At 43.9% G+C, this 72,089-nt stretch overlaps 2 protein-coding genes and 1 pseudogene across 3 annotated transcripts in view; all 3 read left to right on the top strand.

The window, feature by feature from the left end:
• The first annotated feature begins 14,648 nt into the window (after nt 1-14,648).
• LOC119460578 (aspartyl/asparaginyl beta-hydroxylase) lies at nt 14,649-41,082 on the top strand. Of its 2 annotated transcripts, none has more exons than XM_049672264.1 (14): nt 14,649-14,918; nt 15,459-15,632; nt 16,118-16,221; nt 16,401-16,473; nt 19,602-19,862; nt 21,047-21,201; nt 23,674-23,908; nt 26,437-26,573; nt 31,107-31,301; nt 34,223-34,360; nt 37,829-37,958; nt 39,016-39,107; nt 39,969-40,099; nt 40,518-41,082. In XM_049672264.1, the coding sequence occupies exons 1-14, from the start codon at nt 14,864-14,866 to the stop codon at nt 40,666-40,668; spliced, it is 2,031 nt and encodes a 676-aa protein (XP_049528221.1). In that variant the 5' UTR covers nt 14,649-14,863; the 3' UTR covers nt 40,669-41,082. The 2 variants fall into 2 exon arrangements, with proteins under 2 accessions (XP_049528221.1, XP_037577467.1); XM_037721539.2 differs by having other exon boundaries at nt 15,453-15,632.
• Nucleotides 41,083-43,646: 2,564 nt separating this feature from the next.
• Nucleotides 43,647-70,706, top strand: LOC119461930 (zinc finger MYM-type protein 2-like; annotated as a pseudogene).
• A 1,028-nt stretch (nt 70,707-71,734) lies between these two features.
• LOC125939714 (zinc finger MYM-type protein 4-like) overlaps nt 71,735-72,089 on the top strand; it is a 13,626-nt gene continuing 13,271 nt past the window's right edge. The window contains exon 1 of the mRNA XM_049672271.1: nt 71,735-71,988. Coding sequence (XP_049528228.1) covers nt 71,911-71,988 — 78 coding nt within the window. The 5' untranslated portion in view covers nt 71,735-71,910. The remainder of the gene's footprint in view (nt 71,989-72,089) is intronic.

Genomic DNA, 72,089 nt, shown 5'->3' with positions numbered 1-72,089 from the left:
CTCCAACGAAAATTTAGTTTAACAACTTGACGTTTTGTAGCCCGACCGGCTCCTTCTTCAGGGGTGAGATTGCGTGAGACGTAGCAGTGCTTATATGCGTTTTCGGCGCGTTGATAGACGCGCAGGCACTCTTCGTGGACGTGTGAATGACAGCCTTGCCACTCTTCGCTAGCAGTTCCCATACATGGGGGAGGGCGGGAAGTGAGAAGGCGAGGACACGCTACTACTATTGACCCTTGTCACGGAGCAGTTTCTTCTGGAGATACGAGATGGCGCTTTGGGCGGCGCGCCATACGTTGCCTCAGTGAAAGCGCACGAATAGGAAATCATCACCGCTTCTGCCCCGTTTTTGTGCCATCAGCTGTCGGAAATGCAACTGGGTTTTTGCTCACGCACTGTGCTCCATTCATGCTGCAAAATGTAGAGCGGTGGATTGAAGACGTGTGCAGTAGTTCGCTGCAACAATAGTGACTGGCATATTAAGGAATAGAATGAATATGTGTGACCAAGTTCACGGACCATTGCTACATACGGACAGCCTCTGTTGCCGGCCCTTCTAAATGTACAACTTTCCTCGTGGATAAAAAAAAATCACTTATCCGCCAGCGTTGTATCGCTAACCTCCAAAGAAACGACTTCAACCCCAGGACGTCGCAAGAGTGAGTACCGCTCGTTAAACAATGACAAAGGGAGTAGCGCCGCTTCTTGGTATATATAGTAAGTTTAGCGCACGTTATCTACGCACATCTACCCTACTCGCACGCAAACTTACGTACACTCTATCGCCAATGCATTATTGAGCTCCGAAAGCGCATTTACATGTCCTCTGAAGCTCTGGCAAAAGCTTCGTGTCGTCCACCCAGTCAGCGTCTACGATATCTCCCGGAACAGAGGTTTCGTGAGGCGCGAATTCATGTATACATCCATTGTAAACACGGAGGCAACGGAGGCAGCTGAGGCAAGCAATGGACGCGTCACCACGTGATCAAACATGGCAGCGCCCACGGAATCGCCGCGAAAAGGGTCAATACACGACAGCGGTTGCGGACAAATTTAGGTTCAAGGCGTGGTACGGTACTTTACTGCTTATTTCTGAATAATAAACACCGTGTAAATTTGTCAAGAGGACAACTGACGCATTCCGTAGCGTACTCTAGGCGACACTACGGAAGCGGTCACGCGTCAAATGTGCTCGCCACGGTAGCTTTGCGGCTATTGCGTTGCTCGAGGATTCGATCCCGACCTCGAGCACTTGATTTTAACACTTCTGCCATGATGCGATGTGCCATGTGAGGCAATGACAATGCTTGCCTTCTCGCAGGTTATGAACCTCCGCTCGGGAAAAAAGAACTTGATTATCTCAGGGAAAACGTTTGTGTCGCGTCAGCTAGGTAGGGCGGGATATGTGCTCATGAGTGATGTGAAATTTTTGCTTTTATTTGGTTTTCGCCGCATTTGATGATTGTGGCCTGGAGTTCACTATCGTCAGCTAGGTAGGGCGGGATATGTGCACATAAGTGATGTGAAATTTTTGCTTTTATTTGGTTTTCGCCGCATTTGATGATTGTGGCCTGGAGTTCACTATACCTGGACCAAGGAAATATCTTTGGGCGGTCCGTTGCACTAGCAGCGCCCCGCCCCCCTGTGTACATAAAGCCCTGTTATCCGTGAATAAAATTCAGTTCAAGTCCGGCGTTCTTGTTGTCTTTCTCTTCTCGTCCGTCTTTATTTGTGCGCTGGAACGATGTTTCATAGTGATATATTTTCCTTGTTCATATATCGTCATTTCGTCCAATCGTTCGTAGACCGTTTCTGAGACGTAGCCTATTCCGGGCATTGCCACGTTACCTGTCCATAACAGTTATTCTCCGTTAACTATAGTATAAGGGTCTGTTCATCGCACAAATCCAGCACTAGAAAACCGTTGTAATCAGCATATCCATCTAAATCCTCCATTATTATGATTACGTTACTTTCCTCCCAACCTTTATTAACACTGCACATATACAGTAAATATAACTATCTGGCCTGGCTCTTTCTGTGCGTCATCTGAAGCCCTGCAAATGTTGCTTATATTCAGCAGCAATTGCTTTTCAAGCTTTTCGTCAGTGATCTCTCCTCGTTTTCTTGTGAAGAAACTGTCAGCGAGGCTAAAAACTCGCTCGATGCGCACGCTTCAGGGAAGAGCGGTGTTGTAACAGGTATACGAACACCTTGCGCCCAAGATCATCGTCGTTGCTGTGGCTTGAAGAAGGCGCTCCCGTGGTAGGAGAATGAAAAGGTGAAAAAATCGTCCGTAAGTGATTTTCGAGCATCAACGTTAGAAATGGTCATCGATTTCCAGCTGAATCAGTGCCATGGTTCAAATCGTCGGCCAACATTTGGTGGAGCCTTAAGATGAGGCAACACATCCTGACGCCTGCGTTTTCCGCTTGCTGTCTGAATATGGGGGCGCATCCGCAAATTTGCTACAAGGCTAGGGTGGCTAGCAAGGCACAACCGAGGACCTAAGGTACATTCGAGTGATCGATTTGGAGCGCTCTCGCGCATTCGGCTGGTCGAAATCGAGTGCGCGGAACACATTCGCCATGGTTCATTCAAAGCCTCGCGCTCCAACTCAGGGCGCTCCGAGGCGCTTCCACCAAATGTATAAACGTTGCTCCCACCTTCAAATTGAAATCGCGATCCGACAGAAACTCGATCCCATACGTGGCCACTCCGGTATGCTCTGGGGGAGCAGCGTTCGGCTGAGGCAGGCTTTCTCTGGCTCCAGTCTCGAGACGCATCGCTGCAAACCGAGTTGGAGCGCGGTTGAAACTATAGTCGAATGTACTACATTAGCCCGCCAGGTTCAAGTGTCCAAAGCTTCGTCGCGTCACAACTTCTCACCAATTAAGTACTCGAATCGATTTCAAGACTACCAAAAATGTAACTGAATAAAAGTAATTAATTACATGTCATTCATTACGTAAACATTTGCCTATATTCGTCCTTTTTCTTCGCGCATACGTGCACACAAGAAGTCTACTCATCGCGTTGACATTTGCTTGCATGTATAATGTAGGGGTGTGCGAATATTCGAAACTTTTTAATAACGAATCGAATAGTGTCCTATTTGATTCGGTTTTCGATTCGAATAGCCAATATTCGTAAATGCGAATAGTTTTTTCGAATAATTTTCGAATATTTCGAAACGTCAACTGCTCCCAAATAAACATAAAATTGGAGCAAAGGTACGGTAGATCTTCACCCCCGCAGGCGTAGTATAGACAAAACATTAGAATTTGCTTAGCGGAGCAGGCTACGTCACTTAGGTAGCCATACTTTACAGGCTGTACAGCGATCATGGGCACACTTTGAAGAACCCTGTGCATGCAAAGAAACTACTTGTTGGCTCCAAATGCTCCATAAAAGCGCTTAATTCATACTGAAACTTGCTAACTTTAGCAGTACTAGGATCTGAACATCGCTTTAAATTAATTGTGATAACGGCTATTCGATCATTATTCGAAAACTATTAGATAAGTTTTGCTAAGTAGCCTAGTAGAGCTAACCTTAAAAATACTGGGATGTGAACATTTAATTTATATTGTCACCCGCTAAGGCAAGAGCAATCAACAGTACCAGCGCGCCAGACACGAAGGGATGGTTATCCAGCTGGCGCGGGGTCTTCGACTTCGTCGTCTTCTTCGCCGTTCTTGCTGGGCACGCAATGATGATCGTGTGCTGGCTCAAAACACCAGGTGGCATTATTCCCCCCCCCCTCCCAATGAAGCATCGACTCGATGCTCAAACACAAGACGGACACGGAGAGTACACAAATTACGTAAGACAAAAAAAAAAGGGGGGGGGGGGGGGGAACGCGCTAGCCCACATAAGGACATGTGGACATAAGGTTCTGTGGTCGGGAACAAAAAAAAAAAAAAATCGCCTTGCAGTTCTTCGGAGGACGACGCGACTACAGCAAAAAAAACAAAAACAAAAAAAAGTTTGTTCACCACTACACTATAGGAACATCACCGTGTAAAATACGGCTTGAGGCGGACGACATGTACAATCTCTGCGCGTGGTAATCGGCGCTTGGGCGATGGCAGGTCTCCGTCTGGAATCACGTCATAGTTCACGTCGCTGACACGCCTTAATACTGTGTACGATCCGAAGTATGTACTTGCTCAGGAGTTTCTCGCTGAGGCCTTGCCGTCTAATGGGAGTCCAAACCCAAACTTGGTCACCGGGCTTATAGGTAACTTGTCGATGGTGGAGATTGTATCTTATTGCATGCATGTGTACACTACTGCTGTCTTATGTGCACACGGGCCAGTTGACGTGCTTCCTCGGCACGCTGAATGTACTCCTCGACGTCAGGAGCTAACTGGTCGAGCTGATCGATGCCGTCATACGGAATCATGGCGTCGAGCGTAGTTTGAACATCTCGACCATAAACGAGGCGAAACGGCGTGAATCGTGTAGTTTCCTGCGTGGCAGTGTTGTACGCAAACGTTACGTACGGCAGGATTTCGTCCCATGTTTTGTGCTGCACATCCACGTACATAGAGATCATGTCTGTCAGTGTTTTGTTTAGTCTTTCTGTCAGGCCGTTAGTCTGAGAGTGGTATGCAGTGGCCTTTCGATGACTCGTGTAACTCAACTTGAAGATGTCGTCCAGAAGCTTCGCCGTAAACGCCGTCCCTCGGTCAGTGATGATGAAGGACGGTGCGCCATGCCGAAGCACAATATGATCCATAAAAAACTCGGCAGCCTCAGATGCTGTCCCGCGCGCTAGTGCCTTCGTCTCAGCGTAACGCGTCAAGTAATCGGTTGCGACAATGATCCACTTATTGCCGGAGGAAGACAAGGGAAATGGTCCAAGAAGGTCCATTCCAATTTGATCAAATGTCGTACGCGGAGTGTCGATGGGTTGTAGAAGGCCTGCAGGCTTGAAGGGTGGTGACTTGCGGCGCTGGCATTCACGACATCCTTTCACGTAGCGTTTGACGCAAGCAGTCAGTCTAGGCCAGTAGTACAGTTGGGTACTCCAGAGTCCTTGAGTAGCCCAAGTGATCAGATGTCGGCTCGTCGTGGCCGGCTAATAGGATGTCGTCGCGAAGGACTTGAGGCACTACTAGAAGATGTGGTTTGTTGCCGGCAGCTGTGTTTCTTTTGTATAAGATGCCCTCTCGTAGGCAAAATGACGACAATCGTCGCGAAATAGGGCGAGGAATGGACGCGATGTCGCCTTCTAAGTGATCGATGATGGGCCTTAACTCAGCGTCCGATCGCTGTTTAGCGAGCAGATCCGGCCCGCTGAGGGCTCCCAGGAAGGCGCTGTCATCTTCCTCGTCCAGGTTCTGCGATTCAACAGGTGCTCGTGATAGCGTGTCAGCATCTTCATGTTTTTTGCCGGACTTGTATATACAATGGTGATGTTAAATTCCTGGAGTCGCAGACTCCAACGTGCTAATCGTCCGGAAGGGTCTAGGAGGTTGGCCAACCAGCGCAAAGCGTGATGATCGGTCCCAACTTTAAATGGCCGCCCGTAGAGATACGGCCTAAACTTTGTAGTAGCCCAAATGACCGCGAAACACTCCTTCTCTGTGGTGGAATAATTGGACTCGGCGCGTGACAGAGTGCGGCTCGCGTAGGCTATAACTCGTTCAGTCCCATCTTGCCTTTGCACCAGGATAGCTCCGAGACCAATATTGCTGGCATCAGTGCGTACTTCTGTGTCAGCGTCCTCATCGAAATGTCCGAGCACGGGAGGAAAAGACAATCAACGTTGTAGCTCGGCAAAGGCGGTCTGTTGTTCATCAGTCCAGAGGAATGGCACGTCGTCACGCGTAAGGCGAAATAGCGGCTCTGCAATCTTCGAAAAATTTTCAATGAAGCGTCGATAATATGCGCACAAGCCCAAAAATCGTCTGACACTTTTCTTGTCGGTTGGAGCTGGAAAAGCAGCTACGGCAGCAGTCTTCTCGGGATCGGGCCGAACACCTGCTGCGCTCACGACGTGACGGAGAAACTTCAGTTCCTCGTAACCGAAATGGCATTTTTACGGCTTGAGGGTAAGGTCAGCCGATCGAATGGTTTCGAGTACATTCCGAGGGCGTCGAAGGTGCTCGTCGAATGTTTCCGAAAAGACAACGACATCATCGAGATAGACGAGGCAGCTTTTCCATTTGAGGTCAGCGAGAACGGTATCCATCATTCGCTGGAATGTGGCTGGAGCGGAACAGAGGCCGGAAGGGAGTACTGTAAATTCGTAAAGGCCGTCCGGTGTCACAAAGGCAGTTTTCTCGCGGTCCCGCTCATCTACATACACCAGGTGGCAATATTTGCTAACTCTAACTTTAACTTGCTAACTTTAACAATACTAGGATGTGAACATCAGCGTTATATTAACTGGGATAACGGCTATCCATTATTCGAAAACTATTCGAAAAGTATTCGATAGTACATTTGATTCGATTCGGTCTCAAAAATCACTTTTCGCACACCCCTAAATGTTTCCTGGTTCTGATCTTATTTTCGACTTGAACTTTTCATTGCTGCAATATTGCTTACATTACCTGCATGCCACCACGCGCGCGCGTTGACCATCCCAACGCAAACAAGCAGAGGATGTTCATACAGGGTGATCATTTTTAAGTTTTACGGAATTTTTAAAAATCACCTGTGGCAGATAGCATAATTCTTGTCCTTGAGTTGGATTACTCGAAACACAAATTCGACTAATTAACAAAAATGCACTAATTAACTTAATGAATTGCATTACGGCACCTATTGCAATACAAATTGTAGCCGGTGAGTTTGCAAGACGTATCCACTTGAAATTCATTTCCAGGATGACACCAGTTTTGAGATATTATTTTCCATAGTGTGGGACGATATAGATGGGCGCTCCATTTACTTTTGCGCTTCAATGCATAACAGAGCGTGTTGTAAAAAAAAAAATCACGCAGAATCTCCTCTTGGAGTTGTCTAAGTATGCACAAGCCACAAGCATTGGGCCACTTGCTCATATCCACGCAGCCCGGTGTCATTATCAATGTTATGAAACTTGATTCGACCAGTATAACGACAGCGCTGCGGCGACACCAACTGCTGAGGACGTCGGCGCAAGCAAACTTATATAAGCCGTTATCGCTCTTCAGCGCCTTATCCATCCGCGTCGAACCTTTGTGAACCGTGGTCAACCGTACTTAAAGCCCCTATATTTATAAAAATAGCGCCATTCTTAGATCTTGCCGCCACCGCGCTCACCCCGGCGCTTCCTCCTCGCCCTCTCTTAGCCGCCTCCTGTCGCCCCAGCCTCCTCCGCTCCCCCATTGGTACGGCCGCCTACCTGGGAAGCATCGGACTCTCGGTTTCGACGGGGAAGACGGTGGCCCTCCTCGTCCACCCGAGAGCAGCGGCACGGCGCTCAGCTCCCCGGCTGCAGCTGGAAGGCGTGCGCATCCCATGGAGTACGACTGTGTCGTACCTTGGGCTGCGCATCGACCACCGGCTAACCTGGCTACCGGCAGTCGGGGCCATGCAGACCCAGACCATCAGGGTCCGCAAGGCCGTGTCGCAGCTCCTTGCCCATGGAGAGGGCTGCTCGGTGAAGTGGGCCCTGCGGCTCTACGAGGCGGCGGCCACATCACGCCTGCGGTACGCCCTCCCGCTGGTGGCGCTGCCGCCACGCCGCCTCGAAAAGTTGGAGCTGCAGCACCGGGCGGCCATCCGACTCTGCCTGGGCGTCCCCCGGTGCTCCCAGATTGCCGCTACCCTTGCGGAGGCTGGAGCATGGCCCCTGTCGCTCCTCTTCCTGCAGCAGGGGCTGAGGCACGTCGACCGCCTCCACCATGCTCCTGATGGCAGAGGCCTGCTGCGTCGCCTCCAGTCCCGGCCTTCCTCAAGGATGGGTCAGCTGTGCCGCCTCTACGAGGAGGTGGTTGGCAACCCACCGCCGAATGCGGTACAGCTGCCCCCACCGCAGAGGCCTCCTGTCCCCATCGCCACGGAGCTGCCCGGGATTTCGAAGAGGCGCTCACCCGCTTGCGCCCTGCAGCAGACGGCCGCCTGCCTCCTGGACGAGACCCTCGGAGACCACCTCCTGGTGTACGTCGACGGTTCGGTGGTACCGGACACCGGCTCTGCCACGGCGGCCTGCACGGCACCAGCCCTGCAGAAGAGCAGGCAGTGTCGACTGCCCAGCCACGCCAGCTCGACTGCAGCGGAGGTGGCAGGCCTCCACCTGGCCGTCGACCTACTCTCTGAGGAGCTTCCTGGGGTACCAGCGGCCATCCTCTGCGACTCCAGGGCAGCCCTCCTCGGCCTGCAGAGGCCAGAAAGCGCCAGCCTTGGAGTCGCACTGCTGTCTACCCGGCTGACAGCGCTGCAGGACGCAGGCCACCCGGTGTCCCTGCACTGGATCCCCGCCCACGTAGGGATCCCGGGCAACGAGGCAGCCGACACCCTGGCGAAGGACGCCCACCACTCCACTGTGCCCCTCAGTCGGGCCGTGACGGAGGGCGACTTCACAGGACTGAGGCTGCGGCGACACCTGGCGACCCACCACCCAGACAAACGGGTGGCACTGGGATGCCCCCCACGACCACTCCCCCAGCGAGGCCTGGCTCGCAGGGAGACCTCGCTCCTTCTCCGGCTCCGCATCGGCTGCAGCTGGACGGCAGCACGCAGCTACCGACTGGGACGAGCGACGTCCCCGGCCTGCAGCTCCTGCGGGGAGCCGGAGACGATCGAACATCTCCTGCTGGCCTGCCCGGCGTACCTCCAGCAGCGGGGCCCACTCCTGCAGGAGTTCCGCCGCCTGGGCCTCCCCTGTGGCAAGGAGGAAGATCTCCTCTTCCCCGGCCGACACCACCTTTCTGCACTTCGAGGCGTCGTGGAGTTCCTTGACTCGTCAGGGCTCTCCGCACGCCTCTAAGGACATTTCTACAAGCGGGAAGGCCTCACGGCCTCCCACTCCACCCCGGGCCTGACCGGCCTGGCACAACACCCCTGCAGACTCTGCAGCACACCAAGGCCTTCCATCTCGGCCTGATACGTGCCGCCTATGCCTGCCGGTTTTGCTTCGCCCAGCCATGGCGTCTCCACTCTATCCCTTCTTTCGCTCCCACTTACCCCTCCCCGTTGGCGCTGAGCCGTGCTCCCTCAAGGGCTGCAGAAGATAGCGCCAACCTTTCCCTTTCCCTCAAGAACCACTTACCACCCCATTGGCCAATCCGTGTCACGTGGAAGTTCGCGTCGCGCTTTTGTATATTTTTTTCTTTCCAGCGCGCTCCGACTGCCATTCTCGGGCCTGTGCGACGAAAGTGCTGTACGCACAAACGGATCAAACGTGTTAGGGACTAGAACCACAGAACACCCATACAAACTTAGAGAAGGGAAACTGTACCTTCCACAGTGCAACGAAAATAAGCGTAGCGGTGGCGTTGTGAACTAAAGTATGCGACCGAGAGATGGCGCTGGCAGAATCGAAACTAATATCATCATCATTAGGTAGTGAGCAATATGGCCGCTACGGTAGCGGTTCGTAGGGCTGGTCGCGCTGCTCGCTCGCTGGTTTGGGGCGTTTTGTTACCGCTTTCGGGGAGGTATTCGTGTGTACTGTACTCTAACATGACTACAGATATCTTCATTATGTCGCCAGGTGACCGAAAGGCCTCAACTGGCAATAAAACACTTCAAACAAGTAAGCTCACATTGTTTATTGTCAATGGTGAATGAGGCAGTACATGATCACAATTTTCGTACAGCTCAGGTGGACTTAATGTTGTCCGTCACTGAGTTTACAACATACAGAAACACAGATTCTCTGCGTTCGACGATTTCAGCTAGATTAAAGAAAGGAACACGAAAAATTTCTCGGCAAAAATGTACTGTCAGCAAGATAAGCTCGAGCTGCAATGTCTCATAGCTCTCATAACACATTGGCGAGAGGCACGAAGTGTAGGAGGGGGGCGTTATGCTAAATTTTACATCACATTTCCTGCTCTTGATATTTTTCTGCTGCACATTTAGTGCTCAGGTGCGGCAGCAAAGGCTTTGACACAAGTAGAGTACTTGTAAGGAAACCAAGGAACGTTATGGAGACAGCAGTGCTTACAAGGACTTCTGGAAATATTGTGTGAATAAACAAGGGCACTAAATCAACATATAAGCAAGCCGAATTAATGATCACAGATCCTTGGAAAATGTAATTTGTGGTTTCATGGTGAAAAATAATCTCGGTATATGTATTCAAACACAGCAAAGAGGTTGCAAGGAGATGAACACTTCAGTTGAGTAACAGGTGACCAAGGGAAGCCTCAGCTTGGAATCAGCGTTTCACCAAGCAAACATATTTGTGAGGGCCGAGACGAAGAACAGTTCCCACGCTGAGGTTTCCCTTGCTCGTTCACTGTTGATTAGCTGAATGTTAAGCTGAACTTATTCTACGAGTACATTTCAAAATATTTTTGGGAGCACACCGTGCGCAGGTTTTGTCATCTGCTGTTTGAAGAGAAAGAAAATTTGCTTTTAGTGATTTCTCAAGTTTGTGAAGTGTGAAATAGGCTGGCCGGTTGTGTGAGCTTGCCTTTTCTAGCTATCTCTTATGGTGCAGTACTAGCCTAGTTATTGATTTCATTCAAACTGTATATGAGCCTCTTGTAGTAAGCAAATGTAAAATCATGCACATTTCCAGATCTAATTCTAATCCTAGCACTTGCCATGCTAACTTTCCCTTAGATTTTATCATGTCATATAAATAACTTAAATTGGACCAATAATATAGAGTACGTCATTAGCAGTGCTAATCACACGCTCGGGTACTTATGGCGTAACTTTTCCAAAGCACCGTCTACTTTAGAACGACAGCTTTACAAGACTAATTCGCTGGAAACTTGAATATGCATCTGCAATACGAGATCCCAGTCGCGTTAATCTTATTACTTCACTTGAACGAGTACAAAATAACTATACTCGTTTCATTATTTCTAATTATAACCGTACTGCGAGTATAACTTCAATGTAAACTGGCCTAGCACTCATTCCACTAGCTAATCACCGTAAAGTCGGCCATCGTTTGCTATTTCATAAAATTTTCTATCACACCACACTTCATGACGACTTCATACTGCGGCCTCAGTGCATTTCAAACTGCGTCGATCATCGCAGTAAAGTAGGAATTGATTCATGTAACACGAAGTCTTTCTTTCATGCCCCGTACATCTCAGAAATGGAACCACCAAGTATCGTAGCCATCACAGATAACAAACTTTTTTGCAAAACATTAGCTAACATTGTATAATCAGGAGAATCATTATGTTACAAGAACTCAATGCACTTGTTTGTTTTACTCTACTACTTTGTAACCACTCCCCTCTTTAGTGCCTGTGGCCCTGAGGGTACTTTAAGCAAAAAATAAAATGAGTTTCAGTCAACATGAAGTGTCATTTCCTTAAAATTGCATTAAGCGCTTTTGATCATTTTAAAATTCTTTGCATTTTCATGTAACAAATTATCGTTGTGAGGGAGCATGTGATACTTCGTGGTACTAATGCCCGTCAAATTGATTTGCAAAGAGCAGATGACAGAGTTTGTGCATTAGCAAGTAGGAGCTTGCTACATTGTTTCTGTTCTGGTCGTCATGGCTATAATGACTGCAAAAGAAACAAGTTGGGACTCAACATGTTACTTCTCCGATTTTCATAAAGCGCCCTTAAAAGCAACTAAGCTTGTATGTCAAATTTCTCATTCCCGCTCAGTATGATACAAAACTGTAGACTGCTGCTTTCCTAATAGGGCTCACACCTCTCTATCTGGTAAACTTCCAAACATTTCATAGTGAGGCACGTAGTTCAAGAGGACCTGTTGTCATTGTGGTGACAGTTGAGCATCTTGTGGCTTAGCGTGGGCAGCTTGCAGACCAATAATCTCTCTTTTGTCCGTCTTCCTGAAAAGAGAAATGACAAAGCCATGACACACATGCAAGCAAAAAATGGTGAAACAAAAGTTAGTCCCATAAATGAAGAAAAATCACGGTTCTAGTTGAAGTGTTCAGAAACATACCCTGTGAGGATTCTGGCCCTTGATGTTACTTCCAGTGGAGACACGTTCACGGTTGACTTCTATGTCCAGAGACAATAGAGTCCAAAGGGATGAGTCCAAATATGAGCAGCGTCTTGGAGGCTGGAGTCGAAAGAAAAAAGAGCCTAAATTACTATGGTGGAAGTGTGCGTGAGTTTGTGATTCATGTATGACAGACAACAGTGCAGGAAACGCTCCATGACAGACAAACGCACAAACACACACACACAACACTGTTTTGAGTGTGCATTTCTTTCAGTGGTGTCCTTGTGTGGGCTGTGCTTAGTCAAGTCTCGATTAAATTACAATTTCTGCCAGATACTAGTAATAAACACAGTCATCTTATTATGTCTCAAATGCAGTTAATCTAACTGTATCACCGGAACTACACTTGTCACTAATGTGCAGTGAATTTATCGCGGTGTATCATTTATGCAGAAACAGCCAAAACTTTATTATTTATGCTGTACTCAGGTTAGCAATTTTAGCAACTTGGCAAAGTAGCAAGAGCCTCGTTTCAATTGCTTTGGAAGGGCAATAACTTTATAATTATTACTATTTTCTACTTCTAAGAAATGTCGACAGGAATCTGCTTTGTCCGCCTCGCACGCAAAGAAATTGAAAGTTGAAAATGCGAAACACTGCTTTTTTACTCACCGGCGCACAAGCCCAGGGGCTGCAAGGTTAATCCGCTTTCGTGGGTAGTCTTCAAGCAGACTGTGCTCGGTTCCAGCGATGAATTTTCGTGCTGGCCAGCACGTTTTTTCGAGCAACCAGACGCAACGCGGCCAGACGCGGCAGATCACAAACGGCGGAAGCCGTGCACGCAGCCGCCAGTGAAACGCCGCAGCTGATAAGTTCACCGTCTTTAAACACGTTCGCTTGGTGGCAGCTATCGAATGTTGGACGCATAAACTGGCTGAGGTATTATTGATATCTAATTAAAATGAACCTGCGTGATGCTGCTCAAAGGAAACGACCACCCCGTTCGCAAATATAACCGCCGTACAATTTGAATCGATAAACAGCACGGACTGCAAGCGATACCAGTGGGCTGCCGCTGATCACATGTCACTGAGGCCTCAAAACCTTTATTCAAGTACCAAAGCACGGACTTTAATAACAGAAGTACAGTAAAAACAATAGACTGCTTATTTTGTAAGAAAATGACACTGTAACTGTGTCTGTCGGTTATTATATGTACTTTAATAGCTCAAATATTGAGTCGTGTTGAGCGCCCCTAGCAGAAAAAATACAAACTAAAGTATTCGACCAAATTACAGTAGCTCCACTTGCGCGCTTATGCTGGAACGCGCCGCGGTTGATTTTTCGCCCTCTGTGGCCATTTGGTGAACTCGAGAGTTTCCGGGGCCTGCTAGAACTTCGTTGTGATGGCATGCTGCTGCGCCTTAAGTTGCCGCAACCGACAAGGCGAGGGCAAAAGGCTTTTTGTTTACCATCCGGCGTGCGCAAACGCTTGCTGCACACTTGATATTTGCGCCGTCTCGCATCGTCGCATTGCTACTTCCAAAACGGCATTATTAAGACCAGTTACTGACTGACGAAGCAAAATCGCGCCTCAAAAACGTCTCCGCAGGGCGCGATCAAAGTTTTCCTCGGATTTCCTCTGGTAGCGCGTTAGCTGTCGTCTGCCACGGCAGGCCCGACGCAGGCGGCGCCACTGCCGATATCGCGCCTCGATCGCGCTGGTCGCGCCGAGCGCGATAGTGGAACGGAGGAGGAGGGAAGTGGATGGCGCTACTTTTTATATATAGGGTTTCAACCGTACTGCGATGGGGACGCCGCTTAGTGGGTGTTGAAGCGAGAGACAGCACGAAGGTCGCGGTTGCGGGCCCTATCTTGAAAGCGATCGTCTTACGTGACGGACGGACGGACGGTGGGACGGACGGACGGGTTTCCTCGTTGGGTAGGCAAGAAACCATAGTTTCTATGGAAGAAACGCTTACGCAATTGAAATGTGGAACAGCAGGGCATTTTTACGGCGAGTTTGATGGCGCATACCTCCAAACTGATCTAATCAATTCATTGCAATCGAATACGAACTCAACGACCAAACCCTGGCCGTCCAGAGTGCCCGCGATCGGGCCGTCAAGCTCGGCTTGCCGGTCCCTACGTGGGACTAGCCGGGTGGCGCGGGGTGTCCCCTGCGTCTTCTCTGGACCTCAATAAAGTTATTTCACTCACTCACGCCTCGCTTACTCACCGGCTACAATTCGTAAATTGCAATTTGTGCCGTAAAGTAATTAATCAAGAACTTAATTAGTGAGCTTTCGTTAATTCGTTGAATATGCGTTTCGCTTTCTTGTGCATGTAATGCCTGCTTCTCTGAATAATCCAGCTCAAGGACTAGAATTATATGTTATGTGCAACAGGCGATTGTGAAAATTTTCGTAACACTTGATGATGATGATAATAAAAATGCATTTATTGCAGGATGGCTCGAAGGCCTATCATAACACTTAAAATGATCGTTGAAACCAGCCAAGAACTACTGGTCTTGGAGGTGGCAAGTATGGTTGGCGGAAGTCGGTGTGCCGTCGTCAACACTGGCGTTGTTCTCCGGCTCGTCCGTTTTCCGACTGTCCCGTTTGCGGATCAGCGGACCGTCCGGAGAAACGCCAGTAACCCTTTCTTATTTACTTTTTATGAGCCATTTGCGCCTCACTTATCACAATGCTGTCGTCTTAATCAGTTTCTCTAAGTTTGTTACTTCACTCTCTGTGTAAACCAAACGCTTCCTGCGCAAAGAAGCACCGTGCGCGCCGAGATGTCGGACCGCGAAGTTCGTTCCCGCAAGAAGCGCAAAGCAGCGCTGGAGAAAGGTATTTTTAACTAACCTGGCTATTTCTAGCGTCAGATGTCTCGTTGTCAACAGCGCAATTGTAGAAAAAGCTCTTCTAAAGATATATTTATCACCTAAGGGCTGCATTGGCGTCACAATAACGAAAATAATTTCCGAAAGATGGTCATTGGTGGGCTGGACCTGTTGCTTATGGCAAGCTTACGTGCCCAGCAAGGTCGCCTCGCTTTTTTTTTTTTTTTTTCAGATCTTTTTTCTCTCTCCTCGCGCGTCAATAGTAGTTTTTAATTAACAAATTGGGATTGTGGAAATTATTTTTCATGCCCAGGCATATAAGTTCACAAATGTTATCGCGATCAAAAGGACTTCTTGTGACTGGCATTACTTCTTGTGATTTTTTACTTCTTGTGAATGGCACTATTTTCTTCGCCAAATGAAATTTTCAATTTATTTATTTCTACCGTAAGAGTCAAACAATATAATATAAGGAAAATATTCACAAATGTTCCTATCATTTCTTCTTCTTCTTTTTTTTTTCTTTTTTTTTTTTACGTAGGAACAGCTGACGAAGGTTCCAAGGAAAAGCATAAACCCCAAAAGCACTCAGATTCTGAGTTAGAAGATGACGCGTCAGTTACTGAACCGAGTGCAACAGCAAGAATTGCGTTCTTGGTTGTTTTCATCGCCCTGGCCATGATGGTTGGAGCTATCTTTTTGGCACTGCAGAGTTCGTCATGTGAGCTGAATTTTATACTTTTAATGCTGCAGCAGTCGCCAAGCCTTTGCTACTTTTGTAACTACTTGCTGCACGGAATGGTCTTTCTTTCTGTTGGCAGCTTTGCAAAGGTCAAATGAAAACAAATTTTGTGATAAGGTATCGTTATTACGATAGGGTATCGATAGGGTATCGTTATTATGCTACTACACACACTATGAACTTATTTTGTCTCAGAAGCTGTCATGACCACACTGACTTGGTAGAGTTCATTGAGGCTTAGTTTACTCACAACACAAGCATGAAGTGCATTGTATTACCGTGCAAGACAGTCGCAGGAAAGGCCGAAGAGAATAATTGGTGATATGAAAGCATCACTATAGCAGCAAGGCCCTTTGGTGAACTAGGTCAGCATAATTTTTCATTTGTTTAACCTTACTTACATGACCATATTTCGACAGAATAGTGCTTTGTGCATGTTGTTAATGTTTTCTGCATATTTTCAGCTTTAAATGCATTTTATAATGAAGCTGAGCGTGAAGCAAATGAAGACTTCATAGTTGCCCAAGAAGAAATGGAAGTTGAAAGTCAGCATTATGCTACTGATGTGGTATGGAGCCCTTGTTCCTATTGTCCCTAAGCATGTACAAAACTAGATGCATGTCACGCAGGCTGACTTCATTTCTTTTCCTTCATTAAATGTATCTCTGTCCCTGCTACTTATCTTCACAGTAAATATTGAATAGGCTTTGGCTTGTGTCAAACTTATCTTGTGTTTTCTGTTCATAGGAGGGATCTAGTGAATTAGAGCCAAGTGTCCAAAGTAAAGAGCAAAGCATCAACTTGGGAACCTTCAGCATAGGTATGCACATACAAATTTAATTGTTTTGCAAATCATTTGAAATCCAGCATTTGTCTTGCATTCTTTATGTAAGTTTGTTGATGTTCTTCATTTCAATGCTGTTATATGTCATCTAAGTTCCATGTGAGAATTTTAAAACTATATAGTACTTTTTTGTCTTACCTACATACACAAGTAGAGGCAGAAGCTAAAGGTTGTGCTTCCTGACCAGTGTTGTGGAATGGGTGCCCCCATTCCATGCCCATTCCATTCCAGGGAATTGGAACTTGCTGTTATTCCATTCCTTTCAGTTCCTCAGAATGAAAAAACTGTTGCCCATTCCACTCTGGGAATGGCCGGGCAGTTCAATTCCATTCCTGTAATTCCTCAACGCAAGATCGGCATCTTGATCGTTTTATCGAGTTACCGATGAACGCACCATAAAGCTGATGTCATTAGATGCGTTGAGAACTGCAAAAATGCGCAAAATGCATTACCAAGGTCGAGGGATAGTAGCTTGGTGACATATCTCGTGTAGTACAACCACCCTACTAATTCCTACAGGGGCAGTTCTCCCGCTACCTACAGTGTATGCATGACCAGCATGTTTTAAAGGCTTGTGATGTTTTAATGTTGTTTAAGTTTTAATGTGGTTAATGCTAAAATGATGACATAGCGTATTTTGATGCTGACAAAAGTAGTGTTCAAGAAGACCTTATATTCACTAAGCAGTTTTGTCACGTGTCTGGAGCAGTCGTGACTATGGAGAAAACTAAGATTTGGTTAATAGGCAACAGAACCCTCCAGACCTGCTGGTATTAGTTGGAACAGTGCACCACTCGAGCACCTTGTTGTGCCTTTGCATCAAATACGGAACACTGGGCCGCACTGCTCGTCAGCACTCACGCCAAAGGGGATACTTCGAAGCATTGTCTAGCATTGATGGTATGAGTGAGCCGCTGTGCTCGCTGAACCGTTGGGCTTCTCTAGCCGTCAACAGGCGCCAGCGGCCCCACCTGGGCCTCCCTCCACCCTAGAACAAAGCGAACGTGGGTTTTCTTCGGTGTGAATCGTAGCGTTGGGGCTCGGGGAGGCACCGCCGTGGCCGCAGCTATGCGGGCTCTCCTGCTTCGGCTGCCTTTTAGAACCAATGCTTTCAAAAGTTTATTCTCTCTCTCTGTATGGAGGGAGAGGGCGCACAGTTCATCGTGTATGACTGTATGCTGTGCTGACCTGCAGACCTTCCCTTCGTCGACAGAGTTTCGGGCAAAGGCATTCATGAGTGTAGACAGAGGGGAAAGTATTGCAAAAGGGTTGGGGGGTGGGGAGTACGAGGTAAGACGGCGCACAAGCTGTTATGCGAAAGCTTGCAGTGAACACAAGCATCCCGCCAGTGTCAATACGCATCACAACTTATAGAAGCGCTTTCTCGAATATGCGTCTGAGTCTCTGACGGCGACAGAAGCAAAAACAAAAAAGTGAAGGGTGGGGAGGCAGCAGGCGGCCGGGACGAAGGCGCCGCCGAGGTAAAAACATATTACAAGGCGTAAGGGGGTGGAGTATGACGCCGCTGTAGTTCCGCACGACAGATATCAACGGCATAGAGCTGTGGTTACACGAAGAATCAAGACAAACTTCGGAGCAACTCAGTCTATAAGCACAGAATTGTAGTAGGTGCGTTGCTTATAAATGTACCGTGCTTGTGTCAGCCACGCCATTTTAAAAATACTGCTTTATTGTTAAATTCGAGGCTCTGACATACTAATGTTTGAACGTGGGCTGGTTGGTTCTTCGGCATATATTGACAAAAGCAGCGCGTAGACGAAAAAGCGCTCTATTTTAGTAAAAAGACGTAATTCCATTCCCATTCCATTCCGGGCAAAAGCCGCCTAATTCCACTCCCATTCCATTCCGTGGTCGCGGAAATGTGGAATGATTCTGGAGTCATTCCAATTCTAGAGTGGTAACTCCGCAACACTGTTCCTGAAAAAAGCATTTGCTCCTTGTGCAGTGTGCCATGCAGGCCTGTCGCATGTGCACTCATGGACAATCGAAATACAAGCAACTTAAGGCTAACTAGAATGTGTTTTTTCATTTCTTCTTTAGCCAACACGTGTAATATAAGCACGATTTTGGCTTTTACACTAGTGTGAGGTTTAAGCCATCTTTGGAGACCTTTTAAAACTTCTTTTGTATATGTGACATTTCAAATGATTTCTCCAGTGTTTAGCAGTATTGTTACAGATAAAGTAGTATGTTGAGCAAAGCGTGGAATCAGACTAGTTGGTGATCATTCATTCTGAACTGCACTGAGTGCAACTAATCACAGCAACTAACACAAATAGACACACCAAACAGGATAAGAAAGCACAAACTACCAGCTGGTTTATTGTTGATGAAATTTATAATTAATGCTTTGGATTCACCCATCAGGGTGCATCAGTGGCAATTGTGTTGTGCAGCTGCGTCCAAGGTTGCAGGTTGTCCCAGCCGTGGTGGTCACGTTCCGATGGAGCCAGAATGCAGAAATGCTTGTGTAGCCAGATGGAGCCAGAATGCAGACATGCTTGAGATTGATAATATTGGAATTATGTACTTTTATTTTTATTTGCTCTGCGTTGGTTTGTGACCTTAGAACCAACTGCTGGGTTACCATATTCTATCCGGAATAAGCACCCTGGGAGGAAAAGGGCTGGAGAAAACGAAAATCAAACATCGCTTTTCTGAATTTTAGACTGAAGATCATGATGCTGATATGCCAGCGTGATGTTGTGGCTTTCAAAGTATTTTGTTGTACTTGGCCCATTTTAGCGCATGAAAAGCTATCTAAATTTTCTAGGTTGAGTGTTTGGTAACTTCGTAAGGCAATATACTCCTTCTTACCTATAATAACTTGGCTAGGTCTGAGTAGGCACTGTTGAAATCTATGAAGTCATGGCGAGCTGGTGTGGGGAATTACAGCGCAGCATTGCCAGTTATTCATTTTTTAATCTTTTGTGGCTTACGTAGTGACATTTTACGATAAGAGTGGTCGTTGTGCTATTGCAGAAGTGTAATTTACTAGTACAGCTTAACGTAACATTCCTATTTAATATTTACTGTCCCCTTAAGAAGCAGACAAATTCTTTTTAATATTTTCTTTTGTACAGATCCCACAGAGCCGCTGCAGGCTCCTGAGAATGCAGCGTTTGACAGTAGCCAGACAAGCACACTGACACAGAACTTTGAGTCGTTCCAGACCACAGACCATACGGAAGGGCCTGTTGGGCAGACATCGGAAACGGTATCATCAACGCTTACGGAAACAGATGTCCTAAGCTCTACTGAAATACTACAGCCTTCAGAGGCTTCAGAGATTAAGCAGGATGAAAGTGCCCAGGCATTGTCCTTAGAGGCAACAAAAGTATCTGGTAAGTTGACTGCATGTACATTCTCTTCTTCTATAAGTTACATAGGGTTGGTCATTATAATCAGCTTCTTTTTCTTCAACTTCATGTCATCATCTATGTGCCTCCTTCTCCTCACCCTAGCATTAGGCTTCATCTGACATTGTTTCTATTTGCCTCCAGAGTAAATCTTCAGTGCCTTTTTGCGAATGTAGCTGCAGCATAAAAATGGTAGTTATTTATAGCAAAACTTCAATAAAATATTGCTCAAAAATTGTCTAAGCACAAGTTTTTCCAACATGTTAGAATCAAAATGTTTCCCTCAACTTTACCAAAGTTAACCTTATCGTCAACAAAGTTGATTCTGAAATAAAATTTCAGTTATCCTAGCTAGAGTTCATATTTTTACATGGGGCCGAAATGGGGCTGTTACACTTATGTACCGTTTAATGTGCCTTTAAACACGGGAAGTTTTATGATTCCTAAATTCCCTCTTCATCGCACACACTGTCATCCTTTGTAAGGCATTCTTCAGTGTATTTTCACCTTTTACAAGTTGTTTCTTCAAATAGGCTTTCAGGGTGAATATTACTGTAGTTTGACATGACTGTTTGCAATGGGAGCATGACTAACAGTGTTACAAGGGCAGTAATTGTCAGCATGTGCAAAATGGACAAGCTCATATTGGGGTTTAAACCTTGAGAACATTACTTTGAGTAAGGTGTGACTACCTGAAGCCACAGGGCATGACACTCAGAAAGAAATCTGTAGCTGAGCACACATCCTGTCCACATTAATACAAGTATGTTGACTAGAATAGAACAACAGAGTGCTCCACTACAAGTTTCTTTGGAAACTAGCTGACTGTTATGTTTTGTAGAAATCCAAATGCAGCACTTTGTTCAAGAACGCTGCTCTATGGATAGACATAGAAAAGCACATTCCGAAAAAATGACTTGTTGGTGGTCAAGCTGGTGCCTTTGCTGTGCATTCTTTTTAAGGATTCAAAAACAGACACCACAAAAAGAACATGACATACACCACATGCAAGACACTTGCGTGTGTTGTGTTATGTGTGATGTCTGTTTTCATGCTGTTATAAAGAATTTACAACATCCTCATAACATCAGTTTTGGATAGTTCACTGGTTGCTGGACATTTAGTACTGTTAGTAAGAGTCATAGTTGTGCTTGCTTTTATTCCTATAGAGGCTTCTTCACCTCCAGCATCAGAGGTGGCCACATCTACATTGGAAACAATGGCTTTGAATGCAGATCCACTTGAAGAACAGGCTGCTATCACAAATGAGTATGATGCAAGGATTCAGAAGGATCTCCAAGAATCTGAAGAGCTAGTTGAGCAGGTGGGCTTGCCTGCATTTCTAGTAACTCAACAGTAAAACAAAAATGATATGAAATAGTGGCTTATATTTAGCAAATCGCATGTGTTGTCATTAGATTCAGGTGATCAAATTTGTATGTTGGAAATGTATAGAATATTTAGCTCACTTGATGCAGTGATGTTACATTCTCGTCAAAATAACTGTGCTTAGTAGGACTTAAACAACACACACTAAGACAAAGGAGCACACACTGAGCATGTCCCCAACATATGCTGGTGAGACACTGATATTGTCGTCTTGTCACATCAGCTATCCTTGTTCTACTGACATAATTGTGATGAAGACTGCAGCAAAGCTATGCAGTTTAGAAGAGCACATGCACAGATTTCTGAGTGACAATTTTTAGCTATTTGTAGCTTAAGGGGGTTGCTTTTTTGGCAAAAGTCTATATATTTTACTTGAATTTTGACTCTAGAACTATGCCTCACATTTGTATTCTGCACAGAAAAGCGTCATACATACATACATATATATATGGTCGATTCCCTTTAATTTGACATTAGTGAATTCAGCCTTTTAGTTTAAACCATGTTCAAAGTGTGAAAAGACACTCATGTTATATGAAGTCATCTTGTAGTTTGAACTACAAAATGTCTACAATTCATATTTTTAATATCAATTGGTTTTGTCAGTCCCAGCAGGATTGAATTAGCAGAAGTCAGCTGCACCAGAATTTGCTCTTGTGTTATCATTTATTCAAAAAAAAAAAAAAAAGATATATAAGAACTGCATGTTATGTAGCTGTCTCAGTTCACTGAAAACTAATGTTTCCTTTTCAGGAAGTGGATGATATATTCTGGGACTTGTAGGGAGGGTGGTTGTCCTGTAGTGTAGGGGGGGAAAAAAAATATTGTGAGGTAATCGTTATCTGGACACATGTTGCTACAGCATAGTTCAACTACCATTCTTTACTCAATCATATTCATGTAGAGGGTGGGCATTATTGAGACTGACCTGGTTTGTCTGCACTTTATAACTAAAGGGGGCTTTGACACATGGAAAGACATACTGGTATGTAATGGTGCATGATTCTTATGGGAATTCCTACTAAAAAGACTCATTTGTATGTGATGATGCATTATCAAGCTCCATATTAGAGAAATTTCTCCAGCGAATGTTTAATCTTTGCTTAAGATCTACACAAAAGATCTTAGTAACTCACTGCTTTAATAAAACATTAGTTGTGTGCAAGTGCTACTGCAGTGCCTTCATTCATTGTGTGCTCACCCAGGAGACTATGAAAAGTTAACATAGTTGTATGCAGGCCTGGTGCATTATACTTTTTTCTTTTTTTTTTTTCATTCTTTTTTTTATTATTCATTTCTCTTCCATCTCATCATCAACTTTGTCAACTAGATAATCTTGGAACAGCAGTTTCCAAGTTGATTATCAAGGGCAAAAGATAGAATGGTATAGACTTAGAACAGATTGTAGACTAGGCTGTATCAAGCGAGCAGCAAGTAGACAATATTTACAGAAACAGTGAATTTTTTTGTGCGCCTAGCTGATGAAGGACTTGCATATGCATAATTTCAGAGCTTGGATTCACTGCTCGAGTACGTAAAAATGGTTGTATTAGTAGTACACACCACTCCTTTAACATCACTTAGTGCAGACTGTGACAAAATTGATCTCATTGGTACCATTTAACTCTAAGCTATGTTTCTTTTTTTTTTCTTGCTTTTTATTTCTATTCTTTGAAACCTTGGTGGGTAATATTCAGTTCACTGTGTTTCTGTTTAACTGCTGTAAAGATTGGCACTTAGGCACATTTAATTACACCATGACTCAGTCTAATAATCTGCGTGTGTGGTTACACCAGTTTGCACTAATTGTAAGTTATGGCATGACAGCAGCTTCGATTGTCTTCTCTGTTTTATGGAAGAGAGAAAACTATATATTCATTTTTCTTTCATGTGATAGTCATTATTTGGAATTTCAAAAGTAAATTCTTAATTTTATTTTTCTTTACAAAATTACAGAAAGAAGTTGCATAAGCCCGAATTGACTTTCCTATGAAATTTTCATTGTGTTGTAAAACAGCACTATGAAATACTGTTGTAACGCTCATCTTTGTCCTATAGGAAAGATTGTACTAGCACACACGATGATGTATTGCATGTATGACTTTTTTTTTTATCTAGTCTGCTATGTGCTTTTAAGAATTGTGTTAGCAATGCACTTACAAGTTTGTGTTCAGTTACCATATTGCCGTGAAATAACTGCTATTTTTGTTTGTTTTGACCTAACCTTAATGTGTTTCTGACCTTACTGGTTAGATTTGAAGCTGTTTGTGAAATGTGTTTGCAAGGAATGTTCCATGCCTGATCTATAACCACACTTAGTTTTCCCTTAATTGCAGTTTGGCAGGTGTGCTGGGGATAGTTCTTAGTAGCCATAACTACAGAGTTCTAAGTTAGTCGCACCTTTCAGTCCCCTGAAAAGGCTCTTGAGAAGTTTAAGCAGCTTCTCCAAACCCACCCACAAAGTCCCAGAGCCAACTATGGCAAAGCACTGGCCTTGGAGAAGGTTGCTGAACTGAGGAAGAGCAATTCGATTCTGGAACAGAGCATCCAGGCTTACTTGGATGTGATGAAGTTGCCGAAGGTACCCCATGAGTTGTACCTCAGGGCGGGAAACAAAGCTGTGGATCGCATGCGCTTCCGAGGTGAGTGAGCTTGCGGCCTTCTGGGCCACCAGTCAGTTGATTCAGTATTACATATATGCACAAGAAGCAGTGCCTTGTGACCTTTAGATACTACACTTAATTCAGCACTTAGCCTATCTAAGAAATGAAGAAAAAACTATAATTTATTTATGGGTTCTAGACTAGCTGGGATTGATGCTCTGGCACAAGCAGCAACAAAAGGTACTTCATTGGACACAAGCACAAGAAAGAAATAACAGTGCTGCAGAGAAACACAAAGCTAGATGTTTGCTGGGCTTGACTTCTGTCAGCATTCTTTCTTGTTTAACAGCTGTGTTTCAGCAGGCTGGCACAACTTAATGCTATTGTATTACATATGTGGTGATTACCGTATTTTCCAGTGTACAAGGAGCACCCTTATATAAGTCGCCCCCCCCCCCCCCCCCCTAAAAATAGCCGCTTTTGCAGAAAAGTCAATATCAGGCGCACCTTTGTATAAGACGCACCGGTTTCATGCATTGCGGGTTCACATGCACATATCCTCGTCGCGAAATGCCATACTTAGCTGACTCTGAGAGCGCTAAGCTACTACGCACTGCTAATGAACCGGAGATTTCGGGCACCCAAGACGTGAGGAAGCCGATATCAAAGGTGAGCTAGGGGCAATATCAGGTGAGCATCTAGCACTCCGCTATCTCTCGTGCTGAGCCATTGCCGTGCTTTCGTCAGTGGTTGTCAGCACAGCAAGGCAGGACCGCAAATTGAACGCCTACTCAGTGACATGGGAGCCGTAACAAACATTCGAAAAACAAGATGCTTCCGCAGTCTCACACCATCAGCAAAATAACGGTGGAAGGGCGAAAATCATGCCGCGTTTTGATGTGTACGTCCTATTTCGCAGCGTCTGCGCATGCATAGGGGCATAGAACACGAGCTTGCACGCATCAGCAAGCACATTTGCTGAGTGCTGCACCTGCAACCTTCAAAATTTCATATATAAGTCTCACCATTGTATAAGACATGTTGACGAAAATTTTCAAATAAAAATGTGCCTTACACACCGGAAAATATGGTACATATGTTTATTTCTTTGGCTTTGGAATGACAAGTCTTATTATCAGTGCTTTCTTTTCATCTAATAGAAAAAATATGGCACGAGTGTAGGTCTGATCTAGCTAAGAAGAGCAAAACTACATTTAATTAAGTTTGTATGTGCGGCAATGGCCATTTAGTGATTTCGTAGATGGTATATGGCATGAAAGCTGGTGCCACAATGATACCATGGAAATAAACATACACAGTTTCTACAGGTGGGGACACAAGAACCAGAAAAATCAGATTGAAAAACACAGAGCAGCATTACAATATATTACTTGGAAAAAAGAGACCACATTAAACAGGCCAGGCTTGATGAAAATGATTCATAGTGGCTCTGAAGCAATGTCACCACTGAAGTTGCTGTAGTACAGTTGTCCACAGGAAGAGCATGAATATGCTTGAAAAATCTATGTATAAATAAAAGGTCATTCGTTGATAATGCACTGTAATATGAGGATTGCTCATTGCTATAAATTTATTCCTACTATTCCTGATGCAACCAGTCTTCGACATTAGCGTGTTGTAGCAGTACTGACACTAAAATGTTTTTCTTTTTTTTTTTCTTTGTTACATAGCTGCCAACATTATAATTGCAGTATGAGACCTGAATTCCTTGAGCATGTAACTTTTTTTTTGTTAGATAGCTGCTGGTTCCGTAATCATGAGATGAGGCCTCGATTCTTTAAACTTGCAGTGAATTGTACATTATAGCATCTAATGCAACAAATTAAGCACAAAGATTAAATTACCAATCATATTTTTTAATGTGAGCAGTTCAAAGCTTGCTCCAAATGGCATGGGGCTTCTTGGCATAGGGTTTGTTTACAAGGGATCCTCTACATGCCACGAAAATTGGTGAAAGTGGTGATAATGTGCTATCACTGATGCGCGAGTTGGCACACTGGTTCCAGCCACATTGTGGTCATCTTGCGTAAGGCTTTAGATGATAGGATAATAGAAGACAAAGTGAGAAGGGCGCTGCATGTTCTCAAAGAAGTGACAGCAGAGGACCAAACTTATCCCGTATCAAAAGTGAAAAACTACACAGTTACGAAAGAATGGCTGGTGCACCATACGTTCAGCTTTGGCAATGCAGTCACTGTAGCTTGTGACCCCTGCCCCAGGCTGACCGACGTGTGTGTCAGCGGTTTGTGATGCTACGTGACCACAACCTGCAATTTTCATGAAAGGTAAAGCAGACCTTGTAAACAAACCCTAAAAGAAGAAGCTGATCTCCATTTGGCATACATTCTGAACTGGTCACATTAAAAGAAGACGTGATTGGACGTTTTTTGCTTGTTTAAGGGATTCTGGCACCTTACTGTAGTCACGTGTTGGCAGCTGTATTATAAAGCAAGAAAGCAGCCTACAAATATTTTGTGTGAACGCTCCTTTAATTGTGCACTAGGTCAGACCGTTTTGTGCAAGCAAGCTCTCTGCACACCTTTCAGGAATTTTCACCAAAGCTATAAAACTGCAGGCGGAAATGAGCAGCAAGTTCCCAGATAATATTGGAATCAAGAATCAAATGGCAGTTTCTTACCTCATGATTGGGCAAGGAAAAGTTGCTGCTGGGCTGCTTGAACAGGTGTCAAACTTATTTCTTCCTTCTATAAACTATGTTTCTGCTTATGTAGCAGCGATTATTGTAGAGGTGCTGGCTCTTGTTTAGTCACACTATCTTACTAATAGAGCTCATTCATTTGATGTACAAAAGTGAAGTACTTGTTAGACATAAAATTGGTCATGAAATCTAATAATGAAAATAACTTTTAATGCTGAAATCATGATCAAATTCACAGTAATTCTGTTTTCTGTCCTTTAATTTTTATTGTTGCCTTAATATAGAGTGTCGAGAGTAACAAGGAGGATGTTATTGGTTGTCAATTATTCATTCAAAGTATAAGTATCGTGAGGACAAAATTACAGGGAAAAAAAGAAGCCTTACTAGTGCAAACCGCTATCTCTCCTTGACTCCAGGCATTAGTATTAGGTATAGATGATGGAGAATCAAAGATGGAGGAGATATCATGCTTGAAAAGCTTGCTGCCCTTTATACGCAATGCCTCACGACTTCAAGTGTACCAGAGAGCTGGAAGAATGCCAACATTATACTAATCCATAAGAAGAGAGACGTTGAAGAATTGAAGAATTATAGACCTATTAGCTCGCTTTCAGTATTGTATAAAATATTCACCAAGATCATTTCCAATAGAATCAGGGCAACACTTGACTTCAGTCAACCAAGAGAACAGGCTGACTTCAGCAAGGGATATCTACGATGGATCATATCCATGTCATCAATCAGGTAATCGAGAAATCTGCGTAGTACAATCAACCTCTCTATATGGCTTTCATAGATTATGATAAGGCATTTGATTCAGTAGAGATACAACAGTCATAGAGGCATTGCGTAATCAAGGAGTACAGGAAGCATACGTGAATATCTTGGCAAATATCTACAAGGATTCCACGGCTACCTTGGTTCTCCACAAGACAGGTAGAAAGTTACCTATCAAGAAAGGGGTCAGGCAAGGAGACACAATCTCTCCAATGCTATTCACTGCATGCTTCGAAGAAGTATTCAAGCTCTTAGACTGGGAAGGCTTAGGAGTGAGGATCAGCAGCGAATATCTTAGCAACCTTAGGTTTGCAGATGACATTGTCCTATTCAGCAACAATGGGGACGAATTACAGCTAATGATTGAGGACCTTAACTGAGAAAGTGTAAGAGTGGGATTGAAGATTAACATGCAGAAGACAAAGATAATGTTAAATAGCCTGGCAAGAGAACAAGAATTCAGGATCGCCAATCTGCTTCTAGAGTCTGTAAAGGAGTACGTTTATCTAGGTCAATAACTCACAGGGGACCCTGATCATGAGAAAGAAATTTACAGAAGAATAAAATTAATTGGGTTGGAGTGTATACGGCAGGTGGACCGGTGGACCATTAGAGTTAAAGAATGGATACCAAGAGAACGGAAGCGCAGTTGAGGACGGCAGAAAATTAGGTGGGGTGATGAAGTTAGGAAATTTGCAGGCGCAAGTTGGAATCAGCTAGCACAAGACCGTGGTAATTGGAGAACGCAGGAAGGGCCTTCGTCCTGCAGTGGACATAAATATAGGCTGCTGCTGATGATGATAGATGATGTATGATGTAATTCAATCTTGAATTATTGATTTTAATGATTAATGATAATAATGAATTAATGATCTTGAATTAATGATCAAACAAATTTAAAGATTTTTATTGATCCACTAAGTCATCATTGCACTGTAAAACCATTTCTTTCATATGTGGTCTAACTCAAAAATTTTATTGCCGAGCTTAGATGGTTGAAGTCTGCAGTTTATATTTTCATTAAACTACAGTGTAAGTTATAAAGACAGTAGATACAACTAGAGGCACTTAAGTACCTGACTGCTATGGAACCCTTTAATCAATGCACTATTAAATGAGGTAGCTAAGGTACACATTCTACAAAAGAAGTACAGTCACTGATCGATTATACAGGCTTGGTCGGTACTGGCTTGAAGTCCAAATAATTGGGAGTCTGAAATGATGAGTTAACCTGAAAAGAAGTGTCTTTATCCAACCAGTGGCCATAAAAGCTTGTCAGGACGATGTTGCATGCACATGGATTGGCACGTGACCAGGTCATTCTGTATTTCAGTGATTTTCATGCCAACGTGGAGCATGTTTTAAAAATAAAGCCTTCTGTGTGAACAAAACTGACTGTTAACGCCCTCCTGAGAAAGTCGCCGGTGTGTTTTGTGTTTATTTATTTATTAATTTATTTTAATGCATACTTTCATGGCCCGAAAGCACTACAGATAAGAGCGGTAACAAACCAAAATAATATACAGACAATTATGTAAAGAAAAAAAGGTAAGCCAGATGGCTGAGTTTAGGCCATATACTTTTAACTGACCATGGGCGTCGGCGCGATCTACCGCCTAGCTCATTTTTTGCTTCGGTCATGCTGCCCTCTCTTATCAGCTTAGGATGCTGATATGCTGCTGCCAATGACTGCTCAAGTAAGTTACTGGTCGCTCACAAGAGAAGATTCTGGGATGGTTCGTTAAAGCGAAAGACACATGAAAAGCGCTCCTGATGGTTTCTCCGGATGCACTGCACCAGCAGCTGTGGCAGTAAAATAAAATGGCACCAGCCTAATAAAGCGCGCGCAAACAATACCTCTTTATTCTTTTACCCTCACACAAAAGAAAAAAGAAAAATGCTAAGTCGTTTATGTGCTGAGAAGCTTGTTTTGGTTTATACATATTGACTAAGCAGGTTGTTAGAAGCTGTAGACAAAACCAGCAGGAAAATGCTTGAGTTAGTGAAGCGCGCTTTCCCTTGACGCCGCCTCAGGTGCTCGGTTGCCTGCGTTTAGTGAAGTGTACTTCACAGCAAAGCAAGAGCGGCGCGCTCCAGTGCTGTAGCAGACGACGCGAAGCACCTCCCCTAGGTGCCTGCGTGCCTGCACAGCTTCGCTTTGATGCACGGTCGCGCTGGAAGCACTGGTGCTCCGCGGAGCACGGCCACGCTGAGTCGTGTTCACCCCAAGAGTGGACAACCCTGTACATTTTCAATGTGAACTTAGTAATCAAGTGATTACTTAAGCCCAAGAGGTAAATCGATTTTGAAACAAAGTCGGGCAGAATGGTGAAAATAAGGTCTAGGATATTAGATGACGTGGAAGTTGTACAGGTGGGTTCATTTACTAACTGTGCAGGTTGAAGACCGAACAGAGATTCAGAAATTGTGCATCCTCGTATGGGCTTTTTGCTGGGGTAAGAAAAGCAAGATCACTTGTCCACAAAATATTAGAAAAATTAAAGTCCCCCAAAAGAAACAAAGGTGACATCGGATATCGAACAGTTAGGTTGTTTAGAACATAATGTAAATCATTGCAGAAAGATTTTCGTGATATTGAGGGTCTATAACATGCGCAAGAAATGCAAGCACGATTATCAATACCAACAAGTACGCTCACGAACTCTAAAGCAGACACTACTGGCACATTCGACGAAGCAAGTTGATCATTCACGGTGATTAGAACACCCCCACCAGCATGAACATTACATTCGTACCGGTAGACCTTGTAACTTATTTTTTCATTAAAAAAAATTTCAGTTTTTAACATTTTTGCTGAAAGCGAGGTTTCCGAAAGAACAACTATGTCAGCTGAGCATGCAATGTGAGATAATAAGGTTGTTCGCTTATTAAGAACACTGCATGCATTGGTGAAAAAAAAATTTTTATTAATTGGTAGTGATTACTTTTCTAACTTCGTAATTCTTAACCTTATAACAACAATGAATGCAAGGTTATTTGAGCCCATTTGAAAAGATCACTTTCAATTGGTTGCAAGGTGTGACCTTTTGTGCAGCTTTCTTTTCCACATTTCACAGAAAACTGCTGTGATTTACAAGCAGCGAGCCATGACAGCTTTTAATGATTTCGCTGGCTTTCTTTAAACACAGAAAAGAGAGCTATGCAAATAGTAGCATTGCAAAACATTGAAAAAAATAGTTATATGGGTCCACTGAAACTGAATCTCAGCTTTCCCATAAACAGGAGAAACTGTTTCCCTGTCTTGATCTATGCCTAACGTTACCATAGCAACAAAGTAATCGTAGTGACACATGATTACAGTTTACAAAAGCTGAGCTACAAGACAGCTACCGCTGTTAACAGTAAAGATTTGGGTTTAATGGCCCTTTATGATTCTTGTTCATTGTGTCTTCATAACTCATTTATTTGCTTCTTATTGCTGTTCACTTTCTGCCTTCCCCACTATATTTTCTTACAAGAAACTGTAAAATCATAAACACATGAAAAGACGGACAGTTTTCAGGCATGGTTTGCAGCTGAATAGAAACTGTAGTGCTGATGCATGCCTGCTTTATATGTGTTTGTGAATCGGGCTTTATTTCAAGGTTTATCTGAAATAAATACAAAAACAAAGATTTTGTATGCATAATTTCTTAAAATAGCTAGCCATACTTTTTTCTTCCAGTTATATTTGATGTGGTTTCAAATAATTTGAACTTCTGACAATTCATAATTTGAATGTGTAAGGCCTTGTGTCTGTTTGTGCTCTTGCTCATTCAGGTTTTGAAACAAGACCCAAAAAATGGGTTTGCCAAGGTGCACTATGGTTTCATATTGAAGACTGAAAGGAATGACTTGGAAGGTGGCATCAAGTATATGAGCGAAGGCATCGCAACCAAGGAGCCAGGCGTCATAGACGGTCGGTTTTACTTGCACCTAGGAGATGCCCTCCAGAGAACTGGACAGAATGATAAGGTAATTTTCAATAAGGTCTTTCTTCTTAGGGTTCTCTATGGGGTACGGTGATTAACTCGATGAGCTATTATTTTCCTTCATGGATATCTGTCAATAACGTGTTGCAGTGGGTCACAAAGCATAGTGGAACTCGTGTACTGCAGCATGTAACTAAGGATTGAATATGAAGAATGGTGCTCTTCACATACAGTATTTAGTCATGCATTGTGATGCACTGTTCTGCTGCATTTCTATCAAATCAGCAGCTGTGCAATTGCACATGTGCCAATTCATATGCATTACAGACTATCAACTCTTGCATACTTGGCTGTGGTTAGTTATGGTTAGAATTGCTACAAGAATAGAATCCAACATAATCTCAAGTTGTAGCCATGAAAGTGTTGCTGCTTGGCTACACAATATTGTGCATATACATATCAGTGTGCTTGTCAGTGATAGCAGTGCTAGCAGTGCATTACTCATCATTTCCCAGTGGCACACATAGTGAAAGGTACCTCATAAAACATTGGCAATGTCACATTGATTGGAGGCTGTTACAGTAGTGCTTCTTAAAGGTGGCTGCTATCCCGATCTTTGAAAATCAGTTTAGCTGTGTTTAATGCAATAGTAGGCGATTCTGACAAGCAGTAGGTAGCAAGTACTACTAAGGAATTAAGTCACGTTGACAACTTGGCTTCAGCACTTTATGTCAGAACTTCTCTAACATCGCTATTGGTTATATTGTTTAAGCAATCTTATATACATTAAAACTTGGCACATTGAAATTGGCATTACAGAGCTTGTCATCTTGCAGATTACCTAACACTCCTCTTGTAGTACAGTATAGACCACTTATAACGTAACTGCTTATAGTGCAGGACCGGATATAGTACGGTCTTTTCAGACTCCTGTTAATTTTCCCATAGCACTCCATGAATACGCATACCGCTTACAGTGCAGCCGCGTGAGATGAAATACCGGTTATAATGCGGCTTCTGCGGGAAAATCTCGCCGACAAGGGTGGTAGCGAGCACGCTTCTCACGAGGTGTGCCCACCAATGAGAGAGGAGATCAATGAGGGCGATGCGGAGGAGGAGCATGAGACGTTGAGCTTGAGTCCAAGTGCGATAAAATCGTCGCCGCGTGCCGTATGTGCGAGTGAAAGCGTACGGGGGATGCACGCCTTCATGGAGAGCGAACGCACAGCGGAGAGCAAACGCGACTTCCATCGCGCAAAAGGCCGTGGCGTTATGGGAGGGAGGGAGGGAGGAAGGGGGGGCGACGACGCTGTGCTGCGGCACCAAATGCGTATCTGGCAACCGGGCGCAAGGGGAACTGGCGACGCAATCTCCCACGCGAAAGGAGCAAAAGCGGGAAGGCAGCACGGGAGGGAAGGGGGGGGGGGGGGGAGGGGCGGCTTCTACTCTGCCAACAAATGCGTTCGTGCCTGTGCCGGCTGTCGGTGTTGTCACGCGCACCATATCTTGCAAGCGATCTCCACACGGCTCTGACCTTTGTATGCGCTGTGCTTACGCCGCTCAGTTTCCGTTGAAGCGATAGACCGCATGAACCTTCGCTCGCTGCGGTGGCCGCGTTTTGACAGTGGTTGTCTGCGGTCATCGAGTCTATTCATGTTTGCTTGTGCGCGTTGACACCACGCTTGTTAATTCAGTTAGTAAGCGAATGTTTCAAGTTTATGCAGCCGATAAAACTACTATCCCTACTCCGTATAGCTCTCTACTAATTTGCTATAGCAATTGATGCTTGCGAACCGGGACATTTAAAAAAAATTATTACTTTGTCTGTTTCATGCGAAGATCGTGGGTACTTGGACATTGACCTTTTAACGTTCGTAAATTTAAGCGGATGCAAAACTCCCAGTCACACGCTTCGAGTCTCGAATACGCGCAGCTGCTTGGTCTACATGTTTTGCATACATGCAGGGCTTGAAAATCGTTGTTTTGGTTATAGATTTATAGTGCGATACTGCTGATAGTGCAGATATTCACGACTCCAGCGACTTATGTTATAAGCAGTCTACACTATACCTTTACGGTCGTATAATTACTATAGTCAGGTACAACATTAAAAGGCAGTGGCATTTGCCCTTCAAAGGCGGATGCACACGAGCCTCCACCAATGGGCATGTACTCTAGACTGACGTAATGAGCCGGACGGCCGGTGACCCTGCTGACTGAGAACATGGCCGCCCGCACTTCGAACTGGGCCGAGTCGCATCAGCTGTGTGTGTCTGCCCTCAGCAGAGTGAATTCCCAAACTGTTTGTGGTGGTCTGTCTTGCCAGATATACTATTGCAAACTTACTATGTACCACTTGTGTCATGTGCATTTGTTCTGAGAAGCGATCCGGCGAAGAAACCCGTCATGATGGCTTAGCAGCTGTGGCGTTGTGCTGCTAAGCACGAGGTTGCAGGATACACATACTTCAACCATGTAAGCAAAGAGCTTAGCACATATGGTATACTATATCTGACACCTGCTTTTTGTGTGCAGACTGTGGAGACATGTTTAAAGCCTGTGGGGTTTACAATTTCCCTTTGATGCATCGCAAGTGATTAAACAGCAGTTTAAATTTCTCTGGATTCCCCTGGTTTCCTTCAGAATCTCATAGCTTTCTCTAGCATCCACTGGTTTCTTTTTAACATTGTGTGGACTGTGCACTTCCTGCCTGAAATTGCTGACAGCAAGACCAAGGCACAAGTCATATTCAATAGTACTTTGTTTGCCTCTAGGTGAAGTATGCTAACACTTTTCTAAGCCATTCAATAGCGTTGTGCCTTACAGTGTGTGCAGTAAAGTGTACAACCGTCTTTAAGCTCCAATACCCAACATTTTGGCAACATTCTTTGAATACATTCTCTACACTTTGAAAATTCCAGTAAATTGTGATGGAAAGGATATCCTATACAATACTCTTCCCAGGCCCTGGACGCCTACAAAGAAGGAGTCAAGGAGGGGCTCTTTGCATCTGTTTACCAGCGCTCTCTCTACAGCGTTGACGGCCTGAAAGCTCAGCCATGGTGGGACCCAAAGGAAACACCTTATGCATCAAGTGTGAAGGTGTACACCCTTGTTTATACTGGTTGCAGTAAGCTTTTGTTGTATTGAGCAGAAAACTGGTGTGCCTCTGTGTGTCTCATTGTCTAGACATGCATATTTTAACTATTATGGACAACTTCAACCCTACTACCATCATGTTTAGGCAAATAAGCTAACTCTTTCTGCCTTATCTGCCGTGCCAACAAATGGTGTGCATATACAGGGTGATTATATTTAAGATTTGCTGAATTTTTAAATATTGCCAGTGGCAGATAGCATAATTCTAGTCATTGAGCTGGGTTATTCGAAGAGGTGGACATTACTTGTATGAGAAACTGAAACACACGTTAAGTTAGTTTACAAAATATTCACTAATTAACTTCCTAATGAATTACCTTATGGCACATATTGCAAATTACGAATTGTAACCGCTGAGTTTGCAAGGCGTATCATACCACTTGGAATGAACTTCCAGGATGGCACCAAATTAGAAATATGAATTTCTAAAGTCTGGGATGAAAAAATGGACGTTCCAGTTACTTCTGTGCTGCAATGCATAAAAGAGCATTTTGTTTATAAAATAAGTCGAACAACAGTGCATTTGTACGGCGAGGATTCATTCCAAGTGGATATGCCTTGTAAACTCACCGGTTACAGTTTGTAAATTGCATTATGTGCCACAAGGTAATTAAGAAGTTAATTAGTGAATATTTGTTAATTAGTTTAACATGTGTCTTGATTTCTCGTGCACTAATCTATCTCTTTGAATAATCTAGCTCAAGTACTAGGATTTTGCTAACTCGAACCTCGTTACAACGAAGTTAAAGGGCACCTATAATTCGTTATATCCATTGTTCCCATTTAGTGCAATATATGCCCAATGGGTTGCACAATTGTAAACATGGAAATAAGAAGACAGCTTTGCGACTCGCAGAACCGCTACACGGCTGAATAAAATAAAAAGAATCTTTGGCATGTGCAACACGTGACTTAGCACCTGACACGACAGTCTTTAGAGAGCTGCCTTCTGTTCCATTGTGATGGTCTTTCGCACCTGCTTTCCACTTGGCTCGTCGCGGTCAAGCAGCATGTGGCACACAACACAGTGCTCCGCTGTGTGATCGAGGAGGCAAGTGAACTTGGCCGCACTGGCTTGGCTTGGCCGGCTCGCGGTCTCGGAGATTGAACCGATGACAATGCTGTCTCGGAGTCTACGCCCAGCTGCCAGCCCGCGTGGCCCGCCTCGGGATAGGGAGAAATGAAGGCTGGGCCTGGGTGTGACCCCTGCGATTGCACCGGGATCTCTGAGGCCAGGCCCAGCTGCAGCTGCCTGCGCAGCGCGCCGCGTAGTAGCAGTAAATGCACTAATCTTTCGCATAGCCTCACATAGCCGCGCAGAGTAGTGCAGCTCACACAGACAGGCATGCGCAAGAGAGAGAAGTCAACAGAGAAGTGCAGTAGTGAGCTTCTGCTTGTGTGCAGGTGCGCAGCTACGTGCAGCGCTGAGAAATACAACTGTTGTCGACGACGTATTCGACGCGCGAACGCGGGAGTTTTGAACTGCCGCGATGATCGAATGCAGAACCCCGCGGAAAGCGATGTACTCGGCGCCAACGGTCGGGTATTTTTTTTTCGGAGACGAATCTAGTTTATTTTATCCATTGGGAGGGCAATTTCACTTCATTAAATGAGGTTTGAAATACATGGATCTCTATGGGGACTCCAAGGGGAACTTTATTTTATCCGCCATGGTTGCTTAGTGGCTATGGTGTGGGGCTGCTAAGCACGAGGTCGCGTGATCAAATCTCGGCCACGGCAGCCGCATTTCGATGGGGGCGAAATGCGAAAACACCCGTGTACTTAGATTTATGTGCATGTTAAAGAACCACAGGCGGTCCAAATTATTCCAGAGTCCCCTACTACGGCATACCTCATAATCAGATCGTGGTTTTGGCACATAAAACCCCATAATATTTTTAAAAATTTCATTGACTTTATTATATTCATTATTTCGTTATATACTGTTTCGTTATAATGAGGTTCGAGTGTATCTGCCACTGATAATTTTTTCTAATTCTGTAAAGCTTAAAAATTATCACCCTGTATAGAATGTTTAGCCTTTGTTTCTTAAAATAAGAAGTTTCAAGTGTTGCAGTGTGTTGTATCGACAAAGTTGTAGGAATAGCTTTCCCTTTTCTTTTTAAAGCAAAGCTTTATATGGCTAGGCGAAACGAAAAAGCGTCTGTCCGTCGCCTGTGCACAGAAAACTATCATCATCAGCATTGGCTCAAGCGTCGTCGTCTTCCACAGCTGGCTGTGTTGCCGCTCATCATTCCAGCGTAGAATTTCACTTCTCTTCTGTCGTTGTAATGAGGAGGCTTCGTTTACGGGGGTATGAGCCATTGCTTAAGGAAGTATGAGCCATTCATTGTCTTACATAATGGAGAGATTTAATTTTGAAGCAATTTAATTTCTAAGAATCGCAAGCGGCAAAGGCAGGTGAATGCTGCTAATCACGGCGCCGAGCAAACTAGAGACATCGAACACAAGCGACAACAGCGTACTGCGGGCATACCATCAGTGACGTCATACCATCAGTGACGTCACACATCCGTCACAGGGGAATGTGTGTGTAACCTCATAAGCGAGAAATACTTCAATGAACCGTCGGGATTATACCAGTGATAAACACTGGGGCCACACATTTCAGCTTCGCTGGTTAACCATCTATACGAAGTGCTTGGGCGGTGATTTTTTAAACTGGGAACACCTTCTTCCATTAGAACACACTTTTTTAGGTCAATTTAGTAGTTGTAAACCTTTAGTCAAAAGTTGTGCATCCTTGGAATAACAAGCTATTTCATGCCATATTTGAAAGCACTAAATCTGAGATTTACCTTGATACCTTACCTGAAGTAACCAGTACACAGGCAAGGATATTATAGAAAAATGAATGATTACATTAAATGTTGAAATAGAAATGCAAGCCATCTTAACAATTCATGCCTGTAGAGCTTTTTAATTAAGATAAAGTTCAGTTTATGACCTTAATTTGTGATTTCATTTCTGCATTACTGCTACATTATTTACCTGCCATTATTTACCTGCTACATTATTACTGCTCATTTACCTGCCAAAACATATTGGTATCGCATACTTTCTTGCACCAAGTTATATAATTGTGCATAATAAGTGGGAATATGATGGTTGGAAATGTCATTTCAGACTGAACAGACTGCAGAATACCATCTGTGACCAGTATCTGAACATGAGACCCAAACTGTCTTTACTGATTTCAGTATAACCTTGGCAGGCTATTCTACAAACTCTATTGCAAAAAAATTCTGATTCGGTTGTCATAGGGGCTGCTGACGCAAAATGGTCGGAATTGGTGAACTTCCTCTGGTGATAGTATGAATAAAGTGGGTGCAGACAATGAGCACAGGCAGGTTGCAAATTTTATGACTGACAATCTGACTCTTGCTGCAGGAGCTGGAAAAGCACTGGATTGACATAAAAAATGAAGCACTCTCTCTAATGACTGACAAAGGTTTTAAACCTGAAGCTGAGAACCTGAGGGACTCGGGAGATTGGAAGCAGTTTGAAATTTTTGCAAGAGGCAAGTACAATTATGTGTCTGGCGCAATGTGGATTTACTAGGAAATGGCTGTATTATCTGCTCTTCTTTTTTTTTTTTACAGACCCGAGTCATGTGAAACAGAACATAATGAATCAATTTAAAACATACCCAGCTGCAAAAGCAAATCCCTTCATAGTCATTTCACTAGGCTTCTGTTTTACTGCATCGTTTTTATTGATATTGGTATTGAAATGCGTCCACTGCAAAATGACACCGTTGTGTGAAATTTTAGTGCTATGGAGCCAGCAATTTAGCTACTAAAGTCATGTCTCGTGCTCCTGTTTCCAACATTCTGTATTTGTCTCGAACAGTACTTGTGCTGCAGTTGTGGTTGTTAAAGTGTCACGTTAGGACATGCGACTTCTGATAATTGAAAAATTTTAATTCCTTATTACATGCAAGCCCCTAGTAGAACTTGCCTCGTACCATGGTTCTTGTTCATATTAAAGATTTAACAGTGGTTATCGCTTGTCGCACAAGATAAATTAAGACGTCAGTTATTCTGGCCACTATTTTGCGTGAAAGACTAACTGTAGCTGATGTATAATCGTGTCATTGATGGCGGCGACGTACTTGGGCCAGGCAGCCGTCACAGTAGCACTGGCCGACCGTCTCCCCGCCGTTGTGCATCTTGCTGTTGTGGAGGTGTATGCTAGTGTGGGAAAACTGCAATTTGTCAACAACAAGCGTCCCGAAAACGGCAAACAGGAAGATGCTGTGCTATGGGGCTATACAATTGCCGTGTAAGCTCGTTTATCTAGTTATTTATTTTAATTTTAATGTATTTATCATTTTTGGGATTGCCTATGGGTTAGACGGTGATATATGCAAAGTTCCACCATTTCACATCATACTGCGACCTTAATTATGGATAGTACAGACTTCAGATATAACGGACCTTTTCGCTTAATTATCACAGTCATAACGAGCGTCGATTGTACTTACAAAGTGCCACATCGAATACACATGCATGTTGACACTGAAAGGCACAAGAAAACAGTATATACTAAGCCAAAAACATTGTCTCACCTTTCAGGTCATAAGATTGAGAGGAACTGCAGATTGGCTCCTAAAACATGTGCACTCATAAGCCAGATACCAGATGCTGCAGGCTGTAAAAGAGGACAGGTAAGTGATGTGCTTCCCCCAAATGTGTCGGCCAGGAGAAACACCATGATGGCAGAACTCGCAACTGAGTAAAACTGAGCTTGGAAACTTCGGGTTTACTGGTGAAATTTTTCAATTATATTTTCCTCTGTAAAATAGTTCGTACACAATCACATATTAACCATGACAGTACAAAATCTGCATATGCACAATATAATTCACATATTGCAGAATTTTCTCATTTTTAAAGGCTCAAACCTATGCCGTCGATAGCAGTGTGGCATCATAAACTATGAGTAGAAGTTTATGAGCTGCTCTTTTATTCAATGCATTCTACTACTCAAAAACTGAGAACAAGAAATGTACAGTGACCCGCATTATTATTCTAACAAATTTAAAAGAAGATCTGGTGCATGCCACTGTTCTGTTTGAAATCATATTTAAGAAGGTCACATTGCTTGGTCTGCATCACACAACAAAACAGATAGCATTGTTCTTTGCTCGGTTCATATGGACTTTTGGATGCAGTGGAATCATTCCACATCTCTGCAGCAGCTTCCCTCCTCTGATGACAAAGTGCCCATGTAATGTTTCTTTTTTTTACGTTTTTCGTTTTTTTTTTTCCCTCATACAAAGCTGGCCAAAAAATACAATCAAATGCAATCATTGTGAAATCTGTGTGAAAACAAAGCAGCGGTAAGCTCAAAATCTTTGTCTAAAAGTTTTGAGAATAAAAATGCAGATCATTGTATTGTAGTGATCAAAATGATTAACAAACCATGACAACACTTTATGTGTGTGATTTGCAATGTTTCATGCATGCAGCATTCTTTTATCCCTTCCCCTTGAACAAGGTGACTGTAATTTTTGGTCTCATTCCAGGCAAAATTTTCTGTCATGCACCCAGGCACCCACGTTTGGGCACATGTGGGGCCAACAAACTGCAGGCTTCGCTCACACCTTGGACTTGTTGTGCCAGCTAAAGTTCGTATCCGAGTTGCCAATGAGACAAGGTAGTATAGTGTTGCTGGTATAATTAAAATATGTTGCGATGACTTTCAGGGAGGAATTCATTTGCCATTTCTTCATATGTTTGTTTACATACCATGTCTGTACTGTGTTTTGCACTGTACCTTTTGCAGTGACTCAGTGGTTATGGTGTTCTGCTTCGTGTGTTGATTTTACGGCCATGATGGCCACATTCTGGTGGTGACAGAAAATAAGAATGCTCATGTACAGAGCATTGAGTGCATATTAAAGAGCGCCAAGTGGCTAATGAAAATATGATGCCCCAAATTTCCGCACCTCTCAAAGCCCCCGTTTTGCTTCGGAACCTTACATTGAATTAGTCAAGCATTTCATCAATTCATGTGCACTCTCACATTATGTGCTGGCATCCGCTCATACTGTTTAATTTTGTGCTCTCTGCAGGGAATGGAAAGAAGGCAAAATGCTGATGTTTGACGACTCTTTTGAGCATGAAGTTTGGCACGAAGGGGACAGCTTGCGGCTAGTGCTCATCGTCGACTTCTGGCATCCTGATTTGTCAGCAAGTCAAAAAGCCAGCTTGTCGCCAATCTAGTCTTTATACACTTATTTCTGGCTTTTGACTCTTGTGCTTAATTTTTAAGGTGAATGAATTTGTTAGCCTTTGTTTGAACGTTTCACGTGCCACTTCACAGTGCCTTTGTGTTATATGTAGCCACATATGACTTATTTATTGAAACAAGTTTAGTAGGGATTCCATGCTTGTTGTTGTTCGGTGCTCTCTGGGACTCTGCCAAAGAAAAATAAAAAGGCTGCACCTTCTCTTTTGCATGGGGACAAGCTACTCACAATTCCTCAAGTAGCTGTGCCTGGCAGCATCATAATAGTTTACTGAGTGGGATTGCGGCTTCACTTGGCATTGTAATGTTGCCTTGCCACGTTACTGCAGTACATCCACTGGGTAAGCAGAAACACAGTGGCCTTAATAAAGTCTTGATTACTTGTTGAAGTCAGAGGTGTCATTTGAATTCTCACTCCTGCTTACACAACTTAATATTTGGTTCCTCGAATGCCTTGCTTTCGGAATTCAGATGTTGTTTACCCATGTTTTTATGTTCAAGATTGCCCTTTCTATGCATCTGAACCGTGGTTATTTCTTTTTCTTCCTTTCATTGCCCCCTTCCGCGAACTCGGACGGCACGACCTTGACAAAAATGTGATGGCGTGCAGTTTGCCTCAAAGGGACATTTACTGCAATACATGTGTGCTTGCGGTGAAGCTCGCATACTAACGGTAATGCCAGAAAGCAAGGGGCGATATGTAAAGCTAGAATTAAACATAACTTAAGTGAATTCGACGACTCAGGAAGATTAAAAAAAAAAAAAAAAAAAGTGTCTTTAGTGACAGCCGTCCACGGAAAATGTGGAGAGAAGTTTCTAATTTTACAATGCAGTTATAAAGTTCAAGTGATCAATAAAGCTGTGAATAGGGAAATCGCATGATTATGACGTTTAAACTACGGTGGGAAGAAGGCGACGTGTCCCTTTATTAAATTTCGTGTATGTCTAGTAGTAAGGTAATATGGGTATAATATCCAACTGTTGCGTAAAGAATGTTTTTTTCTGCCGTCCTGCTAGTCTGCTGACTCGTTCGCGCTCTAATTTCGCACGGTGCTGACATTCAGGAGTCCGGATGTTGTTTCGTCCGAAATCTTACCCCCACACCGTGGTCCAAAATAAAGCACCCAATTACACCTCCTGTAATATAAAGAAGAACGGTGGCGCCGTCTATCGTTGCTACGTAGAAATACGGCGTGCACCATGTTTTGTCGTAACAGCAACAGATGGCACTATTATAAAATTACATGTTTCTATGCATTTTTAGAATAGTTCAGCATTGCCAGCACAAACATGGTGTTAAACGACATGCGCCGAGGTATGAGAAAGCGCAAACGAGCCGGCATTTACCATCGTGATTTTTTTTTAATAAGATTATTGACGTATTTCGTCAATACATATTTCGCCAATGGGACAACGGTGTACAAACTCAATGCGCGTACTTTCAACTAGGCTTATATCACATGTGCTTAAAAGGAGGCGGTAGGGGTAAAAAAAAAAAGGAAAAAAAAAAAGAAAAAAAAAACTGAGGAAAAACAATTAATTTACAGGACACTGAACGCGTGCGGTAGACCGACACCGAGAGGCCGTGAGTACGTCCCAAAGTTTACTCAAGTGGTTTATGTGCTCTGCACCGGGGGTTGTGCGGGTGAGGGGGAAGCGGAAGGCCATCAGCCATCAGACGTCCTTGAAAATTCTAGGCTTCTGTGCTACGGTGGCTAGATGGCGTATCTGTGCCATCGACCATAAAGCCCCTATATTTATAAAAGTAGCGCCATCCACTTCCCTCCTCCTCCGTTCCACTATCGCGCTCGGCGCGACCAGCGCGATCGAGGCGCGATATCGACAGTGGCGCCGCCTGCGTCGGGCCTGCCGTGGCAGACGACAGCTAACGCGCTACCAGAGGAAATCCGAGGAAAACTTCGATCGCGCCCTGCGGAGACGTTTTTGAGGCGCGATTTTGCTTCGTCAGTCAGTAACTGGTCTTAATAATGCCGTTTTGGAAGTAGCAACGCGACGATGCGAGACGGCGCAAATATCAAGTGTGCAGCAAGCGTTTGCGCACGCCGGATGGTAAACAAAAAAAGCCTTTTGCCCTCGCCTTGTCGGTTGCGGCAACTTAAGGCGCAGCAGCATGCCATCACAACAAAGTTCTTGTCCCTAACACGTTTGATCCGTTTGTGCGTACAGCACTTTCGTCGCACAGGCCCGAGAATGGCAGTCGGAGCGCGCTGGAAAGAAAAAAAAAATATACAAAAGCGCGACGCGAACTTCCACGTGACACGGATTGGCCAATGGGGGAGCGGAGGAGGCTGGGGCGACAGGAGGCGGCTAAGAGAGGGCGAGGAGGAAGCGCCGGGGTGAGCGCGGTGGCGGCAAGATCTAAGAATGGCGCTACTTTTATAAATATAGGGGCTTTAATCGACCACCGGCGGAGATCGGTGATATGAAAGAAAATCTGACGAAGATGGAAAGATAACGGGAGAGAAGTTGAAGCGCGTAATGGCGCGTGCTCCTGAATAGAGTACTCTATAACAGATCTAGTCACTCGCATAGAGTTTCTTGGGAGTTTCCTCGCTCGTGAACCATGGAGGAAGGATGTCGTGAACCCATGTTTCTTCCTCCGTGCGTGAACCTCCACAGCCTACTCCGGATGGATGAGATCACAGTGCATTTTTAGCTGTCTCTAATGTTTTGTGATCAGCCGCAGTCTCTGGCGAGCGCCAACACCGGTAGTGCCATGGTGCCGCGCGCCCTGACAAAATAGTTTCAGTATTGTAGGTGTTATGTGATAGTTTAATGTCTGTAGCAACACCTAAAACTATTTGTTGTCCGTAGTTTAGGAGTTCATTTTGACTTTGAGTCAGCGATGACGTCACGTACATTAGCCTTCTACGTCATCAAAGTGCGTCGGAAGTAGCTCCACCTACTGCCGCTATACCGGATATTGCGTGTAGTAAACATTTTGATAACTTGAAGAAGCGGTGAAGCGGTTGGCGAGCACTTTGTTTGTGCGTGCACGTTGGTGCGCGAGTGACAGGGTATTTTGTCGGCAAAGTTCAAACATAAGTGGAGTGTGCGAAATTGTGCTACTTGTGGACTGTTTGCACGAACAGACCCTACTCGCCTGTTTTGAGTCTGAGCCCACTGGAAGCAGCACAAAAATGTGAACTTACCGGTGCCGGGATTACGAAGTCTGTGTAGTGAAAAAAAAAAGGCCTAGCTTCGCGCGTCTGCGTTTGGTGGAAAGATATCTCGAAACAAATGAAGTGTGTGCAGTGACAAAATCGCTTCTGTGCTGCATCGGTGAGTTCCGCGCGGGATCACAATTCAATTCGCGAGGCAGTGATCGGTGACAGCGACGCGTTCTCGCGACTGCACTTTTGTAAGCTGCAAGCTCTGAACGCTGTGTTTCGTTTGTTTTTTTTTTCCCTTGTCCCAGTAGGGCATACAGTTCTCACTTCTTTTGTATAAGAAAGGAAAAGTAGAAGGAAAGGACAATAAAGTGTGTATGATAGTTGCGTTCTTTCCGCACGCTGGCAGGCAGTTGTCTTCGCACCTAGCCAAAACGTGGTTGTGAAAAAAATGCAGGATTTCACAGCACCAGGAGCAAGACACTCATAAACGGATGTGCAACAATCTCTATTCACGAAACCTAGCGCAGACTTTGCAGGCATTTTTCACGTTGCAAACGACGAAAAATGCGAGATGTTGTACGCTTTCATGCACATTTTCCCCCCATTATCTGCGCTGTTCGTGTTCATTCGCAGTAAAGTCAGCATGCACGATGTTGACTCCTGCTACGAACTTAAGTCTCACACCGCGCGCACGTGTAGTTTTTGTGAACGTAGTGTCCGCTAATGCTCGTGTAGATTAACGATTTGGGAATCACTAATCTGTCGATTAATGGTGCAAACAGAACTAATTTTAATGTAACAGTACGATAACCACCCATCAAGCAGTGGTCTCGAGCGGCTGACAATTCGACAAAATAAAGTGCATTTCAGGAAAATCAAGTCTGCATTCTTTAAAATTATGTGCACGCAGGCATCTGATGTTCACATTCGTTCTGCCCGAATTTTTCTCATAATGTGTGGTCTACGCAAGCCATGAGTTGCTAATCGATTGAGAAGGAGATTAAAGTTATTGTGGAAGTGCAACTTTTTTGAATAGCTTGACATGCACATGCTAAAGAAAAAAAGAAAAAAAAAAGGCACTGAAGCTCCGTGACAGTCATAAAGCTTTGAATATAGCTGTATTGCTAATCGTTTTGTAGCGTTTTTCATTCGTTGTATTTTTCTATTCTGTTTCTCTTGTTCTTCAGATGACAATATGGATGTAGAAACATGTGATTCCTTAACTTCCAATGGTGAAATTGTCGTTGAATGCATCAAGGATGGAACGAGCAAGCAGCCAGATGACAGTGCAGAATCTAAAGCTGACAATGCAGGCTCCTCAGACAAGATTTTGAAAAATAGTAGCATAACCAATGGCTGTCCTGATACGAGTGCAATGGGTGAAGAAATTGATGCTGCAAAGTCTGTGAATGGTACGAGCGACACCGGCGCCATGGACGAAGGGAGGCTTACAGACAAGCCGTCCTCTGAAGGGGATGTTGTTAGTGTTGCAGAGGACAGCTCCAAGGGTAACAGTGAAGTGCTAGAGTGTGGAGACAGCCAGCAGGATTCGATACCTGATGAGGATACTGAAAGAACTGAGCCCTCTGAGCCTAGTGAAGACTTCCAGCTGCCTGATGGAAAAGGGTCAGACTCTGTGAAGAGCAAAGAAACTAATTCAGAAGACTCAACTTCATCCTCTACTCCACGCAGAACTTTGAAAAAGAAGTCTAAAAAAGTCTCCAAGCTGTCCATTATGCATGCCATAGCTGAAAGACTGTCAGGGCAGGCGAAAGGAGACTTCAAGGGTGCTACCAGAATGGAACCTAAAGGTGATGGGGTATGTGTTTTTATAAGCCATGTTATCCGTGTGAAACGCATATTCTATATTTCCTTGGAAGTGAATGTGACCTTTCAGTGTTGGCTTTTCAAGCGTGGTTGTAAAAAGTCAAATTTTAGGCCATGCAGACCAGGCTGTTCTAGCTAGACCTTTTGCCTTTTGGCAGTCTTACTATAGCATACCTGCCTACCTTTATGATTTTATTGTAAAATGCCCGATTTCTGCTTTTGTTTACCATTGTTGTATTGACACCAATAATTTTACAATTTTTCATTTGTGTCTAGCGCTGAACTGATCTCAATGCAAATACATAGACGTCCAGCGATTTTTCAGAGCCTCGCTTATTTGAACCCACTGAATTCTTGCTGACCTACCAACAGCAACGGCAGTACTAAAATGGCAGCCGAAATTTGGCTGCCATTACATGAATATTTCACTAATAACCATCATGAACATTTCTATTTTTCTGTGATGCAAAAAATTTTTTGATGGGTATACAGAAAAGTGTCCGTACAGAACAGTCAGGGAAATTTTTTTTGGATAAATTGTGCGCATAAAACAGCTTTTAGTATTTTTCACATAATTTTACTCCCTCCATGAAAACGGGGGGGTGACTACTTCAGGACCTCAATAAAGTTTACTACCTACCTACCTACAGAATTTTAATATTTTTTGGCGTCAGCATTAGTATTTCTTACATTTTAAGGTTGGCAGGTCTGCTATAGCCATGTTTTTATGAAAAAGTTGTCTGAGGGATGCAAGACTCCGGTAAGTTGCCTTGGGAACATTTGGTGGTCTTGCGGGCATAAAACCACAACAGGAATTTTGTTTGCATGACTGGCCAGTCACATTTTTTTCTCAGTAACAGCTTTCATAGCGAAGTAACAAGAAGAAAGGATTATCTGTAATTGCAGTGTTTGCCGTAGACTACGCATAAACAAAACTCAAGGGGAAAGTAAGAAATGTTCTGGTAATCTGAAGTTTTGTTTAGGTGATATGCACGAAAATATTTTGTATTCTTCAGATCCATCAAGTGTTGTTAATTATACTGGGATGCAGAAAAAGACACTATGCTGCTTCAGTGTATGAGCAACAAGCTGCCCAGGAATTCAGCACAGCTTCCAGGAACACTGCAGACTGTCGGCTCTGTTTGCTGTTAGTTTAATATTGTAGTGCACAGCAGATTCTAGCTATCATATTAATCATCACAGGACACTTAATCTTTGTGATCTCTCTTGTCACTTCGATGTAATTATTCACATTGATGATGTTCATTACCATAACAAGCCTATTTGCATTTTGGAGTTGCTAAACTATTCTTCCTTTCTTGATAAGCAACAGGTTACATGCATTAATAAGCTGAGCAAAACAGATGCTGCAGAGAAGTGGCTGACATCACAATGGGGCGATATATCATTTTTTCTAATTCGCTGCTTCCCTGTATTACATATTTTCCCAACTAATGGCAACACCACTCATGGTTCAAATGAAGACAAGGTGCTAGCTGTATGTACTGGACCTTGTCTTTTATGCATGCTCTCATCTTGAGAGCCACATCTATATTTTTCATGTCATAAGGCAAAGAAACACCCAATTTTGCAATGTGCCTGTACAGGCTGATTGCAAAAATCTATGGTACTATTAGCTCGGCAAACTACCTCACATCAAAGCTAGCTTTACAATTATGGAGTGGGTCCCGTGATATAGATCTCCTTAGCTCTTTAGTGTTGCCTTTTCACGCGGCTGTTTGACTGTTGCTGTTTTGTATACTGCAAAGCAGCCAATGAAGCCTGGGGTAACTTCGCTCCCAGTTAATTATTGTGTAATCATTTGTATGCATGTAATCATTTGTCCTTGAGTGGCCAAGCAAAGTCGCTGTTTTGTTTGTATAGGAGTTCCATTTAAGAAAATTTATTGATACCAGATTCTACTGTACCGTGTTGCTGCTATCTTTCAAGTCTGTTTGAATATGAAATATTCTTATGTCTGTGCCTCTGGCTTCCCATGCATTTGCAGGAATCAAATGCGAGTGACAGTACATCCGAGGCAACGGATGAGAGGTTGCCGCAAGACTCTAAAGGTCAGAGCATTTTATTTTACCTGGTACAGTGGTACCAGCTTACTGGACAACAGTCACTCTTATTTTAGGAGAAGGTCAATAGCATCAAGTGTCTTTATAGGGGCAATAAAAAGATGCATCTTTAAGTTAAGCTGGATTATTAAATTGCACTTCAGGAATACTTGAACTGGCAGTCTTGGTAAACAAGAAAAAGTGCGATTATGAAAGGCAAACTCGAGGTTCCCACGCTAGCTCTTTGTGATGCCGTGAGATTTTAACAGTGTGTTCTTTGGATTAGTTTGCATTTTTTATAAACAAAGATTGCACCACATTCTAAAAAAGCAATAAACCCACTCTAGTAAGTTCCGAGACCACTCTGTGAGCAAAAACAGCCTAATATGCTAAGTAAAATATGTGGTGTCATACTGACACACCTGTGCTGTAGTTTGGGTATAAAACTCAAGAACGGAAACCTTGCCCTTCATTTTCACTGCTCAGTTGTAAATTATATCAAGTTTGTCTGTGTAGGTACCAAGCGGTCAATGAAGTTTTTTTTTTTCTTTTTGCGTGCAAGTGCCTAAGTAACATGTTCAGAGATTGCTTTACATTAGGTGGCCATGTTATGCTGTGGTAGCATAGCCTGGCTTTGTAGTGCCTCTGGCTCGGTGTAGTTGCCTGAACTGTAGTTCTCCTTTCCAGATTCTTCTGAAGCAGATCAAAAGCCAGCGAGCCCTGCAAAAGAAAGTGGCTCTTCAAAAAAGTCTGGCAACACATGTGCTGTTTGCTCTGCTGTATGTACCTCGTTTACTTTTTGCTTTTTTGTGGCATTGCAATCTCTTTTAGATGTTTAAAATATACCAGTGGCTTTGCTGACTGATCTTTAAGTTTAGCTTTTATAAATTTCCACTTTGCAGAATTTAGGGCCTTGCCCTTACTGTCAGCTTGAATGTGCATATTCATGAGCTTCTTGCCATGCCAGGATCTCTCCTGCAACTTTCTTGTCATTACAGTGGCACTTAGGCGGCAAAAAGTAAGCACAGGGTGTCTGTTCTGTACCTTGTCACTCCCTGCTTACAACTGCTCTTTGGAAATACATGCTGGCTTATTTGCTTACTTCAGGTGCAAGACAGACGGTGCTGTTCAACATATAATCTATCATATCACCTGTTCTACCAACAGCAACTGCCAAAAAGTTTCTAACAAGTTTCATTTAGGTTGCCAACTCTTAAGTAGACAAAGTCAGGATGGGGAAGGGGGATTGGCTGGTTACAACCAACCTTGTCAGTCCATACAATCTACAGAGTTGCACCCATTTTTTTTTTTAGTCCTGCTATATCGCGATTTACACCAAGGCACAGTAGTTGCCTGGCTAACATGGCTACCAATACAGATAGAGTTCAGGATCTGTCAGCACAACAACTGGACATGAACAAAAAAGAAGATAGGATCACAGGCGCTGTCTACCTTTAATCTTTAGCTTTAATCAGTGATTTCACTCCTGCGCCAAAGTGCGCCAAATGGGATTTACTGTGCCATCCTGATACAATTGACGAAAATTGCGCCTAACTGCGCCAAACAGCCTCGCATTCGACGGCATCTATCACCGACAATTGCACCACCAGGGAATTAAAACGTGCATTGTGATGATAGGCGAGCCTTAGTTGCGAACAGGATACGAAACAGCACTAGCACGTGCGTCCCGATTAAGCCACGCACGGCGCCAACGTGGCGTCTGCCTTGCAAGGCGGCTCGACGGCAAAGTGTGGTTTCTTGCTGAGGCTTGTGGCTTCAACGCCTATTGGCAATGCATCAGCGGACGTTATCTACTCCGGAAACGCAGCTAGCAGTAGAACCCCGATGATACGTTTTCACGGGACCGTTAAAGAAAAAAAAAGTAAGATCTGGGAAACGCAAGAGTCGAGAAACAGGAAAAATTGAGAAATTAGAGTAGTGTTGAACTGCACACAATGTTATTTTAATTCTACGTGTGAAAAAAAGTCGTAGGTTCTCCCGAAAGCCGAAGCATCGATTGCGATTGCAAATTAGTAGGCAGCTATACAAAGTAATAGTTTTATCGTCCGTATAAACTTGTAAACATTCGCTTATTAACTATATTAACAAGCATGGTGTCTGCGCGCACAGGCAAACATGAAACATCACACTCGATGAGCGCAGACACGCGCTGTCAAACGCTGACGTGAGGATGCGCCGTAGCAGCAACGAACGAAGTAACCTTCTACTAGGCCTGTATTCTGTAACGCTTTGGTTTGAAGAATTCGGTTTGGCGGTGGCGTCACATTAGGGCGGTCCGTCTATCGCTTCCACGCAAACTGAGCGCCGAGAGCACACAGCACGCACAAAGCTACGAGCCGCCGACGCACCTACACTGCCTAGACTCTGCCCCCAACGCAGATCACCTTCAAGATAGGCCCGGGCGACCGCGCGGCGCAGTTCCAGTTGATGCCAGAGTAAAACGCCGCCCTCCCTCTCTTCCCCTCGCCGGTGCCTCGAGCGGGACCGATGAAGGCGCGCTTCCTCCCTGCTTTTCTTCCTTGCGCGTGCGAGATTTGGGCGCAGTCGTCAGCTCCCCTCGCACGCTTTCACTCGCACATACAAGCATACGGCGTGCGGCGACGGCGTTATCGCCCTTGGACTTTATACGGAAGATCTATGCGCCAAAACCGATTTTAGGGCCCCAATGCGTCATATACACCATCTTTAGATAGCAAATACGGATCTCAAAGGCCATGCTTTTTCTGGTGGAAACCAAAAATACGTCATAGGTGTCGCCCTGGCACTTTGGGCAGCCAATCCCAGGATCTCTGCCAGGATGGGGGGGTGAATTCTTGTGAGGGGGGGGGGGAGCAAGCATGTTGCATAATATGCAATATTCTTGCTTTAGCCAGAGGAATCCAACAGCAAATAAAATGCCTAGTAATTATAATAATAATGACACCAAGGATGATGATGATGTTTATATCTTCCGTGTTTTACTCAAAGTAATTTAAGAGTGAATGAATAAATACAAGACAATGATACAGTGTTTTTGTTAATCAGAAAAATTTGACCTCAAGCCACCCCCTGATTTGTAATTCAGGAGGTGGCTAAACAGCGCTGAAGGTGCACGTTGAACTGGTGGGGCTGGACGCGTGGGGCGGGGAGGGGGGGGGGGGGCGGGAGCAACTCGGCCACAGGGGGGGGGGGGGGGGGGTTAGAAACCCCTCGAATCCCCCCACCAGTGCACCTCTGGCCAATCCCATCGTCAAACCACAAAGCCAAGCGACATGAAAAGTCAAAATGGCAGCTCGGGCCGGCATGGGGTGGCAGTTCGCAACGCATGGGAACGGTCCCACATTTGCGATGCAACAGTAGGGTTACCAATGCATTGGGTCCTATGGGAGCTATATGCCGGGACCGGCCGAAAACGGCGTAACAGCCGGAAAGACGCAGCACCCGGAAACGTAACAGCGGGGTTCTACTGTAGCTTTTTTTTTTTAAGTGCAGCATGACATGTGATTATGATAACTGCATGCCGCCAATGTGTCCATCATTTTTGTTTCTGGATATACCGAATGACATCTGGGAAAACTAGCAATATATGAAAGATATCAATTTGTGTGTGTGTGTTGTGTGTGTGTCGCATGCACAGAAGAGCACTTTTTCTCCACGAGATCTGCATAGGATGAAATGTTTACCACGCTTCTCGTAAGAACGTGCAAATTATTCAGGTCTTCGAATGTAAATTGCAACTCGCTTTTTCGAAATACTTCAGGATGTGAAAAATCAGGTGCTCCCAAATGCCAAATTGATTGCCTGCTCCAAAGTGCTCCAACATGAAATTTCTGATGCTCGAAAAATTGCTCCAAATCAGAAGTGCGCAGTAGCATCACTGTTTAATGCAAACATGTGGACGATATGTACAATGCGGAAGCACCAAAGTGGGGAAAACAAAAACTAAAACCAACACCTTGTACAACAGCGCCATGCAGCTCGGGCATGATTACACCTGATTTATTCTTTGTCTAGTTGTTGTGCTGACAGATCGTTAACACATTCCAACTCGCCCAGTTTTCTCTACTTGTACAGCTAAAGTTATTGTGAATGGTTAGGGCATACAACACAACTGGCACCTAGACAAAAACGAAATGGCCTTTGTGTTTATATCAATGCAACAGAATGCAAAAGAGAAGAATGCGCAACTGACCTGTCTGGCATAACAAAAAGGAAATATGGCCTATTGATTGTTATTCAGCAGAAAATAAAAACAAAAGTCAGGACATTTGGCTGTCTCGACTTCTAGTTGGCATTTGGGACATTTGCTTAAATGTTGGGACTGTCCCACTAAATTCAGGAGGGTTGGCAACCCTAGTTCATCGAGTTTGGGCATTTGAAGGAGCCATTTTTCAGACATGTCATGTCAGAGGGCATGTAGTGCTATGTCTCTCCTGCTTAAGTGCTGCACTGGCAGGACACTGTGTGTGTGTGTGGCATTGTGTGGGACTGTGCGTGTATCTGTCTTGCACCAGGAGAAGACTTTAGAGAGACTTGAAAGTCTGCCCATACATATATTACCATTTTTGAAATACTGAAGAACTTAAGGCATAGGCATGAGCAGCAAATGCTGGTGGCACCATCTTGTGAGTTCAATCCACCATGATTCATTCAGAACACACATTATTGTGATTGCAGCGACCGTGTTCAACTTGACTGCTGGTGTAAACGCAGTGGCAGCAACAATAACTAATGTGTAGTAGCTCTTTTTTGGCGATAGCGCACATGTAACACGAGAACATTTCTGTTGTAATTGAACAAAGCATCGAGAAATATTTCTACCAGCACTGTTTCTGCTGTCCATGTCTCCAGTGTTCCAATATTCTGTAAGTGATAATGGGCAGTTGACAACTCTCACGCTGCACCCAACTCTTAAGTAAAGGACTCAACCTCAAGGTATAATGTGAACTTCCCGTATTGACAAATGTCCATGCAGTGTTAAGGGAAGGTCTGTCCCTTAATGTCTGTCCTCTATGTTAACCACTCTCCTTAAAGGGGCCCTGGAACATTTTTGAATGTAGCAAGAAAACGTTGCCGATCTGTTAACGAGGCTCCAACGAACATGTGAGCCAAGTATTGTTGCACTGCATGCAGCAGGGAATTTGCAACCTCGTGTCAAAAGCAGTGAAAAATCGCTTGCTCCCTCCTTTGCGTTGTCGCCATGCAGTGTCATCGCAAGCAGCTGCATCCCCAACAGCTCTTGGCTGATTTCGTGATTGCGAAAACATTCTCAGTAATAGCATTTTATTGCACATTCGAATTAAATAAATGAAAAATATACAGGGTGTCCCAGCTATCACGCAGCATGATTTAAAAAAGAGGAATGGCGTTACGCGAAGCAAACCTAGTGTGTATTGTTTCCAGTATAGTGGAGTAGCCTCCAGTAATTTTTTCGTTACTGACATTTAATTAGGTAATTGTAATTATCTAACTCGAGAAGTACTGTCCTAATTGTCAAAGTGTCAATGAGAAAATTGTAGATCAACATTAAAGACTCCCAATACAGCTTTCTATTGCTCAATATGTGCTACATAAATGTGTTTTCCTGAGTGTGAATGACACCCGCAAATACACGCAGAAGTGCCTCGCGACTGACCACTCGAGGCACTTTGAGTGTATTTGCGGGCTTCTTTCACGCTCGGAAAAACACTTTTATGTAGCACGTATTGCGCAACAAAAGCTGTATTGGAGTTTTTGATGTTGATCTACAATTTTCTCATTGACACTTTGATAATTAGGACAGTACTTCTCGAGTTAGATAACTAATTGCAATTACCTAATTAAATCTCAGTAACGAAAAATTACTGGCGGCTACTCCACTGTACAGGAAACAATACGCACTAGGCTTGCTTTGCATAATGCCGTTCCTCTTTTTTTAAATCGTGCTGCGTAATACAGGGTGCGTACAGGTCCTTGAAATCCTTGAAAACCCTTGAAATCGAAAAGTGCGTTTTCAAGGCCCTTAAAAGTCCTGGAATTTTTTTCCGTCCTTGAAAATCCTTGAATTTCGTGAGCAGTGCACTCTGATATTGGCATTGCGACCTCCTTTCTGTTGTAGATAGGCGTCGATCGGACAATTAAACTCTCCATTTCCGAAACAATACGCCGGCGCGAGTACATGTGGTTCGGTTTTGCAGAACTGCACCGAAAAATAAAAGGTTCACCACCTCAAACCGCAAACACAGCGAGAGACCCATGCTGCGCTTCGGTGCTGGCTTGGCTGGCAGTGTTTACGCTGCTTTCCTCACCCTATCATTTGTTTCACTGCTCGCCCGTTGGTCTGCCTTTTCCCACTTTCACTCTTGCGTACGAGGTGAAGCTAGTGAAGCTAAAGAGAGCTGTAGTAAAGAAACTTTACCACTGATGCTCAGTGCCTTTGGGTGGAGGTTTGTTATAATATTATGTATGATTATATAAGTGCAATAACATTACCGTATTTTTCCGTTCTATAAGTCGCACCTTTGTATACGACGCACCCCCCTCAAAACGGCAGTTTTTCCGGAGAAAAAAAAAAAACGTATATAAGTTGCACCTGTATACAAGACGCACCTGTTCTTTCAGTAAGTGATTTAAAAAAAGTTACAGTGACGTTTCGCTGCGTGAACGCGGGTCACGCGCAAGCACATGGGTGCCATATATTTCCACTCCAGGTGCATTCCTGCCGTCGTGGTTGCCGCGTTGTTCAGTGTAAAGTCCAATGGCGATAACATCGTCCCCGTGCACCGTATGCTGTATATGCAAGTGAAAGCGTGCGACGGTGAGCTGAATCGCGCACAAGGGAGGAAAGCAGGAAGGCTGCCCGGGAGGGAGGAGGGGCTGCCTGTACTCTCGTAGCACTGCGTAGTTTGCGCAGCGGCGCACGCCGTATCTTGACAGTGATCTGCAGATGCGACGACTTCGGGGTCGATCGACTCGCGGTCGACTTGCCGCCGCATGTGTTGCTGCTCCATCGTTCTCGCACCACGCTCGAGAACTCGATCACAAGAATCTGGCACCTCGATGGCGCGCGCACAAAACCCGTAGCAATTATGTCAACCAGTGCGCTTCGTTTGGCCATAACATCGGATCCGATTTTGACGGCAGTTTTCCGAAAAAAAAAAAAAAAACCTACATAGCCGCACCATTCTATAAGACGCACCGACAAATAATTAAGAAAAAAAAAGTCTTATACACCGGAAAATACGGTATGCTGAATGTTTTGGAAATGTTATAGATGAACCAACCCAGCTAATACTGCAGAAGCCTGAGCAGCTGTTGTGAGTGTTCGTTGTGTTAACTTTTGATATTGCGGACTTGAGAAATGATCAGACAAGGCATGTTTTACAAATTGCAATATAGATCTATTTGTTATAATTTAATGGATGTGTAGCAAGACTACACCGAATGGTTTGGAATGTCGGTAAACTTCCCAGTTAACACTGGAGAAGTCAGAGTAGCTGTTGGAAGCATTCGTAGGGTTTTGCAACTATTTTTTTGTAGTGTTGTGAACTTGCAAAGTGATCAAGGTTGACATTATTAACATCATTGGGATATGCATTTTCTTTTTATTTAGTGCAATAACCCTATGCTGAATGTTATGAATATTTTTGGTGATTTCTCCAGCCTATACTGGAGAAATCTCAGCCGCTGTTGTAAGCGTTCATTTGTGTTAACTTATCAATACTAGACACTTTATTATAATTGTGATATACATTTATTTATTCTAAGTGCATTAAAACTAGTCATTTTTGGGAATGCTAGAGTAAAGAAATCCTACTTCAGATGCCGTTTTGGAGTCCTTGAAAAAACCTGTGACAGGTCCTGGAAAGTCCTGGAATATCCTTGAATTTTTGCCCTGGAAACCTGTACGAACCCTGGTAATAGCTGGGACACCCTGTATATGTCTGTGATCTCGAAAAGACAGAAAAAGCATGTCATTTTTTCACTACTGGTCTAAGCACGGACAGTTGTACCTGCTGTGTGTGGCCTCCAAGATTAAAAGCATAACGTAGATACCGCGGCACCCATGAGCTGTCTTGTGTTCAGCCTTTGGACAGGTCCTGTGGGGCATTGCTCCCTTACCCCTACTTGCCGTCTCCCCTGTGTAGCTTCCAGCATGTTAATGGAAATTAAAGGAGAAAGAAAGCCGCTGATCGATGGATGGATGGATGGAAAACTTTAATGAACGTCCTGAGGTACGCGACTCAGCGCGCAGCGGGCCGCTCCCACGTTGGGACAGTCAGGCCATGCCCGACCGCCGCATCGTGGGCCCTCTGGACAGCCCATAGTTGCGCCGGCATCGGGGCTCTTGATAGCGGAGAGCCACTTGTCCTCATTTATTTGTTCCGTGCCTCGTAACGAGGGGCAACGCCAGAGCATATGGTCTAAGCTAGCGAAGTCGATGTGATAACTACATATTACTTCACTTATGCTTGAAGGATTCGAAAAATTGTTGTGGCCGGAGATTCATGAGGTGACGTAATTTAATAGTGATGTCATTCTATGATTAGTTAGAAAAGTGTTTCAGGGCCCCTAACCTCTTTCATCTTTCTCACGCTCGTTGTTTCCTCCATGATGCCTAGTGTTTCTATGCAGTGTATCTCTGCTTTAAAGAATCATGAATATTTCTTGTCTTCTGGTTTCATTATTTACAGGCAATGAAATTACCATTAAAGAATACCATTAAAATGAACATTTGCACACTGTGTTGAAAGTAGTAGTGAACAGGAAGCCAGTAAAATTGATATTTTGTGTGATGCCTGCTGGGTGGCAGAGAAGGGCCAAATGCATCCAGTGGTATCACTGTGAATGGGAGAGATGTGAAGGGAGGCAGTGCACTTGAATTTAGCTTTAACTTTTTCCTTACTGGATCCAGAAATATCAATAAATTTAATCAAGAGCTTTTCGACATGCTGTTAAACGTTGCTGACGGAATGCTTTTATGAATAACGCCATGGACCGTATAAAATGAAGACTGCACTTTAACTTGTTGTAAGATTGGGCCATTCTCGGCACATTGGGGAGTCTTGAAAAATGAAACTTCAACAGGAGGTATTTGTGAAATTGGCCTCCAGTACTCCTAACACTTCCGCAATCAAATAACACAAAATTTGTGCTTTGGTCGACTCAGGCACATAACTTTTAAATGACAGCAGCAGTGAAAACCTGGGAGCTTCTTTCGAGTTGTTTAATTTTTTCTGACATTTATGCTGGCTTTGCTGTGATGCTTCAAACATCAGCTCTTGCTCAGGAAAGCACATTGTATTACATATTATGTTTGACTACTATCAAGCACAAGTTTATTTTTACCCCCAATGGGTTGTTTTTCTCCATTAGCATTTTGACAGTGTAAGTAACATACATTATGAGAAATCCTTCCCATTGTGTAGATTTTTCACTGGCACAAAAGCGCGCAATCGCTTTCGGCCAACCTTCCGCAAAAGTTTGAATAGCAGTCTGATCTGTTCCTTTTAGAACACCTCCTGTGCGCTACCCCTAATCATTAATGTACAATCATCTTCAGCACTGCAAATTAGTCTACAACAAAGTACAAATACTGTACAAAGTACGAGAAGGATCCAGCGTCAGTTCAAGGTGCATGACAGCCAGCTTTCTTATAGAGAGAAGCCGATTGAGCATGATAATCGGGTATGAAGGGGCTTGTGGAACTCTCCAACATGGCAATCATTGCTTCAAGAGCCTAAAGAATCCTGAAGAATAAAGAACCACATCTTTCCTGTGAGGAGCCAAAACAAACGCTCCCTGTACAATAGGCACATACCCATATTCAAATTGGCCAATCCATGGCTTTCCCGCCTGGCATGGGCATTGCTATGGCTATTATTCATGCCATCAAATCTGCTCAGTATTCTTTTGTTTTTTGTTTTTTGCCTGGTCCAAGTTGGAAAACGGGAGCATGACGCATATTTTGTACATTTCAGCCCACTTTTAGTTAAAGTCGAAAATTATTCTTTTCATTCAGGGTTCTTTATGTAGTTCTTTGAAATTTCACATGAGGATTCTCGAAAGCTCTTTGAGCAAATATTTCTGCTTTATTTTCTTTTAAAAGGATCCTGAACCATCCCTCAGGCTTGGTGAGAAAACACATTCCATGGATAGCATACACTGTTGTGGACACCTCGGCGAAGTTTTTGTACGTGCGTGATGCATGGAGCTTGCAAGCGGAGTGCGAAGTCGCCTTTTTCTTAAACGCTCTCTTTTCTACAGAAGCCTGCCCGTGACTCTTTTCTGGGTGCTTTATTTCGTAATATAAAGCAGATTCTCATACGTGGCTGCTATTGTCCAATAGCTGACATCAATCAAGAAGGGTGTTTAGATTAGTGCGCTTCTTCCTACTGTTACTGTGGATATTTACAGAAAGCAGTTTAATAAATGGGCTGAAGTAAGCGAAAATCTGCTTTCGAATTTCATAATAATTACGTACTTCCAGAAAAACCGACTATCATCTCCTCACGCTCGGCCGCAGCCGCCGCATAGGCATTAAACTTTGGTCACCCTACTTGTCTCATAGCCGTCGGGTCTTGCTAATTTTGACTTGTTTGAACACTCAACTAGCCTCAAATCATGTGAAACTTGAGGTGGCAACTACTCGTCTTTTGGAACATGCAAACCACATTGTTATGCTGATTGCTTGGAGAAGCACCAAAAGGTAAACTGTCTTTTGGAAAGAAAACGCTTCGCTCATTTGATACAGTGCTTTAACTGAAGTTTGTTCGCGAACACTTGTGACACCAATCTTTGTGCATATAAGCATCTTCAGAAACCCCGACTCGCAGAATCGCACCACACGCACAGTTGCCAGCGCGCGCACTCGTGGCTGCTCCTGGTTAGATGCCTTGGCAAACCTTGCTTCGTATTAGCTATTGAAAGCACTTCAAAGTGCGCAAGTTGGATGTGGCTACTATCCGTCAGTAAAGCCAGTGTAGGACAAAGCTGGTCCGCACCACGTAGCATGGCAAGACTGGAGCATATGAGCACGAACTCACACTGAAGCCCTGTTGTGCACAAAGCAAACGCTGCGCATATCTACTACACTTGCATGTAACTGCGGTTTGCTACGTAGCATATATACTGCGACCGCCGCGGGGTGCTGCAACGAGTTAGCTGGCTGAGCGCACTGCGGCTTGCTGAGGGCAACCACGTTTGGCGCATTGTAGGCGTCAAAATCTAAGTAGTGGCGTCTACATGAACATCCAAAATCAAATTTTATCTGCGTGCCATGGTGATGTTTAGTAGGCAGAGCGTTGTTGATACGCCTCGCTTCGCCGGAGCCTTCGCTGGGCAAGTCATTGAAGAAGAAGCGGTAGCACTACATAGGGGACGCTTGATTGCATATAACTCCGCTTATGCTCAATGCATTGACATACTTTTTGCGGCCAAGTATTTCTGAAATAGTCTATTATAACTTCTTGTGCATTTCTCAACTTTGGTAAGAAGTGGTTCGGGGTCCCTTTAAACCACCAAGCTACAATTTTATGCATATAGTATATGTTGTTACAAGTATGTCTTCAGAGAAAACATTAACATGCAGGCACCAAAATTAAGCCTAATTGTGGTGTTTATTCTAACCTAATCAAGACGGAGGTTCACGGGATGAGGGAGACGAAGTAATCGACAGTAGTGAAATAGGGATGTCTCATGCTAGAGCCTGAAATATCTTGTTGAAATGATTTTGATTAGGGGCATGCGAATATCTGAAACTTTCGAATAACAAGTCAAATAGTGTCCTATTCGATATCCAAAGCACCTCCCTGTCAGTTGAGAGCATTTCAGCACATTTAAAATACTCCCAGGGTCTTCTTGAGTATCTACAGTTCTTCCATAAACTTTGTTGTGGATGCCTGCCTATCCCACTACCTTCCCGCTTTCTTTTTTGTTTCTTCGCCAGTTACATTTTCATATTCAGTGCTTTAAACATTTTGTCCATTTTTGACTGTGGTTAGAGAAAAATTGGCCTTTCTTTTTATTTATTATTATTTATTTTTTATTTGTTTGATACTGCCAGCTACCTTCTGACAGTCATGGCGGGATCGGGTACTGTCACGGCTTGTCACCCGTTCGCCGTCGGCACGAAGTTGTTGACGGGGTATACAAGCCGGTGGTCGTTACATACTCAAATGAACTAGTGAAAGAGTCAGAGTCGGGACTAAAAAAAAAAAAAGATATATTTATCGACAACAATACACAATTAATAAAATAAAACAATAAAAAGAAAACACAAGAAAGCTAACACACCTGGAATATAGCTCAATGATGACGACAAAGAAATGTGATGAGCAATTAACAGTAGATATAAAAATGAAACAACGCATGGATCAAATATACAAGAATACACTTAACAGTAGTTCACTAAAACAAAGTTCAAAAGAAAACAACGATGTCATACGCATGGCCGGGCAGCAGCAGCAAGTCCATAAACCATGAAGTCGGTGCGCAGAGCTTTCCCGAAGAATGCCGGCGAGCCGATCTTGTTGAGGTGGATGCGATTGCTTGGCTGGGTTTCCGGGAGTCTAGATCTGACAACTTCACACAAGCAGGTTGAGCTAACTTGAGATGAACTATCGTGAGCTTCATTGCAGATGTTGGTTTCTCATCTCGTACGTCAACTAGTTATCGGAGTTCCGACATGGCTAGGCGGCCTAGGCGAGACTGGACGGCACTAGCCCCTCGACTGCTTCTCAGCAGATCACAGGCTCAGCTTCTAGACTGATTAGCAGGGACTAAAACCTGCGCTTAAATAGCCTTTCCTTTCCCTAGTTCCCTAGGTCGGGGAACAGCAGGTATGGGTGACAGTTCACCTAATTATTTCATGACACCTCCCAAAGGTCTTGGCCGTACCCTTTTTAATTAGGGGCGAGGGAACAGTGATTACCCCCTGCTGTCAGAGGTCGCGCCCCCACACTGCACCACACAGACGCACATGCACACACTTGGGTCCGTTGTCAAGCACAGAAGCAACAGCGGCAGCCGCCCACACAGCGCCATACTCTAGGACAATATACGCTGCTAGCAATTTGTGGACACGGTACAGAGACATCGCGTATTTCGGGGTTTCTGAAAGCACTTGTCCCCTCCTGTCTCAGCGACCCACTCAAGACGCACGGGGCAGAGGAGACACAGGGGTTCGTAGAAAGGACTCTCGAGGCATGCATCGCTACCAAAAAAAAAAAACCAACTCCATCTCCCTTTTTTTTCGGCCGCTTGCCCGAGTGACTGGCAATACCCGTCTTGTTCGGCCGTTCCTACTCCCACGACATTTTGGCGCCCGTTAATCAGCGTCTGTGACTCGAAACTATGCCACCCCGTGAGCCCACGACGTTTTGGCACCCGTTAATCGGCGCGTCGCTGACTCGAAACTATGCCGCACCATGACAGGTACATAAAATAAAAGCAGGAGAACATATGCAACAGTAACATTGATGCCAACAGCATATACCAAAAAGAAGTTGAATCACCAAGAACATTTTTTTTTTTTTGTTTAGTTGTGCCAACCACACTCATGAAAACTGCATTGCTGTGTCGCCTTGTGCGTGATTTTTTTGCACTTGTTGAAACTGGGGACTGTGCAGACTTTTCATCATGTCATACACAGTAATACAAGATGGAAACTCGTTTGCTTGCTCTCTATGTGGTTCAGATCTGCAGTGCTTGGTAGTGGTGATCCTGCTTGTGTGCCGTTGTGACTTCTACATCATAAAAACGAGCCTCTCTCAACAGGTGAAAGGCCTCCGCTACCAGGTGCTTTACCAGGGCAAGACGCAGTTCCTCTGCTCAGATGTTTGTTTCAAGACTTTTCGGAGCAAGCAGAAGTTGGCCCCAAAGAAACCAGCCGAGCGTGACCGGTGTGCAGTGTGCCAGAAAGAACACACTGATGGCACAGGCTACTACTCGTCTTTTGGACCTTGCAAACCACTTTGTTCTGCTGATTGCTTGGAGAAGCACCAAAAGGTAAACTGTCTTTTGGAAAGAAACCTTTTGCTCATTTGATACAGTGCTTTAACTGAAATTTGTTCGTGAACACTTGTGATACCCAAATCTTTGTGCAGATAAGCACCTTCAAAAACCCCGACTCGCAGATTCGCATCACTGCATATAGCTTCATTTGTTTAGTTTGTAATGAAGTCAGTGGTTCTAGACGTCAAAGGTCAATTCACCTGAGGAAACCTGTTTTATTCTAACCTATTAAAGAACAGAGGTTCACGGGATGAGGGAGACAAGTAATCGACAGTAGTGAAATAGGGATGCTCCTAGCTAGCCTGAGATATCTTGTCAAATGATTCTGATTAGGGGTGTGCGAATCTCCGAAACTTTCAAATAACAATTGAACAGTCTCCTATTCGATTCGCATCTGACACTATTCAATTCGTATTTGATTCAATCTAAAAATTCGCACACCCCTACTGTTGAGTGTTTTATTGTAAGTGTCAAAGCAACCTTTTAAGACTAACTAGCCAAGGAACAGAGTTCAGTGGCGACTCTCATGAGGGAAATTGACAATGAAAAAGAAAACGAAACAATGTGGTTATGGTTAATGGAGACATATGTCCAACAGACACAAACAGCAGACAAACAATGTATATGTCTTTTGTGCTTGTCTCTCTGCACTTGCGTTCATCTTATACCACCAAGAAGTTCTCAACAGTATGCACAATGCAATGCCAACACTTTCAGTCGCAGCGTCCCAAGAGGATATGTGCACAATGCCAGCAGTGCGTGGAAGCCACCGAGCAGAAGCCAACATTTCTTGTCTGGGAGACCATGGAGTTTTGTGCTGAGGAATGTCTGCGCAAGTACCGAGTGCCAACGGCTCACACTGCTCTCACTGTCGCTCGACCGTCAACCAGCTATCGCTGGAAAGTACTGTGTGCGTTTTGGCGCCGACATCCGTTTTGCTCGGCAATGCCTCGAGGAATTCAAGAGGGGCCTCAAGGTGTGTGCTCTTGGTTCTCATTCTTTACACTTGGCCCTAACAGGTTTCTTTGACTGCTTTTCATTTAAGTGAGCTGATTTTCTACCAGATGGTTGGATTGCGGTACAAACTGCCAATTATTAGCTACCGCAGCAGCCGTCCTTTCGTACACTCTTATTGGGTATTTGTGTATGTGCTGCCATATTTACCCGAATATATGTGTGCTTTCATTCAGAGAAAAGGTCCAAAAATTGCCCTTACGTTACAATCAGCTGCAAAACCAAAACCGCAGCGTTGGCGACAGTCTACTGCCAGAGCCGTCAAATGCAGCATCATCGTCATCACAAGAAGGCGACAGAGCACGTTTTCGTGAAGGTTGTTGTAGGCTAATTTTCTGGTCGACTACGATCTGGAGTGGTATTCTCTGTCAGTCGCTTTCGGAGATACTATCAGTTTCGCAAGATTTTGTGCGACTCTGCACCGGATGCGTTTCTGCTGCTGTGCCAAGCTCACTGTCTGCACACAGTGCCAAGACTGGTCTGCACACAGGAGCAAGAATGCTGTCAGCCATACTTCGCCAAGTCCAATGCATAGTCACGCAAAATCTCACGAAAGTGATAGTAGTAGCTCTAAAAGTGATTGTTCGAAAATACCGCTCCGTATGCTTGGCACCTGTGGCCAGTGAAGCGCAAATGGCGATGACAGCACACACACTTTCATTATGAAAGCTCGTTAAAAGAAAATCCTTTTGTGAAGCAAAATACTGCAAATACTGCGCCAATTGCACCATTTTGATACTCAAGCAAATCAGTGCACCAAATTGCACCTAAATTGGAAAAATGACCAAAATTGGGCCATGGCCACATCAGAAAGTTTTGGCAGGCATCAGTGAACGATCACTGGCGCAGTGCAAGGTGTTATGTTTAGAGACCGATATTAGGCAAATGCCTTTTTGTTCCTTGCGCTCCTATCGCCCACTTTGATATATGAGCATGAATTAGAGGTTAAGAAGGGCTTCTATAGTGTTTTTATAGTGCCTATAAATGCCTATTTTGGCGTTTGTGCCTAAATGCCTATAAATGCCTATTTTCAAATTGGCACCTATATGAACATATTTACCCTCAAGTTTCGCTTTCGAGTGCAGTTAGAGACCATTATTCATGCTACTGGGCAATTGACTGTTCGGAACTCTATGGGGTTTAACCTAGTCCTCTAGTTCACCAACTCCTGGAAAACAACCGCTAGCAGCAGTGAAATGGGAGGCGCCAGCGCCAGCATGGCGCGAGCGGTTGGTGAATGCGAAACCGTGGAGAGCCGTCAGGGGAAAGGAAAGTGAAGAGCAAAAGAAGGAAGAAATGTGATGCGCATGCAGCTTTTGTTTTGTTTGTAACTTTTTAAGGTGTTCACCGCTGTCAAGCGTTCCTTCTCAGCGTACAAGATCATTCTCAGTGACAAGAAGCACAATTTTGAATCCAAAAATCTGGAGATGGTGGTAGTTTGCTATTGTTTCCACAATCTTCACAGTGATCCTTAGACTTCACAGTGATCCGCATGCCCTCTAAACAGATTTTTTCAAACATGTGCACTTCAAATGGGCGGAAGTGTATTTGGCAGTGTTGGAACGTTTTGCCTGTACAATTTGGATAATGTCATTGTATATGAAAATTGCCAGAGTTGTATCTAACAGTCCTCAATTAAGAACATGTTAATTTCTTAATAAATCGTAGTCTCTCTCGCATTTATTATTTATCTGTTTTTGTTGTGTCTTAATTTAATTGTGTCAGGCAGACATAAAGTAGCGCTTTTTTTAATCAGTATTCCCAACTTTCAAGTGTTCTTTTTCATACCTGTTTCATATATGCGACGCTCGAGTACAGTGGTCGTGAACATGATATGAGCATGTGCTTATTGAATTAAGCCAATTGATCGTCATTAGTACAGCAGTGTTATGGGCAATTGCACGTCTATGTTCAGCTGTTGGCGCCTTTGTGCCACCATACACAATAACATTTCTTGTTTTTTTTTTGTTTTTTTGTTTTTTCAGAGATACAGGTCGTGCACGTCTTTGTTTGAAATAGTTTCATTTATGTAAAGATTTATTGTGCCTATATTACGACGTTGGAGGCCTAAAACATTGTTTTACCTGCCTATTTCTGGCGCCTAAAACGCGCTTTTTAATGCCTAAAGATCCGGCCTCTAGTTATGTTGTTCATCTCGGAGTGCATGTCAAAGTAACTTTCGTAATCAGACCGCCGTGAGTGCGAACAGTCGCCCCCAGTTAAGTCATATGAATAAAAGTAAAGGTAGCAACATTCCTTTATCTTGCTGCCTGAGCTGGTGAGCGAGGGCAGGCGAGCAGGTCTGGGGCTTACCCGCACCTCACTGTTGGTAGAGCAGTCATATGGTTGTGCCGGCGCCGTTTCCGCGGAAAAGCGTGCCGTTGGTCACACCTTCCTTCTAGTTCTTTTTTCCTTTTGTCACACCAGCGCGACATGGCAGTTGCTCTTGATCGCAGTGTGCAGCCCCATGATTGCGGTGATCACGAATCCTGATATCGCATTGTTGCGCAGCACGATTGCCGCGATCAAAAAGTGCAGACTGAGAGGGCGATTGGAACGGGAAGGCATTTGTGGTGAGGGGACTCGGAAAAGGAGAGGCCAGGAGAAACAACTTCAAGGATGTTTCAAACTTGGATATTTAAATGGAAAATAAATTTGAGCAGGAGCCCCCTAATGTGGCAGTTACTTCACCCTCTGCCAAGAATCTTTGACAAGGGGAAGAGCACTGTCACTCTCTTTAGCTTATTGAAAGGGCTTACACCCCAATCACTCAACGTGAACTCCAGATGTCTAGGTGCTTCTAGTGAATCTAGTGAGTGGCAAAGCAAAGTCAGTCACGTGCAGAGTCATGGTTTGAGCTAGTTGGTGCTGTCACATTACCTAGAAATATCTGAATAGACCGCTGTGGTGTTCGCTAACCCTAGCTTCTTCACAAACTTCTGTTGGAAAATAACTCCAGTCACTTCACACAAAAATAGTATGAGACATTCCTTTAGGCTCCTCTTTAACACTTCCCTAATGCTTCAGAATGCGAGGCTTTGTGACTGTTACCTCACTTAATTATAATAATGCTCTAAATAAAAATTTGCATGCTCCAGACTGCTCCAAATTAAAATTTGTCTGCTCCACTGTGCCCCAGAATGAAATTTCGTGTGCTAAAAAAATTGCTACAAAATGACTTTAGGCATTCCCACCCCCGACGAAGGTAAACTTTTTTTTTTTTGTGAATCGGTGGCATTCAGAGAGCACTTTTATTTTCTTACTTTACCTGAAAAAATTTGTGTGCGTATAATCGGGTAAATGCCACTCACGACCATGGTGGAGTACATCCTTTCAACCGGACTGAAGTGCAAGACTGGACATTAGACCTGCAATGTAGAAAGCAATGAAGAGGTATTTTTCCTTGTCTGGTTTCTCTTTAGACTGCTTGGCTATTTCTACATTCTTTAGGTTCCCCCTGTGTCCCAAAAACTGGTCATTGACGGCAATGAGTTTGGTCTGCAGCAGTTTCCTGGACTTTTTTCATGTGCAGGTGTGCTGCCTATGTCAGAAGGACCTGACCAAACAGGCAAAAGGCTTCCTGGCACCTGTTGGAGAGAAAGGTCACTTCAAAGACTTCTGCAGCCAGGAATGCCTCGAGCGGTATGAGCGCATGAATGCATTCAATGCGGGCAACCTGGTGGCTCACAAGTGCTCAGCGTGCAGCACCGAATCGACCACCAAGTACCAGGTGTGTGCTTTGCAAGTGTCTTTCTTTTAATAATGTTATGTGTAACAGCTGCAGGGGCATAACAAGATGCTTGCCCCCAGCCATCATGGCTAACATTTGTGCATCACATCAAGGAGAAGGAAGTCTGTGTGTATATTTTGTACTAATCACCTTAGAACTAGTAGTCGCAAAGCTTTGGTAGTCTTTGTGCCAGTGGAATGCCGGTACACTCCTTTTAAGACAAACTTGAAGAGACCTTAGACCTGCAGATGATGCAATACAAATTTTTTCTTACCTTATGTCCAGCTTACAGAACTACCCCAATTTCAAAAAAAAAAAAAAAAAAAACCTAATCAAAGCTTTTTGAACTGTTCAGCTCGTTAGAGAATTCATTGCAAATAGGTATATGTTGAAGGGAAGCCTGCAGTGTTCAGGCTGAAAACGTAGCCTCGAGTTTTTATACGGAATGAAGCCACCTTTCCTGATAGCATATATGCTGTATAAGTGAACAGCTATTTTGGAGGTTGGAAATAATTATTGGAAAAGGTGCTAATGATGTGAGCTTGGTTGTTCAGCACAGATATTCTAAGCTGTCATTTCAGTTGTGATGTATGGCTGGATCATAAGTGCACTGAACATAACATACTCTATAGAGAGCCACAATGTAAAGATAATACAGCACTTCTTATTGTTCACCTTCTTAGTGGGTCCACTTGCTGTGTTTAAAAATGCCCTCCAGCACTATTTGGCTGTAAAGTATCTTGTTTCATTATCTTGTTTCATATTGCTTCATTATGTATTGTTGCTTTTATATATCACTTCATGTATGTTGCAAAGCAAACCCATCTGAAACTCTCCCAAAGAGCATGTAACTTGTGGCATATCTGTCTGTGACTTTTAAACCGGTTTCTCCTCCTTTACACATCTACCTGTCCTGCATTGCTATTGAAATATAGTCAGTTTAGTGAAATGGTTTCATCATCAGCTGCTGCGTTAGGATTCAGCAGCTTTCCCGTTGAAGTTAAAGCTAAATTATTGCATTTTATAATTTTGGTTTCCATAAACAAAGTCATTGGAAGGACTGTCTTATAGAATATTGTCCGCTTGCTTGCAGGTGGACTTCAGTGACGCATCCCATCGTCTGTGCAGTGATGCCTGTGTCAAAGTTTCGTTATGCAAATAAAATCAAGATGGTTGTTTGTGAAAACTGCCACAAGTTGTATGACAACACAGTCGACAAGTCCAGTTCCTGTACTATGACAACATCTGCCTGCAGTTCTGCACTAAAGCCTGTGTGAACCTGTTTGTGCTTTCTCACAGGAAGATAGTACCCTGTGCATGGTGCAAGGTGAGTTTCAACTCTGTCAAGCCTCTGTACTCTACCTGTCTTACAAAATTTCCATCCATGGTGTGCTTATTAAAGGGACACTAAAGGCAAATACTAAGTCGTTGTAGACAGTTAAAATACCATTCCAGAAACCTTGTAGCGTTTGTTTTTGTGCCAAGAAAATACTTAGTTTATGAGAAAAATTTCGTATGAATGGTCCGCATACCTTTAGTGCAATTAAAATCGCCCGCCCCCGAGCGGGGGGAGTGGTGACATTGCATACGCCATCACAGCCCTTTGCCACCGTCTGTGAGTAAAACGGCGCCGACAGACGGGGCTACGGTCTTCTGCACAAAACGCTTACGCGCGGCCATGGAGAAGCCAAGTCAAGACAGAGCATTGGATTTGCCTCTGAAGCTGCTCTTGGTCAAGCTGCGTAGATCGTTCGGGAATCCGCAACATCTCATGGATGTGGCATTGTCTGTATACTTGCAGTTTGTGTGAGTTTCGCGAGCCGCCAAACCAGCCCAGCACTACGCAATAACGAAACTAATGAAACGCGAAAGCATGGGCGGCTCCAGAGTGGGGAAAACAAAACCTGGTCAACCACCCGTGTCGTTGCCAAGGGTAACGGCAATGAGTCTTTTTCTAAAAGTCAAATAGAACTGGAGAAATAGCATTTTATTTATCTTATAATGCAATACAATGGTCTTTCTGTTACGAGGGGTTGAGTACTAGTGACACAATTATAATAAGGAGTGCCTTTGTCGTCAAGCTAGTACTTGAATGTCCTGGAGGAGTCTCTAATCGTGCCCTCCATACCTAATTTCTTGAATACTAAAGCTCTGTTTGCAACAATATTGACACCTTAGACGTTCTCGAGCACAAATCACTTTAGCTTGACTTAATATGTGCCTTTAGTGTCCCTTTAAAATATGATCAACGCAGACAATTGGTGGAATTTCCTGTCGGTACAGGATCTTGTCTTGTATGCAACAGCAAATCACATTTGAAAAATTCTGATTCTATCACATCTAAGCTGCACAAATCCAGACAGGATTATTCTTTATGCTAGGCTTCACATGAGCTCTGAGTAGCCAGCGGTATTTAAGAAATAGTAACACCATCATTTAGCTACAGGAGTTGCAACCTAAAGAGTTTATACAGTTGAACAGCAAGCACTACTGCAAAATTTATTCATTTGCATTGAGTTTAGTAAGACTTGTGTATTACAGGCTCCTAGAACAGTCGCACCGGGTAGGATCTTGCCAGTAAGCATTTATGAATATAATCTCAACAGTAATTGGGCATTGAAATCACTGGAGTGTGCAGTCAAGATCACCTTGAAAGCTAAGCTTCCATGCGGACCACACATACTGCCAGTGGTCACCATCAAGTGGTGCCTTGCCTATGTCATCATCACGGCCTGTAAATGCTAGGTTGCCACTATATTTACAGTGGGATAGTGTGTCGCAAGGCCAAGTTCACTGCAACATTGTTACATTTCACTTTTATCACAATGACGCAGCACGATGACACTTGATGCAATGTGCTTTTTTATGTCATCATCAAAGTAAACTCACTTTTAGTCAGCATTTTGGGTGTCGTCGAACTGGCATTGGTGCATTCAGTAGCATATCTGCGAGACACGTGAGCATCAATAGTGCCTGCCCAGTGTGCATCTGCGCTACCAGTATACAAGACAGCAGTCCTGGGATGACAGAAAGACCAGAAGTAAGCTTTATCCATGTAAAGCAATTTTGTATAATACTCAATCACTATATTTCTAAAAAAAAATTGCATTTAGCTGACCCTGAGTGTCAAACTTTGTAACTTTGCCACGCACAATGTTCTGGGGGGGCATGAAGGCCCCCTCGTTTGTAGCTGTGCAAAAATGCATGTGCAAAAGACTGCGCACTACACGTTTTGTTACCATTGCTCCACAATGATAATTTTATCCCCTTCAGGCGCCACTCAGTTCTGTCTGTCAAAAACAGTTGAACACATTCATTGCATCTTCATCATCATTAAAGAGCAGTAGAACAAATTTATGATCCTGAATTTTCCATCTTGTTCTGTTCCATACACAAATGTGGGTTTCAATCCTGAACTCAGAAATGCTTGAGATGTGGAAGCGATATCTGCTGTTTCATGTGAATTGTGTTTGGGCAACAGCAAGGCACTTCGGAAATCTGTCTAGTGCAAATCATTACTCTCAAAAACAAGAAGAGAACCCACTAGATTACAGCATACTGTGTAGAGTATGCCTCTATACGAGGACACCCTTTATTTAAACATTAGAGTCAACTCTAAAGTTTTGAGCCCCTGTTTACATGGCAGCCAACAGTAATGTGACATTGCTGTATAGAGTGTATACAATGATATACAATGTCACTGCAAGCATGCAGTTATCTATTTCGTAACTCTTTTGATCGACACAAACAATCGATTTTAGAGCACAGGTCCAATCAGACATGTCTTAAGGTGTTTGTGGTGTGGTAAAGAGGTTATTTTCATGAGTACTTCTCATTTTGAGGCATTTTCTTGGCATGTACAATTGTACACCCAGCCCCTGAAGGGTGTTGTTCATTAAGTGTTATGCAAGTGGAGTGTGTGTGGTGTGTGTGGTGAGAGGTCTCGCTGTCGTCTCACAGGTGAAGAAGTACAACTTTGACATGATCGAGCGAGTGGAGTCGGCCACAACCAGTCACCTGTTCTGCTCACTGAACTGCGTGAATCTGTTTCGGGTGAACAGAATGCGTCATCATCACGTATCATTCGCTGCGACTTCTGTTTCAAGATGCTGCCTGCTCAGTACCACCTCACCATGAGTGACGCTTCCATACGCAACTTCTGTTGCTACAAATGCGTCATCACATTCCAAAACCAATTCAAAAACCTGCCTCTACTGACCACCACATCACCCACTGTTGCCCAGCCACAGTAGGTGAGCTGTGCCTTTGCATACTGGCTCTTGCTGGAATCTGCTCGTTTGTAGACAGTTCTTCAGAAATTGACAGATTTTACCGTTATGTTAGTTTGAATTGGCAAGGGACTCAAAAGAAGATGCAGGGGTATTATGTAACACCATCATTTAGCTACAGGAGTTGCAACCTAAAGACCAATTTGTTTATACAGGTGAACAGCAAGCACTACTGCAAATTTATTCATTTGCATTGAAGTTTAGTAAGACTTGTATCACAGGCTCCTAGAACAGTCGGGGGTCGGAAGCTGCAGGGGTATAAGGAACAAATAAAGGAGCATTTTTAAGGCCGCAATTTTAATTTGCTTGGGTTTTCACTCTTTAGCTTTATTCAGGTCCAGTGGTCATGGTCATGACATTCAACTCACACCAATTCAAAATGATTTTTGTTTGAATTGTCTAAAAGTTCAATACCATATCACATGGGCACTTCAAAGGCCAATAGTCTATTGACATGATGATTGCGGAGTAGGTACTGCTAAATAGATAGCTGCAACGGTGGTTTTGTCAATAACTTGTTGAGTCTACAAGGTTGTGCAGAACTCTATAGAAATCTTAAGTGGCCTTTGAGAGAGGCCATGCTGTGAATGACGCATTCAGAGAAAAATAATAAGTAGCTATTTACACTGCAAAAATAATTATTCTCTAGCATCAATAATGAACATCACTCATGCACCATGATGCAAACTTTGCAGCCGACAGCCTCAACATTGTCACAACGCTCGCATAATCTGAGCAATTGCAGCAATACTGTAACTAAATATATTACTGTGACCTACAAGGAAACTTGCCTGATGAGGACATGTTCTCTTTTTCAAACTATAATTGTTTGCTTTTCTCCAGCCATTGTCAACAGACTAAGTGAGAGTGATGGGATTGACTTGCGCATTCTGGTTGAGTGTGTTTGTGGCAATACTAGCTGCTAGGACAATATAGAGGTATCCATAGTCTGCCAGTTTAGACACCGTTTGGGTTGCCTTTTGGCTGCCAGACATCCACCAGGGTGCTTGTTGGTCGTGTTCTGTCTTTAGTACACCAACAGACAGCAGTGTGAGACAACTGTATTGTTGCAGGCAAGAGCCAGACCACCACTGAGACAGGTTGCAGCACCACGCCTGTGATTACCAACATACGCTCACTGGCACCAGTGCCGGTTGTCCCCACTTCCATGCAGGCAGCCTCTGAGATTAGCAATTCTTCAGCCAGTGCTGTGCGGACACCACCCACCCTTACAGCCATGCCAAAGGTAGGACACTTCTTGAATAAATGAACCACTGCATTCAGCTTGTACTAAGTTACATTGGAACAGAGAGTTTTTCTGTCCATATGTATGACGCAGTATGCTGA

This window comes from Dermacentor silvarum, chromosome 8, assembly GCF_013339745.2.
Source record: "Dermacentor silvarum isolate Dsil-2018 chromosome 8, BIME_Dsil_1.4, whole genome shotgun sequence".
In the NCBI taxonomy this organism is placed as follows: domain Eukaryota; kingdom Metazoa; phylum Arthropoda; class Arachnida; order Ixodida; family Ixodidae; genus Dermacentor; species Dermacentor silvarum.
Note: the sequence above shows the minus strand (reverse complement) of the source record. Positions and strands in the feature narration are given on the sequence as shown.

Bases quoted from the DNA above. Each gene is read 5' to 3' on its own strand.
- LOC119460578 (XM_037721539.2), top strand. From the start codon at position 14,864: ATGTCGGACCGCGAAGTTCGTTCCCGCAAGAAGCGCAAAGCAGCGCTG. The intron at 15,633-16,117 runs GTGAGCTGAATT...GCATATTTTCAG, and splicing joins GGCACTGCAGAGTTCGTCAT to CTTTAAATGCATTTTATAAT. The intron at 16,222-16,400 runs GTATGGAGCCCT...TTCTGTTCATAG, and splicing joins AGCATTATGCTACTGATGTG to GAGGGATCTAGTGAATTAGA.